The 72,089-nt window shown below is 33.6% G+C and overlaps 3 protein-coding genes and 2 pseudogenes across 13 annotated transcripts; 2 read left to right on the top strand and 3 right to left on the bottom strand.

Annotated features, from left to right (window-relative positions):
• The first annotated feature begins 8,543 nt into the window (after positions 1-8,543).
• Positions 8,544-10,550, top strand: LOC129311860 (cytochrome P450 CYP82D47-like). The gene is made up of 2 exons (XM_054954331.1): positions 8,544-9,580; positions 9,765-10,550. Exons 1-2 carry the CDS (start codon positions 8,630-8,632, stop codon positions 10,374-10,376), a joined length of 1,563 nt encoding a protein of 520 aa, XP_054810306.1. The 5' UTR covers positions 8,544-8,629; the 3' UTR covers positions 10,377-10,550.
• Positions 10,551-10,872: 322 nt separating this feature from the next.
• LOC129311861 (taxoid 14-beta-hydroxylase-like) lies at positions 10,873-11,939 on the bottom strand (annotated as a pseudogene).
• A 452-nt stretch (positions 11,940-12,391) lies between these two features.
• On the bottom strand, positions 12,392-13,861 carry LOC129311465 (protein JINGUBANG-like; annotated as a pseudogene).
• A 19,353-nt stretch (positions 13,862-33,214) lies between these two features.
• On the top strand, positions 33,215-64,296 carry LOC129311789 (uncharacterized). Of its 11 annotated transcripts, XM_054954250.1 has the most exons (36): positions 33,224-33,647; positions 33,782-33,878; positions 34,542-36,745; positions 38,011-38,125; positions 40,723-41,589; positions 42,060-42,327; positions 42,408-42,874; positions 42,983-43,109; positions 43,189-43,313; positions 44,717-45,372; positions 45,490-45,607; positions 45,697-45,813; positions 46,051-46,142; positions 46,901-47,052; positions 47,549-47,604; positions 47,709-47,922; positions 55,744-56,163; positions 56,237-56,514; positions 56,623-56,705; positions 56,806-56,892; positions 57,009-57,270; positions 57,346-57,753; positions 57,844-57,940; positions 58,314-58,630; positions 59,169-59,285; positions 59,431-59,598; positions 59,806-59,928; positions 60,019-60,108; positions 60,214-60,320; positions 60,398-60,546; positions 61,810-61,892; positions 61,990-62,085; positions 62,179-62,301; positions 62,837-62,920; positions 63,150-63,293; positions 63,804-64,296. In XM_054954250.1, exons 1-36 carry the CDS (start codon positions 33,367-33,369, stop codon positions 64,143-64,145), a joined length of 9,534 nt encoding a protein of 3,177 aa, XP_054810225.1. In that variant the 5' UTR covers positions 33,224-33,366; the 3' UTR covers positions 64,146-64,296. The 11 variants fall into 11 exon arrangements, 5 of the variants coding, with proteins under 5 accessions (XP_054810227.1, XP_054810228.1, XP_054810225.1 ...); XM_054954254.1 differs by lacking the exon at positions 34,542-36,745 and having other exon boundaries at positions 33,226-33,647; positions 33,786-33,878; XM_054954255.1 differs by lacking the exon at positions 34,542-36,745 and having other exon boundaries at positions 33,473-33,647.
• A 2,072-nt stretch (positions 64,297-66,368) lies between these two features.
• LOC129311826 (uncharacterized) lies at positions 66,369-68,590 on the bottom strand. The gene is made up of 5 exons (XM_054954298.1): positions 68,432-68,590; positions 68,297-68,349; positions 66,922-67,104; positions 66,756-66,836; positions 66,369-66,662 (listed from the first exon to the last, which is right to left on the bottom strand). Exons 1-5 carry the CDS (start codon positions 68,483-68,485, stop codon positions 66,482-66,484), a joined length of 552 nt encoding a protein of 183 aa, XP_054810273.1. The 5' UTR covers positions 68,486-68,590; the 3' UTR covers positions 66,369-66,481.
• Positions 68,591-72,089: the final 3,499 nt, after the last annotated feature.

Below are 72,089 nucleotides of genomic sequence, written 5' to 3'. Positions count from 1 at the left end.
TCAAAACATTATAATTCTATTAAATTCTTTGTCAATAAATTTTAAGTAAAAAAACCTATTTGCCTTTATTAAAAATTAAAGTCCCAAGGCCCAGAACATATTCGCACGCATCATCATCATCTTTATCCTTCTTCAAGGAGGAGGAGGAGGAGGCTCATGCATGTTTTCTCAACTTCTGAAACTTCGCAAAGGATGGAGATATAAGCTACCATTTAGCTAAAATCTTCCTCTATTAGCTTGCATTGGGGTAATTTTTTTTTTGCTCTTATGTTTATTAAGGTCTTCATTTGTACGTGGGAAAGGAACCTCTGACGTTACCATGTTGATTTTCTCCCATTTGAAAATTTCTTCTTCCATCTGTAAAAGTTGAAGTTGATGTGGGTAACTGTAAAAGTTAAAGCTAAAGTTAATGTGAATATTATAATAATTGAGGTATTCATTTTTACTTTATAGGAGGTATGTCTAAATCGCATGGGTATAGATTGATTCTCATGGATATGGCTGAGTTTGTATAAGTAAATGATAAACGATATCATTTTTAATCGTGTACTAAATACATAAATTAAAAATATGAATAACTAATATAAAGTTATGAATATAAGAGAAATATTATTGTTAGATAAAATATGACATATATGTAATCATGACGTTTAGGAAATAGATATTTTAATAAACAGTAATTTCATTGTTATCGGGTGGTATGAGAAATTGCTTCTTCTTTTGCTTCTACTTTTGAAAAAGAACTATTTTGTTATTTTCACAAAGAGGAACAATTTGTAAAAAATATTGAAGGTAAAAAACAATATGATTGAGGAAGTGTGGGGATAAAAATGATGAGAGAGGGGATGACACTTGAAGAATTGAGAATAATGATATCATCTTAATTTGACATTGACGCTAATTTTAGTGACATGAAATACACTATAAGCTTTGATGAAAGGACCCTTATAAACTTTGTTGATGATGATGAAATTGCTACCCTATTTGAGTATAATGTTGAAAATAGTCATGTGTATATAAGTTTAAAGGAAATGGTAATGAAGAAGCAACAATTGAAAAAGCACAAATGTAAGTTACAATGTTAATTCTTTTAAATAAAGTTGTCATTTGCTACAGGGTAGTTGTTATTTTAGTAATCAAAGTTGTGATTGTCAATGTAAATATAAATAACTAATAAAGTTGGATAGATTGTGAATGCGAGATGCAAACTCTCCTTTTGGCACGCAAGATCATGATTTTGAATATGTAGCTTTTAAAAGCGGTGGAGAATGTCTAACTTAAACTTCTAGGGAACCTCCAACATTATCATGTAGAGTACAAAGTTACATGTATGGATCTATCAAATGTGAGTAGGAACTAAGATATAAGAAGACCTGAAATAAAACTGTATTTGGGTTTGGGTTTATATATATATATATATATAGCTAGTGTCTTCCCTAATTAGGCACTGTGAATACAGATTGATGCCTTTTGCATTGCAGAAAAAATATTTTTGTTGTACTGTGTAGATAAACTTTTAATTAGCAATATCAAATGAGGGGTTACAATTGTTTTAACTCTGGATTTATGGAATAACTAAACTTCAAAGTATATTGTGGACGATCAAGTTTCTTGCTAAGTATAGCATTTACATCAAATCGGTAATTGGGTTCCCTACGCTTGGAATGCACTAAGATGGCCATTCACTTTCACTAAATGGTACTACTAAGTACCAATGATACAGATGAAGATCTAGGTGCGCTGTGCTGTGATTTTGTACAAAGGCCTACACAAATACTTAACAATATGTATGTACTTGTGTGTGTAGACAATCATTATTGATGGCAATTGACGGTATTTTTGGACAGAAACTCTACACCAATTCATAAAATTATAAATAGTACAAGTCATTGATATTTAGATCACTTAGACTTGAATCAAGAAATCATTACATATATTTAAAAATTTTCAATAAGTCGTTACATGTATGGTGAAGTACTATCAACATTTACATTGAGGAATGAACAACCTATATCCTAAAGTCGCTATTCCCATAACTTTTCTTCACCAAGCACTACTAAAAAATAAGTTTTTTACATTGCAAATTAACGTCAATTTTATAAAAAATAATAGTAAAAAAAAGACGGTGGCATAAATATAATTATTTACAAGAGTTTTAATATTGGTTAGATAAAAAATCAATGTAAAATTTTTTTTTCACGTCAGTTTTATAGAAACCAACATGGAAAACTTTCACAAAATAAAAAAAATTTGAACTTTTGTGAAAAAATTTAAAAAAAAATTAAAAATTAAAAATTTTCTAACTTTTTACATCATCTTTTTATATAACCGATATAAAAAGTGTTAAATAATATCAATCATTTTAATAACCAACATTGTTTCTCTTTGATAACTTTTTAACTAATTCAACACCCTATTTTGTGTTTTAGCATCTCTTACTCTTCTCTTTTCTTAGAAAACAGCTCTCTCACACTCATAAACTGTTAAAAAGTTTCAACCTTTCATCGTTGTCACTGTCGACTTATGCCATTCTTTGTCTGTTCGTCGCCATCCACCATTCTCCGTTCACCGATTTTTTTTTGAGTATTTTAGAGGTTAGTGGGTTTCGTTCAAGAGGTCCCTTTTCTCCATTTTCTTTCCTTCCTTCTTCCATTGTTGATGATCTTCTTCAAATATATTTTTCCTATAGGTTCTTCCATCTCCTCCTCCTCCATTGTTTGGTTAGATAACTCTTCAAATATATTTTTCCTCAACTTTTTTAGATCTGTGAGTGAATTCTTTTCTTCTCTCTTCTTTCTTTCTTACTCAAAGCCTCCACCTTTCTTCTCATCTTTTCATTTAAACTTACAGGTGTGGGTGATTCCCATCTTCTTCCATCTTCCTCTTTCATTAGACAATCTTTGCAAGCTTTATAGTAAGTCTTTATTTTTATTTATTTTTGTCAATTTTTATTGAATATTGGTACTATAGATGGTTGATTTAATTGAATATTTGTATAATTAGGTATTTTAATAGATGAATTTATACCTTCAAACCTTCATTTAATTTTCAAATTTATATTTTATGATAGCTGGGTATTTGCATAAATGAACTTGGATATTTAAATTGTTTGAATGTTTAGTTAACATTGCTATTGATGCAGGATTATTTATGTATATTTAGCATTGTCATAACTTGTTATATAGCCATTGCGATTCAACTGGCTAGGTTTTTATAAATGTTGTGAAATCTATACAATTTACAAGTTTTAAATTTTAGATGTATAGAAAAACAAACAATTTTTTTTAAAAATGCACTTTTAACAATGATTATGTAGAAAATTATTGTGAAATTTTTTTTACAACGGTTATCTAGAAATAGCTGTTGTGGAAAGTAACTTTTCATAATGGTCATTTGTAGATAATCGTTGTGAAAAGTTTTTTCACAAGGATTTTCTAAATAATAGATGTGAAAAATCTTTTCCACATCAATTAAATGACTAATACAAAAAGTTCAATGTTAAAAGTCATTCCTACAGTAGTGAAGTAATTTCAAAGCCACATTGGACTTTTTATTTTTTGGATGATTAATTAGCCATCATAATAGCTTAATCATAAAGTTAGTAACTTCTTCCTACACTAAAGACATAGGTACTTGTCATCTTAAGATACAAGTAGAAGGAATAATGTGAAAGAAAATGCAAGTGTATATCAGTGAAGTCTTGTAATACTATGGGATCCCATGTTTTTAACCAAATCATGATAAGAACACCATAATCTTTCTTGCAAACATGGATTATATAAACAATAATGACACGTGGTAGAAGGAAACAATGGTAGGACATAAACGATATAAGCTATAACGATTGGTAGAATACACATAGATTATTTTGTTGGGGTACTATAAGCCAAATAACTTTAGCTATTAGTTTCTTTTTGATCATAAGGTAACTCCATTAAAATGTGAATATCTTCTACTTTAATTTCTTTTAACTTCCCTCTAATGTGAAATTGACAGGTGAGTAAATCATATAAAGATATCAATCAAAAATAGAGGTTTCAAGAGAGTGTTTTTTATTATGTATCAAGCAACATGCCAAATTCTATATTCTCTACCCTTGTCCTAGAGTTTTTATTGACTTTCTCGAACTTTACTAGTTTCATGAATTGCCTAGTAGAGTATTTGATATGAAAATGAACCTCATATTTATTTTTTTTAACATTTATGTTAGCTTTTGATTTCTTAGCCTTCTCGACCTTGACAACTCTTCCCAAGCCTTTAGTTTAAATTTTATTATTTTTCAATCTCATTTTTCCATGTACAAGAAATCTTTTTTGAATAGATTTGATATATTCACCATATTCAGTATCATAAATAATTAAAGCTTCCCATTAATATTTACCAATCTACTTTAGTCATACCAACCAAATTTAAACAAAATTATAGCAAAGTCATTGAACTTGAAACTTGTCACATCATAGACCCTAAACACAGAACGTAAGAGCAAAAATTGGACTAAAAAATCGAAAAATGCCTTGCAAATGGAAGGAGAAATCCCAAGAGCACAAACCCCAAGAGCAAAAATGGGTCTCGAAAATAGGAAAATGCTACACAAATGAGAGAACAAACCACTTACCTCATCAATGACCAAGACTCACGGTGAAATTGTGACGGTGACGGCGATAGGGCGACAACGAAAAGGTGATGGCAAGACGGCAACGGTTAGATGGTTGATGTGAGACGAGGGAGCTTAGATAAGAACAAAAAGAAAATGGATTCTCAGCATGAAGGAAATGGGGGAAATGAAGACCTGATATATTTTTTTAATTTAAAATAATGACAATTTAATCATTTATATAAATTAATTAATAACAGAAATTTTTTTAAAAATTTTAATGAAATTATAATATTTTGAAAGACTATCTTGTCATTTATATAATTTGAGAGAAATTTTATTATTATTTTTTCTAAATTAAAAGCAATGCCAACTTTCTATTTATATTCATATAGGAAGCATATAAAGTATTTCGTCTCAAAATTATGGTCCATCTAAACTCAACAAACAAGTTGTTCATTCTGGGTCTTACTTTAAAGAAGTAGGTTTGGGTTGGAATTTAGGTTCTGGTTGGAGCCTTAGAAGTTGTAACGGGGTCATCTGACTCAGTCCATTCTCTAGAGAACACAACTATGATCAGGGAAAGGAACTTGAATGGCTCGCATATCAACTGCTCAAAGTTGAACCGGGCATTGGCCATAAATTTTAGATGCTGATTTCTATTAAAAAAAAAAAGTATAGTTGTTGATAGCCATAAAAATGAGATAAGTCCCACATATATATTTTGTTATTTTTTAAAGAATAAATATGAAATAATCATACCAAAAAAAAAAAGGCTTTCTAAATGATAGACATAAGAAATTGAGAATCCAGCCCCCTGTGGCACCAAACTGATTTCTGCACATCTGATCAACCTTAATTAATCTGTAATGCAATTCCAAGTGTCGCTGATCAAACTTTATCCCTAACTTATGAAGGGCATAGTGTTTTGGGTATTTATTATTAAATTTTCAACAAAAATATTGTCTGGAAAAAAATCATATAATACTGGACTATGTATAAAAATACTTCGCATAAGATGTGTATGCAAAATATTTTTTAAAAAAAATCTCAGTTTTAATTTACCCTTCTTAATAACCTTTTTGTATAAGTTTCATGAGCTGCAATTAGAGGCCCAACATATCTGCAGAATAATTTTGATTAATAAATTTTGAAAGCATCAACAATAATTAAAAAACAAAAAGACGAGCGTCAAATCCAATCGTTTAAAAAGAATTTAATTTTTAAAATTTTAAAATCCATTATCTCATATGAATTCATTCTTTTACTGCATCTTGTCCCATTGACATTATAATAAAGTATTTTTATATTATGAAGGTATATAAGTATTCCCCTATTGACAATCTCCAACATGTCTTCATCTTGTAAACCCATTTATAAATTGTAGGCGTGCAAAAAGGTGCAATAGAACAAGTAAGGCCGATATAATCTGATGTTTATTATAGAGCATTTTTATTTAAAAAAAATTTAAGTCTTAAAATAAAATACATGGAGAGTTATTTATTTTTATTTTTTAATTTTATCTCTGTTGTAAATTTAGTTTTGGATTTAAATCCTGTAAAGTTAGAATCTGTGAATTCCAATGAAGTTTACTTTAAAAAAAGATGAAAATTTTTTATATTTTATAAAAAATAATAAAAGGATGAAAAATACTAGTAAGAGCAAATTTCACTGAAATACACGAATTGTAACCTCTAGAGAATTTGTCCCAAAAAAAACGTCAAGAGAATTTAAATCCTTTAATTTTATAACTCATTGTATATTGTATATCTCTCTTTCTATTTTTAATAGGGTTTTAAGTTAAAAAATTTCTTCATTCCAAGATATATTCAAGGAGTTAATTATCATTTATCGGTTCTAGTAAAGGGGCTGGAAGAAGTAGGTGTGAAATGTGTCAAGAATGCGAAGTACTCTCTCTGTTTTTTAATATAAAAGAAAACAACTAACTCATACAATTTAAAAAAATTAATCAAGTATAATAATTATATCTAAAAATTTAAAAATTAAATTAAATTATCTCTGTAGTTGACGAAACAAATTTGCTCAGTGAAAATAAACATTAACTTTATAAGGGATAATTTGAAAAAAATATAGTAAATACTTCTTGAAATTTTTAAATTTTTTATAATAAAAAATATGATAGTTTTTTTAAAATATTTAAAAGGGAAATAGTATATGCTGAAAATGGATGCATAGCATCATACCTTGAAATTTGGGTTTTGTTTTATATGTCTTGTAATTTGAACTTTGTCTTATGCGTGTTGTAATTTGAATTTTCATTTTTTGGGTGAGGCTAAATGGTCATGCTACCTCTTGTTTTAAATAAATAAATTCATTGAGATTGATAAATGATGAGGAAATATAAGTAGGGTATGTACACAACGCCCAAGACAATCGTTATGCCACTTTTCCCTTCCACTTTTGCTTCCCATCAAAGTCAACACTTACAAATGACTCGTTCATCGTCCAACGCTCTCATCAACAACTGTAGACATAATCCATGTCATTTTCATGATTACAGATCGTCACATTTACATACTTGTTGTCTCCCAGAAAAAAATATTTGTTATAACATTCTCTCTGCCCTGCTTTTGAGCTATATCTGGTAGTGTGGCTTTGAATCCTAGTGTCAAGAAGAAAACGTACTGATAGATGAATTATAAGTATCTTTATAAGCAATTTTGGAATTTCAAGAGAGAAAAATCGCTCCCCCCTGCTCTAGTTGGAGATGAAGAATCTATCCAAGCGGTTAACTCGGTAGTTTTCATGTGTCACGGGATTAATAGCATGAGTATTGTATCTTCATATTTACAGTTCGAATTGCCTGCACCAAACCCAAAATCTTCACACTTTTCACTAAGTCAAAGTCATGTTGCTGTTATCCCATAATCTTTTAGGATTTGCATTTTGTGTTTATCACTCTCATTGGACCCTTTATTTTAGTCTAAATTGATCTCCTTGTTCATTTAAATTAATTTTTAAATATTTTTAATATTATATTTATTAATATGAAAATAATTTTTTTAAAAATTTTTTAATAAATCTATTCATCACCAATCTGACTAGTGTTTATTTAATCTAGCAGTTCAATTTAATATTAACAATTTTATAATTTTATTTTTTAACTATTCAAGATAAACTTTAGAGAGTTTAGATATAATTTAGATGGCTTATTTTTATATTAAAAAATTTATAAATTGTATGAATTAACTATTTAAATATATTTTAAATAGTCTAAATTTAATATCAATTTTTTTTATATTTTTTATTTTAATAAATATAATATTAAAAATATTTAAATATTAATTTAAAGGGGTGGTGGAAATCATTGTAGGCTGAAACGGACCATGCTCATCGCATAATGTGGACGCTAATTTTTTATTACACGCAACATTATCCAAAGCACTATAAAATCATTTTGTTACTTTCATAGTGAACTGGACTAATGGCAGCCAGACATTGAGATTGCAGAAAAGTCAAGAGCCCGCAGAACAGGAGAGAAAAAGACAACATAATCTTCCAAAACACAAAATTAAAAAAAAAAAAAAATAGAGATGCAGGATGAAGATCTATGTAGCACGGATTTTAAAAAAGTAAACGCAGCCGTATTCGGTATATATTCAATATGATATTTGTAAGATATTTCTATATATGTATCTCATATTCTAACATTTGTAATATGATTTTTTTTTAATAATTTTTTACTATATCACTTAAAAACTTAAAAAAACACTTAATATTTTAATTAATTATAATAAATATCTTTATATTATTTTAGAAATTCTTGTTTAAAAATCAAAATGCCTATCTTATATCATAAAATGTTGAAATATACATTATAAATATCCCCATACCCATATCCTAAAATATAAAAAATTTGCCGTACCCTGTATCATGCTGTATCATATTGAATACTCGTACCTGTATCTATGCAACCTAAATGAGGATCCCCTACATAAATGAAACCCAGAAAGGTATTTTATCCAATGTTCATTGTCCTTCTCTATCTTCAATAATTCAATCCTATCATATGCAATGGAGAATTCCTTCCCATTCTCACCAACCTTGATCATCAGCTTGCTAACCTTCCTGGTCTGCACCTTTATTTACTACTTCAGGAGATGGCTTACAGATGATACTAAGGTCTCTAATGCCCCTCTAGCAGGCTGGTCTTTGCCTATTATTGGCCATCTTTATCTTTTTGGTAGGCATCAACTGTTACATGAAACACTAGCTGCCATGGCTGACAAGTATGGACCGGCTTTTACCATAAAGATGGGTTCATACAAAGCCCTCATATTGAGCAATTGGGAAATGGCCAGAGAGTGCTTCACTGTACATGATAGAGTATTTTCCACCAGACCCATCGTTACTGCTTCAAAGCTACTGGGCTATGATTGTGCAATGTTTGGATTTGCACCTTATGGCCCTTACTGGCGCGAGGTGCGAAAGATTGCAACAATCGAGCTTCTATCAAACCACAGGCTTGACCAATTAAAACACCTGAGGACTACTGAGGTGGAGATCGCAGTAAAAGAGCTGTACAATTTATGGTCAAAGCAAGGATGCCCTGAAAATGGGGTTTTTGTGGATATGAAGCAGTGGTTTGGAAATTTGTGTTTTAATGTTGTTCTAAGAATGGTGGCGGGTAAGAGATACTTTGGAGCAAGCTCTGAGGATGGTGAGGCACAGTATTGTCAGAAAGTGATTAGAGATTTAATACATCTATTTGGGGTTCCTGTGATATCTGATGCAATCCCAGTGCTTAAGTGGTGGGATATGAATGGTGTTAAAAAGCAAATGAAGAAGACCGCTAAGAAATTGGACCAACTCATTGGTGAGTGGTTGGAGGAACACAAAAAGAGGAGACCATTAGGTGAGCAAGCACGGGAAGAACAAGACTTAATGGATGTGATGCTGAGGATCCTCCAGGAAAACCCAATTCCTTTTTTTGACTCTGATACTATTATCAAGGCTACTAGCTTGGTGAGTTTCTTGAGTTGATTTTCCCTTCTTCTTTTTTCCCTTTTTGTGTTTACTCACACATATAAACAGAAAACATGTAGTATTGATTTAATGGCCTGCACAAGGAATCTATGTCCTTGGAATACCCATTATTGGAGAGAATGATAAGATAATCATTTCTCTTCTTCCACGTACTTTGTTGCAGAATATGATAGCAGGAGCTGACTCCATATTGGTCGCAATAACATGGGTTTTATGTCTGATACTTAACAATCCACGGGTGTTGAAGAAGGCTCAAGATGAGCTAGATATTCAAATAGGGAGAGATAGACAAGTCAAAGAATCTGACATCAAGAGTTTACCCTATCTACAAGCCATTGTGAAGGAGTCCTTGCGGCTCTATCCTGCCAGTGGAGTCATAAATTTTCTTGAAGCAATTGAGGATTGCACGCTTTCCACTGGTTATCGCATTCCTGCAGGCACACAGTTGATGGTGAACATATGGAAAATACATCGTGACGAGCATGTGTGGCCAGATCCTCAGAGCTTCCAACCTGAGAGATTCTTATTTAGTCATAAGGATATTGATGTGAGGGGCCAAAACTATGAGCTGCTTCCCTTTGGCTCAGGAAGGAGATCATGTCCTGGTATATCATTAGCACTACAGATGCTGCATCTTACCTTGGCTACATTGTTGCATAGTTTTGAACTTTTTACTCCCTCTAATGAACCGGTGGACATGACTATGGGACCTGGATTGACAAATATAAAGGCAACCCCACTTGAGATCTTTCTTGTTCCTCGCCTTAAATTCTAACTCGATGGATGTATTTCATTGTAGCTTTTTCAAGTGGGTGAGGCCAAGTGAAGCCTAGTTTTTCTTTTGTTAGTGCCCTTTTAGGCATGATTGTTCTTATGGGGTTGACATGTATGCATCAGTATCAAATATCGTTTTTGGATCAAATCAAATAAATAGGTGATCAGTGGCTAAGATGTGTTTGATCTTGTACAATCACTTTTAGACATCAATTGAAGTGAATCATGTGTTAAAGTTTTTCCAACCGATAATGGTGAATAAAATCTTAAAAGAATAACAATTCATGTCTTGATTAGATAATTAATGTTGGATTAAAGGGCAAAATTGCTCTAAAAATTACTCTTATCTTTTTATTAGAGCAATTTCGCTCAAAATTTTCAAAGAGAGAGCAATTTCACTTTGCTACCGGTGAGATCACTTGTTGCCAGTTATTTTAACTTTTTTTTTTAACAGGTGGCATTTAAAAAAAATTTTAAAAAAATCTAGAAAGGCCCTCCGAAGTATCGCACTTGGTTGACATGGAATATCAATCAAATTCCCTCAATTTCAAAAGTAGATACAGCGCATTTTGCCACATCCAAATCCTATAGCAGCACCGGAGCCTGTGAGAGAAACAATAGCATAAACCAGCATCATAAACGGCTTTTGCTTCATGTTCATTTCCTTGTAAGCCATGGCCGGTTCAATCCCTGCGAATAACAGAAGCACCCCAAGAATTCCGATTGGAAATTCACTGAGAATTCTCACTAAAGAGTTCCTAGAACCAAAGCAAGCACGATTTTCGAAACGCCACTGAAGCTCTGCTCCTTCCCCCAAATCGATATTGACCAGCCAACCCGCTGGCGCCATGGCAGCAAGGCATGGCGTCGAATCAATTCTGGCTTCAAGAAAGGCACAATCGCTCCTCTCACTCGCTTATGATCTTCTCCACTCAGCTCCAACAAGTTTCGATCTCCCAGTGTCATCCTTATTGACTACGTCTGTTGGTTCGCCAGTGTGCTTCCGTCATCAGTGAACACGAACTTGTTAGCGGCCTGGCCGTAATGAACACCGTCGGTTTGCAGGACAGGTTCAACTTCGACACCAGCCCATACTTTTTCCCTCTTTGTTGGATCCATTGCTCTACGGTGTTGGCTCGCATGGCTCGAAGAAGACCGAAGCTTTGTCCTATAATGGAGATTCCCTGTGAACCAGGAGGGACTTTTCTTCTGCTTCTTGATGATGATGATGACCGTTTCGTTGATCTTGTGAGGAAGAGGATGATTGGGGTAGTGAGGAAGAGGATGATTGGGTTAATGAGGAAAAGAAGTGTAGTGAGAAGGATGTTCATTGTTAATCTCTCTGGGTTTCTAGTTTGGAACTTTGAGGATGAAGACGAGGAAAGAGAAGAGGAAGGAGAAGACTTACACACGTAAGAGTTATTAGTCAAAAGCAATATTTAACTGTCAACAGTTAATCAGGTTAACAGCGGGTCGAAATCCTCCTTTTTCTAAAATTTTAAAATAAAATTATTTCAACTAAAAAGAAAAAATATTTAGTATTCTTTTCACAAAACTTTTAAAATATTTTATTCTTTAACCCATTAACATTAAATTAGTATTTAATTACTGTTTAAATTTTTTGTTTTTACTATCAAAATTCCAATTCTTTTCACAACTTTTCATGGCTGAGAAGTGTTATTCAACAATAATTTTCTCATCAAGATTGGAATTAGTATTTTTCCTAAAATCTTGAACAAGCTCGGTTTGTGCACCAAAAAATTGAAACAAATATAATCATTTGCCTGCCACTCTCATTTGGAAACAGGACAATTTAGCTTTGACATCAACCTACTCAAATCCACGTCAAACTTCAACCGAAGGCCACACCAGATTTTATCATGAGAATAAATGGATCTTCTTATCAATTAATCGTTCAGCAGAAGATTGCACTAGGCCTCATTGAAGCATAGATGACAGAAATATTCAATTTCCTGTTCTTCCGCCAAAAATAAAATAACACTTGATCCATTAAACTACTTAATAAATAGAATATGGGCAATTAGAGGATCGAAAGATGAGAATAGAACAATGGGCGGGTAGTTACGAGGTTACATCTTAGCAAGGCCCGAACCTGATATCCATTTTTCAGCCTCTTGTTTTGATTACAATACACCTCTTCCTTAATTTTCTTATCTATTTCACACTTGGATGAAGATCTCACCTTTCACTCACAAACAGTGAATGAGATTACAATTGCAAGTAAAAAGAAGCAAATTAAAACCACAAAAATATATACATATCCACTATTCCACATATAGACACAATCCTGCTTTCAATATCTTCTTGATCCATATTTCCTCAGAGATGAAGATCTAGGGTAAACTTCAGCACCATTACGATGCGACTGATGCTGAATAGAGGATTGCTCCGACACTCTTCTCATCTTCACCGACTTGTCCAAGCTCCCATTGTACAGAATACACCTTTGCTCATTGCACATAGCCTCTTGATCTTTCTCCACCGCTAGACACTTCACCGGACCGGTATGGCTATTCAGAATCGATATGCAATGATGCTCTCCGTTCAACGACCTTTTCCATACACATATTGACATATCAGTAGACCCGCTGAACAATAGACTCTGTGCCGTAGCTAAGCACAGAATCGCCAATTTATGGCCCCTCAAAACGCCACCGTGAGATAGACTCCTATCCCACTCCCTATGATTCACCAACCCATCTGACGAACCAAAATACAGAACGGACCCTTGTGGGTTTATTGCCAACGCCGTTATTGCGCTCTCTTGCTTTATCATTACATTTGAAAAGAAAAATGCTCCGTTCCTTTTCCTTGTACTTCCCTCCGCCACACATTTACAGTGCCGTCAGCGGAATCGGTGAACGCCAATCCGTCGAATCCCAGAACCAAAGCGTTAACGGCGTCGTCGTGAGCGGTTACAGATTCTAGGCATTTATAGTTCGCTGCACGCTATACTTTGAGCGTTTCATCCCAAGAAGCTGAGTAAATAAGGGAGCAATCTTCTGTTAGGCCGAGGCACGAGATGGCGTCGTAGTGCTTAATCCAGAGCTTGCTATGGTGTCGTTTGTCTTGACTTTCCATGTAATTGCTGGGTTTCGTTGCACATTTGCTGTAGTTTCTTAGAGTAGGCATGGTGGTCATTCGCTTTTACAGTGTTTCATCCTCACCGGAGACTTTCCAGACCCGGATCTTTCCATCTTGATGACCCGTGAGGATTCTCTCTCCTGCAATCACTATTGCGTTTACCAAATCGCTATTTGATTTGAACCTAAAAAATTCCTTGTGGTTCTTCCACACCCGAATGTTCTTGCTATCGGATCCTGTATACAACAAATCCTTGCATGCCGCGAGCGAGTATATATGGCCCTCTTGGCGGATTAGTGATCCCAATAAAATACTGGACAGATAAAAAATGAAGAGAGATAATATGGTAGAAGAATTATTCTTGTTATTATTATTGATTGTGAATAGGACAAATTATATAGAGCCTGCAGAGCTACAGTCGTGCAAGCGTACAATTATGCTGAAACAATAAAAAGGTACAGTATACGTGTCTGCTATAAAGGATAAGAACAAATAAAATATCTGATCTAATGTCTTCTAGTATCTTCTGAGATAATGGACTTAGGTTTGGATCTACCACGTAGGTTGTAGACAATATTAGGTTTAGAAAGAATATGAGCCTTGTTCTTAACTCCTCCCTTCGAATGAGAGGGTATGTCAATGACACCGAGTTTGCTCCTCAAATAAAGGAGAATGATATAATAGTTTTGTGAACAAGTTAACATTCTGTTCTTTTGATGGAACATAGTTGATATGTAATTTTCTTGCAAGAATTTGATCTCTCACATAATGAACATTTATCTCAATATGCTTTGTTCTAGCATGATAGACTGGGTTTTTTGCCAATGTTGTTGCATTGATGTTGTCACACCATATGACAAGTGTGCGAGTTCTTGGAATCCATAGCTCAAAAAGTAAAGAATTAATCCAAGTAATTTTTGAAGCAGTGTCAGCTAAGGCTCTATATTTTGATTCAATGCTTGATCTAGCTACAACACTTTGCTTTTTAGAGCACCATAACACTAGTGATTTGCCAAGATACACACAGTAACCAGTCACGGACCTCCTATCAGTAGGACATGCTGCCCAATTTGCATTAGAATATGCTGTTATATGTAATTGCGTTGAAGGAGTAATGAAAATACTAGTGCAAGCCATTCCTTTGAGATATCTGAAGATACGTTTGACTCCTTTCCAGTGCTTTGTGGTAGGTTTGTTGAGAAACTAACTTAGGTGATTGACAGCAAAAGAGATGTCTGGCCGTGTGTTGGTGAGGTATTGTAATGCTCCAAGTGCACTTCGATACTTAGTGACATCTTCTATTAGAAAGCCTCAATCATCTCCTATGATTTTTTCACCAACCATAGGAGTATCATAGGGAGCTGCATACATCATTTTATATCTCTTCAGCAAATCTTCAAGGTACTTGCCTTGGTGAATAAAAATTCTAGTATGATCTCGGGCGATTTCAAATCCTAGAAAGTAGTGAAGGGTTCCGAGATCTTTCAAGGCAAACATGTCACCCAACCTTTGAATGATATTCTGGACTTGGGTAACATTACTTCTAGTTATCAATATATCATCTACATATATAAGAATGATAATGATATGACTTGTCATTCTCAAGACAAAAAGGGAATTATCACTCTTAGTATTATAGAAGCCTCAACTTGTGAGAACACCATAAAGCCTTTCAAACCAAGCATGTGGTGCTTGTCCTAAGCCATATAAAGCTTTGCGAAGTTTACAGACATGATGAGGTTGTGTAGAATCTTTAAAGCCAACTGGTTACATCATACATCCTCATGGAGAAAACCATTAAGAAAGGCATTATTGATGTCTAATTGCCTTAATGGCCAATAAAGAGTGACAACAATAGTTAATATGATACTTATTGTTGTAAGTTTACCAATTGGACTGAAGGTGGTGACAAAATTAACACCTGCATCTTGTTGAAAGCCCTTAGCAACTAATCTGGCTTTATACTCATTAACTGATCAATCAGCAAGAAATGTTTTGAATATCCACTTACAATCAATTACCTTCTGATTTATGAAAGGCACTAAATCCCAAGTGTGATTCTTCATCAATGTATCATACTCTTTGGTCATAGCTTCTCACCATTGAGGAATTTGCAAAGCTTCCTTCACAATTATTGGTTCGGTCAGTACACTTGATCTCATAGAAGTCATCCCAATGAAAGGATATTTATGCTTGAAAATGCCACTCTTAGACCTAGTCACCATCTGATATGTATTTGTTGCTGAATTAACTTGATCAGTGCCATTATGTTCATCAATTCCAGTATTGTTGTCCACTGTCATATATTAATTGTCACTCTGAATTTCAACTTGTTCGTGTTGTTGAGTATGTGATTCAGACTCTGCTGGAGGTGTTAGTATATTTTCTTCTCTAGAGGAAGAGCTATCATATTTTTACTGTGCTGTATATTGTTGAGAATTTTGAGCTTGCTGTAAGCATATAGGAATTATGCTTGCTTCTTGACTAATTATAGTAGGAGCTTGACTTTTGTGCAAAAAACTAGAAGAGAAAGGAAAGTCCTCTTCATTAAATACCACATGCCTTGATATGAAGATTTTGCCATTAAAATTAAGACATTTAAATCCTTTGTGCTATCCACTATGGCCAATAAACACACATTTTGTGGAATGAAAGGCAAGTTTGTATTAGTTGTAGGCTTGAAGTGAAGGAGTATTAGCTATAGGCTTGAAGTGAAGGATAGCAAGTATAACCAAAAGCCTTCAAATTTTTATAATCTGGTTGTTTCTTGTATAATACCTTATAAGGACATTCACCTACAAGAACATCAGTAGGAAGAAGGTTAATAATGAATACTGCACTTTGAAAAGCTTCCTACTAATAATATAGTGACATTTTTGCTTGTGCTAGCATGGACAAACCCATTTCAACAATATGACGATGTTTCCTCTCCGCTCTTCCATTCTGTGCAAATGTATAAAGACAAGACATTTTGTAATGAATCCCAGATGAAGTAAAAATATCGTTCAGAGCTCTATACTCTCCTCCTCCATTACATTGAAATTGTTTTATCTTACTATCAAATTGATTTTCAACAAGATTTTTAAACTGAATAAAGGCAGATTTAACTTCAGCTTTGCTTCTCAGTGGGCATCTCCAAGTATATCTACTAAACCATCAATAAAAATGCACATAATACTTGAAACCATTGGTGGAATTCATGGGTGCTAGCCCCCAAACGTTAGAGTGCACAAGTTCTAAAGGAGAGGAAGCTCTTGAAATAGAAATATTGAATGGTAACTTGTGAGATTTTCCATATTGACAAGCTTCACAAAATAGAGGTGTATTATTTCCAATTTTGACATTCATGTAATATTTTAGACAAAACTGCAAATGATGGTTAGCCTAAATGAATGTGCTACTTCATAAGCTCATTACAAGATTGAATATTGTTTCTTAAACCAGCTACATGAACTTTTGCAGTCCAAGCTCCTATGTTAATGTGCATCCTAAAGAGACTTTCATCAATTGTTCCTTATAATAGTACCGTTCCTGTCCTCTCGTCCTTCACATGACAAAGTTTAGAGTCAAAAATCACAATCACATCGTTGTCATCTAACAACTTTGCCACACTGATTAAATTTTTTGTGATTTAAGGAGCATATATAACATCCTTTAGATAGATTATTTTGCCATTCAAACAGGTCATGTTTCTATTGCCAACACTATTAATCGGACAAGGTTGACCATTACCAACATACAAGACAAGTTTACCTGGATAACTCACTGTAGGCTCAACTATATTGGCATTGTTGGTCACATGATGACTTGCTCTACTATCAAGTTACTAAGCTTGATCTGCTATTGTGTTAGGCGTTGTAATAAGAGCATTGCAGTAAGGAGAGTTACTATTATTACCCCTTGATGCTCCAACATCATGGTTAAGTCTAACACCATTTGAAGAAAAATAGTAATACTCAATAGCAGTGTGACTAAAGTGCCTACAAATCTAGCATTCAATGCAGCCATTATTGTTGTTTTTGCCTCCTCTACCTCGGCCTCTAAAAACTCTTACTCCTCAATTATGTCTACCTTTCCAGTTGCCACAAAAATTTCCTTTGCCCTAAGTATAGTGTAGCACTAGGTTCTGAGAGTTGATGGTGATAGAATTCATCTGAGTTATGACAAGATTCAGTTACTCAAGACGGTTTTCAAGGGATAACAATGTAGCTTGTAACTTAACCCATGTTAAGTCTTGCTTGCTAGCAAGATGACATACAATAGGATTATAATATAGTCAAGACCTGCAAGCACTTGAACAATGAGGTTAGAAACAGATATTAGACTTCCAGCTAAGAACATGTTATCAGAGATGCTCTTCATTTTTTCTTAATATTCACTCATTTTGGAGTTTCCTTTATGCATTTGCTGCAACTCAGAATTAAGCAGCAAGATACGAGACCCAAGACTTGTAGCAGCTAGCTCCTTTACAACTTGCCATAGTTCAAATGCATTTTTGCAAGTAGTAAGTTGAGAAGAAATTGCTGGAGTCATTACATTATAAAGCCTTCCTATTAGCATTTGATCACTAGACTGCCATTCCTGAAAGGCTGGGTTGATTTTTAGTTCATCACTCTCAAACATATATTTTAAGGGACATGTCTTTGCCCCTAAAATGTGTCCTTCCAGAGAGTAGCCATGTATAATAGGAAGAATAATGCTTTACCATAGAAGATAATTATCTCGGTCCAACTTAACCGAGAGGGCCTAGGAGCTTGATGACATAATGGAAGGTATTTTGAGGAAGGAAGTGGTGATAGTAACAGCGTTGGTGTTTGTGACAAAGGGATTGTTGGTATTATTGATGGAAGGTGAACCAGAGGTGGTTATGGCTCTGATGCCAAGATAAAAAATGACAAAGAGAGAATATGGTAGAAGAATGATTCCTGTTATCATTATTGATTGTAAATAGGATACATTATATAGAGCCTGTAGAGCTATTGTCGTGCAAGCACACAATTGTGCTGAAATAATAAAAAGGTATAGTATACGCGTCTGCTATAAAGGATAAAAACAAATAAAATATCTGATCTAATGTCTTCTAGTATCTTCTAAGATAATGGACTTAAGTTTGGACCTATCATGTGGATTGTAGATAGCATTGGGCTTGGAAAGAATATGGGCCTTGTTCTTAACTTGGATGAGGTGTTATCTTCAATGGAAGGTGCAGAAGAAGGAGGAGCGTCTACATAAGATGACCATAGAGATTTGGAGAGAGGAGACAAAGCTTGCTTATATAGATTTGCTGCCATTGCATAATATGGACCAAGAAGATCTTTGACTTTGATTTCTCTTGTATAATGATCCAAGTTATAATCATTATACTCATCCTTATTATCTCTTCTTCCTAGGTTATTGAACATTTATTGGCAGCCATAGACATTACTCTCTCCAGAGAATACACGACCTTTTCTTGTTGAGCCTGTCATCATGTCCCTCCTTTGCTCGCATATAAAAAAGCTAGAAAAAATTTGTCATGTAGATTGACTGATTAAACAGAAACAAAACTGATAATGAAGTTAAGGGCAAAGGTAGGGAAAGGCCTTTGTTCATTCAATGAAGAAGAAGATGAATCACTGTTTCAGAGGAAAAGGACGATGTGATCTTAATCTGTTGCAAAAAGCAAAAGTTGTTGGTGTGATATTATATTGGAGGGCATCCATTATTAGCCTATGAATAGTATCGCCACAAGGATTTGTTTGGCATATCAAATAAATAAATATATAGTAAATGAAATGAAAAATATCTTAATCCTTATTTTAATTTCATTAATTTATTAATAATTAATTAGAGGTCTTTGTCCAAATAAATTAACAAATTTGATTTTCTTAAATCAAATTGTTAAAGTATACTTTTAGTCTTTTTAATTTTATATAAGATTTTATTATTTTAATCCCTTAATTTTATAAAATGTATTTTTAATTCTTTAATCCAAACACCATTAATTTTAAATGATTCTTTTTTATGCCGATTATTGTTATTTTAAATTTAATGAGTCAACATTTGAGAATATTTTGTCAATATTTAAAAGTTTAATATATTTTTTTTAGTAATGAAACTAACAGTGTTAGAGTTAAAGGATTAAAAATACACTTTTTAAAATTAAAGGACTAAAATGAAACCATGTATAAAGTTAAAGGATTAAAAATATGATTTAGCCTAAATCAAACCAAACGCACAATTCAACTTAAGTAGAGTAAATGACTTTCTCCGCCTACTCTTTTCAAACAATGATGTTTGACTTGGTCAATTGACTAAAAGGATGTTAGTGCAGGCAATACCAATGTGGTTGATACATCAGGCATTGGGCCTCCATTTTCTATGGCTAATAGTTGTCAGTCTCCTAATTTGGGCAAGGATAATAGTAAGAATGTTAATGCTATGGATGTGGATGCTAAGCAAAAAGAGGAAGGGGTAGTATATGGACGTACCGATGAAAGCTGTAAAAATGATGAACACTGTTCTGGTATCCTACAAATCCTTTCTATTGAGTAAGGAAATGAAAGATACAAAGGTTTCCCTAGAAAGAAGATTTAAAGAATGGCTTGAACAAGAAAGGAAAACAATGCCAATATATATTGTGGAGCAATAAAAGATTATTCATACCTTGTCAAAGGTGGAGATTTCTAATGAAATACAGAAAAGGCTATACTTACCTTGGAAAGATGCTTTAGTCATAATGCTAGTAGGTAAAAGACTGGGAAGGAAGAATATGCAAGAGAACTTGACTTAAATATAGGGTACTTCTGCTTATGAACTAACTAATATGGATAATAATTATTGCTCAGTGCATTTTGATAATTTATTAAATAGCAGGAGCCAGGAGGATACTTTTTGGAGGACCCTGGATGATCCAAGGGCACTATTTGGCCATCCAACATTAGAGCCCAAGCTTTTATCCTAAGGAGCAACACAATACGGAAGCTTGCTATTTGGGTCTAGATTCTAAGCCTCCCCTTGCATTTCTATGAAATTGATTTTCTTACTAAGATTGGAAACTGCATTAGAAATACTTTCAAGGTAGACATGCATATTCTGGTGCATGAGAGTAAGTTATAAGGCAAAGTAGATAGAGGCCGTTATGCAAGAATTAGCATGAAAGTAGATTTATGTAAAAGTCTTAACCTTAGGGTTGTTGTTAAAGATCAAGTATTCATTATGGAGTTTGAAGGTTTAAAAGTTATTTGCTTCAAGTGTGGTAGATATGGTCATAGACAAGAAAAGTGTTTATTTATAAAATAACGGTTCGAGGAAACTAAGCTATAGGGGAACATTTTGGTGTTGGAAAATCAGACGTTGATAGGGATACTATTGGCTAATGCTCAAGGTGTGCACAATATGGCTCTTTCATGCTACCTTAGCGATCCTACTACCTAGGGACTCCTAGGATTAAAAAAGAGAATACTCAAAACCAAAAAGAATAGAAACAGAGTATGAAGGACAAGGTAAAAGCTATAAATATCTCTACATCAAGATATGTTGTTCTTGCTCAGGAAGGGGGTGAGCATGACAAAGATAGGGGTCTTTTCAATGGAGGTAAAAGTCAAACTTTAGCTTGGAAAGTGAAGGAAGATAAGATAATAAGTTACAAAGAAAAAGAACTTGTGGTATTAGTAAAAAATATGAGCAAGGTGGAGAATACCCTTTTATGTTTGGTGTAATAGCCGAGACCAAAGTGATGGAAAAAAGGGAGAGCAGCAAATCTAAAAAGAAAAGAAATGGTGATAAGCAAAGTATAAGGAGTTCAAAAGAGTTCAATGATGGGACCCAAAATGACATAATCATTACTAAGGCCTTTAATTGCATGAATCATTATCTAGCTTAAATGTAGAGAAGAGGAGAGATTTTAGTAATAAAAAGGATAAGCCTAAAGTGGTTAATGGTAAAAGAAGGGTCATCACGAGGCCCAAAATACTTTCCCCACTACAAAAGCATCTTCAAAGTTTGAGAATCCATAATGTTATTCTAGGATCTTCGATAGGAGAAGTCCCATTAGTCATTGGGTTAAAACTAGATAAGGTTAATGAGAAAGAGAAAAACTTTCCTGATATGCCCTTGGATTCAAATGCAATAGAAACTCATCACCTTGAGCAAGGGGATGACGTTCTTCCCCCTATAAGACCACCTGATTGAGTTGATCTAAATACAGATACTTCCAAGGTTCCTATCTAAAGAAATCTTAATATTCAACTACTCGAGGCTTTAGATGAGGTAGTAAGAGAAGCATATATGGACTACGATGAATACGGGGACAAGATTGTTGGGTTGTAACCAGATGCCTCCTTTAATTTCTCTTATGAATTTAATTTCTTGGAATTATAAGGGAGTAGCTAGTAAAATGTTCCCTATTAGATTAAGAGACCTTCTTGCTAAACACCTTGTTAACATTCTGATCCTTATTAAAACTTATACGAAGTAGATCCTTCTAGAATATACTAGGTACATAAGTGGAGTCAGGATTCTTTGGAATGATAAGGAAGTGAATTTTTTCCACATTAAGTCCTCTACTCAATTTTTATGGTGAGTATTTATGCAAAGAAATTCTTTGGCAGGATCTACACCTTTTGAATGTAAATATCTATGAAAAATGGCTTGTGTTGGGGGACTTCAATGCTCATTTAAACTCTACAAATAAAGTTAGTGGTGCCTTTGCTAACTGGAATTCAATGTGTGCTTTTAGAAATTGCGTTGAATTATCCAATCTTATTCAACTAGAATGTGTGGGAGATCATTTTATATAGGAAAAAATCTTCTTAAAAGAAAACATTAACTGGGCATTTACAAACCCCTATTTTAACTCTTCTTTCCTAGAAGCCAAAGTATTTCATCTCTACAAGTTTAGGTCAAATCATAGACCACCTTTTTCCAAATTTCAATCTTTGATGGATTTTAAGAAAAGGAACATAGCTTTCAAATGCCAAGGAACATGAAACCTAAAGCCAAATTTCATTGACATCGTTTGTGAGGCTTAGAATAAAGGTAGTTGGATAAAAAGTGTTAATAAGTTTACAAGTAAGGCAACCAAATGGAATAATGATAGACTGGGTAATTTAGTCTAAAAGAAAAATAAACTTTTCAGAAGGATAGAAGGAGTTAACAAAGCATGTATCACAAGGAATTGTTCCTATCTTCAACAAATTGAGAAGGAGTATTGAAGGGAGTATAACAAAGTATGTACTCAAGGAATTATTGTGGTTTCAAAAGTCAAGATGTAATTAGTTACATTAAGGTGATAAGAATAATAAGTATTTCCACACCCCTACCATTATAAGGAGGAAGGGAAAAAAATTTGATAGTCTCAAGCATAATAATGATTGATGGGTTTTTGATAAGGAAATACTAATAAATATGGCTTAGATTTACTACCAAGACTCTTTTAGAAGGAATTTGATGATGATAGAAGACTCCTAACTAGAAAAGGGTTTCCTAAGCTTAATTACGATGAGTTATTGAAAATTTATAGAGACATTAGTGACATGGAAGTTAAAGAAGCTGTCTTCGGGATGAAAGCTTTCAAGGCGTCATGGCCATATAGATTACAAGCTTTCTTTTTTCAAGATCAATGGGGTGTGATTGGTCCTTCTATTTGTAACCTGGTGAGATCTATTTTAGTAAACCTTGATGGAGTCGTTGAGATCAATAATACCTTAATTGCTTTAATTCCAAAAGTTAAGAATCTTGAAACAATTTAAAAGTTTAAACCAATCTCACTTTCTAATGTCAGTTATAAGATAGTGTCTAAAGTCCTTCTAATAAAGTAAAACCAATTATGGACAAGGTGATTGGACCATATTAGAGTAGTTTCATCCCAAGTCGCCAGAGTAGTGACAATATTATTGTTGCACAGGAGGTTATTCATATAATGAGGAATTTAAAGAGAAAGAAAGGATATATGGTGGTGAAAGTGGATCTAAAGAAGGCCTATGACAGAGTTGATTAGAATTTCATCTCTCATACTCTTACTAATATTGGAATTGAACCCCTAGCAGAGCTCTCTTCGTCCTTTTCATGTCTCTCCCAATTGTTCTTTTCTTTTCTCTATTTTTCGCATCAAATTTGAGACTAAATTCTACAAAAATTATATCATGCACCGTGGTACTTGTCCCCACGCACTGTAACATGTGATATAGAGAAGGCAGTCTCGTGTCTCTAAGCCTTATGCATCGTAGCATGTGGCATGGAGTTTTTTCTGCTTGGTTTTCTCTACTTTTTGACACTTAGGTAACCTAATTTCACTTTATACTCAAATTATACTTAAAGTCCCAACTAAAAACACTCATTAGTCCTCTCTAACTACACACAACATATTAATTACCTTTAATTATGTTTATTATTAGGAGGTAAATTTTCAAGATGTTATATTACACATAGCAACACACCTCCATATGGACCTTTTAAGTGGCAACCATCTAACTAAAAAAAAAAGCCTACAACCTTTCAAAGATGACTAAAGATTAATATAGTGTGTGGTTACAGAGAGCTAATAAATATTTTGGGTTGTGTCTTTAGCCCTAAGATTTAGTCTGGAGTGAGGTTGGGTAACTCGAACATTAAAAAATGAGAAAAATAAAGAAAAATGGCTTTGTGTCACATGCTGTGGCACGTGCACGAATGTCGTGGCACACGAGCCACTAGAAAGAGAGACTCTTTATACCACATTCTGCGGCTCGTGGTATAAGCGCTGTATTGCACGATATGCTTTTGTAAAGTTAAGAGCGTGATAGACTTAAAAAAAGGGGAAAATCATAAGAGTTACAAGGAGAGAAAGGAGAGAGCTTTGTTAGGGCTTCAATCTTGAGGAGCTTAAAGGTGTTTCTAAGCTATCTAACTTTAATAATAAGTCTTTTAACTTATTTTCCTTTCTTCCTAATCCATTTTCTTAAGCTTTGAGAGTTAGGATTTATGATATAAGTGATTTTCGACCTATATAGGTTATGAGTTTGAACCCATTGACTCAAATGGAGTTAATGAAAATTGTTTGAGTATTTAAAACTTAGAAATTAAGGGTTTACACATTTTGGTGATTATAGGTGTATTAATGGCCAAAAATGCCATTTGTTGTTGTTGTTGGATTTGGTGGCCATTAATAATAATGTGAAAGTTTAATGAAACTATGAGAGTTAAAGAGTTAATATATCTAATGGGTAAACCTAAATATGAGAAATAAGAGCATTAGGTATTTTAAAAATGGAAAATGAGAGTTGGAAAATATGTTGTGGCAATATTAATTGAGTTTGGACTTGATTAATTGTAGATTAATTGTTCGAGCATCATATTTGACTGGAAAAGCAAGCTTGGAAGCATATATTGAAAGACAGGGGGACCCTATATTGGATAATTATTTATTAATTAACTTGTAATGTGAAACGAATTTATTTGCACGTGTGATTGAATTTGTGATTGAGAATATGTTATGAATCATATAAGTTTAATCAACTCTAAAATTTTTCAAAATTACAAATTGAATTTTAAGTATTTTTACTTTACTAATTGTATTAAATTGAGGAGTTGCTAAGTTTATATGATGATTTTGACATAGGAAATGTGTAGTAGAAGTGATGTGATGATTTTTATAATGTGAATATGAGGATTGAGTTATGTCGATAATGTTTGTGAAAATGATATTAGTGTTCACTTGGATAACTAATACTGTAAGCCCAACATGTTGATTTTAAATAAATATAATTGTGAAATAATGGAGCATGAAATATTGCATGATTATTTGGCAAGAGTTTGCCTAGGGAGAGGAGTAAAAAATCTATATGGTATTTGTGGTTGCCTTCCAATGCACGAAGGTTAACCTTGTCTTACTGATTGTCAAGGGACTGTCTATAATTTATCAAGGGACTAAAACCTAGCTATCTCTATTTATTTATTGAGGGGATTGGCTTAAGGTATACAATACCTTAGAGATTTAGGCACACAGATAGAGCCCTGATTGATATTATAGTCCATAATTTTAGTCTGAAGATATAAAAAGGGTATAAGGAGAAATTGATCATGCATATGTGTATATCTAACATGTCACATGGTTGTTAAGTTTGTGAGAAGTCATGATAGTGAATATACTATTGTCACATGATTGTCTGTATTATGGTAATATGTGTCGAGTCATTGTCATAGATTTGTGAGTACTGTAACCATCTACCTTGTGATTTGAATTGCAAAATATACAGATAAGATTAATAGTGAAAGTTTAACTTGTGTTATATATAATCACATAATTTTGAGTATTCAACTTCCTGTTGTATGTTTTAATCAATTGATATGCAATTATATAAGGTAGGTGTACCTTGATTACTAAATGGTTATATTCACTCCTTTCTTTCAATGTTTTATACGCTCTAATTTCAGTGGGGAAAGGGAAAAAGTTCCAAAGGCTTAGGAATCTTGGGTTCCTGCAGTAAAGCCTCTTATCTTCCTTTATTTATGTGTGATAGATTAAATATTACCAATTAGGATGGTTTACACTTGTACTACATTATTGTTATGATTTCGAGATGTTTTTTGGGCCTTAAGATGTTGCATGTAAGTTGTTAAAGTGTTAACAAAGTCAAAATATTAGTGCAAGTGTAGGAATATTAATTTAATCACAATTATAAGGATTGATTAAAAAAAAGGCAATGTTAAAACCTCCCTTTTTTGTTTTTGTTATCGAAGGAGTTGAGGAGTGAAAATTTATTATTGTTGAGTATTTGAGCATGTGATGTATTACACTAAGTCTATTGAGTATGTTCCTGGTATTAGGAATTGCTTTTAGTGAATTTGTGGGGTTTTGGACACTTTTGAGTTGTTAAAAATTATGAACATGTGTTTCGGTTTTTATCTTCCTTGAGTGATTTAATTTAAAAGTAAAACTCATGTCATTGGCTAATTTATAAAAAAAGCTTTCTGTAGATATCTAGATCACTTCATATGGGCATTGGACGAAGAAATATGGCTTGTCAAAAGTCACCCCAAATTGCTATCAAATGATAGCAAAATTGTTGTCTGATAAGTGCAACACACTATGGCGTAAATGTGCATGGCACATAAAGGGACAGCTGCGGCGCATGTGCACATGCCATGGCGCATTGTCTTATTTTTTATTCCTTGATGTTTATCAATTGATTTTGAGTTTTTTTCACTCTCATGAGGTATCTCATGCTTCTGACACATTATTATACTCTGATTTAAGGCTTATTAAATAATGTATAAGTAAATTTGATTTATGAAAACTTGGGATCTTATTTTAATAAATTACAAATGTGGAAATCCTTTTTAGAGTTAGACGCTTGATTTTCTTGGATTTGGCATTAATCGGAGAATAGTTAGGGAGACTTTATAAGAGAAGCGTGGATTCTTCAAGGACAACCATGTGAAGGATAATATCCTTACCTAACAAATATCATTAACTCCACAATTAAGGAAATCAGGGGACTAAGCCCATTAGGGATTATCAAATTTTCATAATCCACAATTAATAGAACTAAGTTTCCAAATTTTAAATGGGGAAACACATAAACAATTTAGGAGAAACAAGTTTAAAATCATTTGATAAGAGATCCCAATACTTTTAATAATTAAACTTCTCCCAAACGCTAACCTTATGCTCAAACCATGATTTTGAATTAATGCGGAAGCTTGAAAATCAAGTGGAGCCCAAAACAATTAAGTAAAGGTTCAAAAGTACAAATTGTGTAGAAAACATGACATGTGTCGCGGCTCACTCATCTTTGTGCTATATGCTACAGTGTAAGGTGCTCCATTTGATAGCAAACTGCCGCTATTATTTGACAGTAGTTGAAGCAAACTTTTGACATGTCCTAAATCACCGTTTGATGTCCGATGGAGGCAGTTTTGGTGTCCACATGAAGCTTTCTCCTAGTTCTAGCTAATGACACAAGTTTCATACTTAAATTCATTTTCTACAAAGAGTTAGACATCAAAACCTATTTTATCACTTTTTCACCTAAAACTCATAATGGTGTCCCAACTCAATCACAAGTGCCAAAAGCCTACATCGATCATTCAACCACACTTAATGGACTCTCAAGGGCTTATGCAATACACCACACAAGCAAATACACATATAACATAAAATCATCACTCAACCTCAAATTCATAAAAACATAAAGGGGAGGAAAACTTTGCACAAAACAACCATTTTCATTCCAAATCATTCAAAATACACATGTTCCTACTTGCATAAGTATTTTGACCCTATACAAGGTTTAAAACCAAGACTCATTAACTCAAGGCATAAAATACATAAGTTTGACACAAAATTAATGCAAGTAGTATAAAATAAATGGTGTATGACCTAGTTGGCAATTTAACAACATTTATACACATAAATAATGTAGTGAGGCATAAAAACAAGATTTCCACCACAACCCTACGCCTCAGTACTCTTTCCCTAAATTAGATTCGATGAGCTAAACCTTAAAAATATTGAGAATTGTGGGGTGAGTACAGCTACTTAGTAATCAAGTTTCACCTAATCTATACAGTTGCATATCAATTAAAAACATATGCAAATAGGCAAGCACACATATGACATAAATGATGAATCTAGCCATGTTCGTAATACTAACAATCATATAACTGGGCGAAATGCACATATAACCACATAAATGATAATGCACATTATGGGATCACAATAATACTAACCATGCACCCTTAATACATGCCAAATCACAACAATAATAATAATGTGGTCGGATTCTAAATGTATGATCAAATGCCAATCTTATATCCTCTTGTTACCTTCGACATGAAACCAGTGGCTATTTGGCAGCTACGTCCTTCATAGATTAACCTAACATTCTACTTATGAGGAGCTATTGGGCCAGGGTCAACTCATTCACTTGTGTAATCCAGTTTTCCCTAATATTAACAACCATGGGATGTTGTATCCCTTATCTAGCCTTTTCATAAACCGATGAAGACTAGTTAGGTTTGAGTCCCGAATCAACTATGGGACAAGGGCTACTTCCAATTCCAACGGTCGGTGCTAAGACAAGTTCTCAATTCCAATAGTCATTGCTAATACCCCGTGAGTTTACCAACTACTCATCTCTCTAGACGAACTCCCTCTAATAATTATGCGATGTATGTATACCACATAATCATACAACTCAGTCATCAATTACATAACATGAATTCACATATCCGTAATTACATATTCAACTTACTTCACACACAGCCTCCTGCTATGGCGCGTGGCACAGAGAGGCTCAAATCACGCCTGATTGCCTCTATGCTATGGCAGATTGTCCATATGCTGTGACATGTAGCATAAAGGGTTTTTCTTCCCTTTTTTTTCCTCTCTCTTTCACCATATGGCCCGACTTCACTTTCGATCTGCATCTAGGGCTAAAATCAAGGCCAAAAGCACTAATTAGACCCCTCTAACCACACACCTCCTCAACTTACTAATCACATTGATTAGGCTGACAAATCATGCTTAATTTTTTTGGATGTTCCATGAAGCACAAATAGTAGTCACTCTTGCTTTCTCATTTTTTACTTTGATTATATCAAAATTAGAGTTGGTAATTCGGGCGGGCCAGGCTTATTAGGATTGGGCTCAATTTAGATTAGGCTTATTCGGATCGGGTTTAAAGTATTTTACCTTATTGAACAAGCTCATATAGTAAAGTTCGACCCTAATTTTTTTTAGCAGGGTTCGGGTTGGGCTAAAATTACCTACTCTACATACACATAGAGACAAAAATTTTAGGGATCAGGTTCAATTCAAGTTGAGCTTATTTAAATCGGACTTAAAATATTCTACTCCCTTAAAAAAACCCATATAGCGAAGCCAAGCCTTAACTTTGTTCGGGCAGATTAAGGCTGGCCCGCCAGACTTGGCCTGAATTACTGGCTCTAGTTAATATTCTCTTGAATTACATAATCCTTTAAAACATTCCTAAACTCATTCTTATTAATAAACAACAAATCTCATTTTAGATGCACTTTACCGTTAACATCATACTCAAATCTTTTTCCTAAATAAACAATATCAAGGATTTGAGATTTTTCTGTAAATGCAAAATTTTCAATACCATATATGTCAATTTTAGGATTACAACCTTCATTATCCTCTACATTATTAAAAGTAGAATCATCGACAATCTCTTTACTCTCTTTATTGTCTTCTACTTCACAATTATCATAATCTTGTTTAGTATTCGTAAACAATGTATCAATAGGAGGCTCACTTTTATCTCAATTATTAATATTTTCAGCATTAGTCATATTATGCTACGTTGAATGGAAATTTTTAAATTAAAACAAAAATAAAATAAATTTTAGGTGTGTGTATATGCATATCAGATTTTTAAAAATAAATCATACTACTCCACCATTATCAAAATAAATAGATTGGGCACCAACAATTTCATATTCGGTCAAAAACTTATCTAATTGATTATCATTATCCATTAATTCATTTCATATGAATATTGGCCAATGACTCATTATCGAAAACAAGTGGGGAGTATACAAGATTCCCCCTCCATTCCTTACGAAAACCAAATCAAAATTCGATTGAAATTGAACCGAAAATAGTAAAAAAATTTGCAGTACACGTCAAGCCCACGTCCTGTGACAGTGGAGGCAATATATCTCAGCGCATACCAACTGACAACCTCCTTCCGCCCCTCTCACATACCTCTAAGAAAATAACGCTCATAAACCCAACTCGTTGACTTGAGAGAAAAACAAAAAAGTATGAAAATATTTTCTGGGTACCTTGCCTTGTGTTGTTTCTACAACCTCCATGGATTCTCATGCTCTTCTTCCTCAGTCGCTTTTTTCTTCTTTACTATGAAATTCATGTAACAATCAAAATAATATGATTTAGAGATTTATTAGGGTGAGTGGTAAATTAGTAAATAAAATTTACTTTAATATAACTTTTAATTTAAGAATAAGTTTTTAGAATCTTTTTAAATTATTCCTAACAAAGTTAATGGATTGGACTAAATTATATGTTTTTAAAATAAAAAAGAAGTCTGTGTAATTAAGATAAAATAACAAAGTGACTCGAGTATTTTATTCAATATAATAACATGACTGTAAAAAATCATTTTTAATACATGTAAAAAGTTATTTTTCTACTGGTGTAAATATAATGGCATGGCTGATGTTCGAACCAAATCCCCATTGATTTAGGGTAAGTTTGTTTAATTAAAAGAAAAGGTGATTTTAGTAAAGCTTAAAACTTGATAAATTAATCATGGAGGTTGTGCTAAAAATGTGTATATTTTTAGCTATTTTTGATAAGTCATTTAATAACTTATCAAAAATAAGTTTTTTTTTCCCAACACATTTATTATGTGTTTAGAAGTTAATAGGGAAGTTCTTTTATCTCTCATATTTATATTTATCTTATAATTATATTAAAATACGATGTGTAAGTTATGTTAATAATATTTCAAAGTAAATAATTACAATGAAAGATATTTTAGAAAGGGAAAAATTTATATATTTAACAAGAGTAAGATACTTGTTTTCAATTAAATAAATATTTTTTATTTTTTATAAATTATTTATTTTATAACAAATTCTTATTATTAATATTACTAACACATTAAAATTGCATGTCCTGATTTGATCAAATGAAAGTATATATATATTAAGTACATAAGTTTTGCCTTTTTTGGTGAACCTAAATATTTTTAAATCAATTAGTTATTTCCTATGCTTAGGATCATAATTATATAAGGAAAAAAAGGCATTTATGATAAACACCTTCAAATAAGCAACATCTTTGGCTAGTTCCCCCCCCTCCTAAAGATGCAAGTTAGAAGACATGGAATGGAAAATCCTTGAAATCAAAACAACAAAAATTTAAAAAATAGCAAAAAAAAAAGAGCAAATTATCTCATGAGCTTTAAGTTTAGCAATATTATAGATCTTAAACTCATTTATTGTACAAATTATTTTCTCAACTTTTGAAAACAGTGCAATTTGGTCCTTGTCATTAAGAAAAATTATTCTTGACTGTTAATTGATTAAAAAATAATAGAACAAAATCTCAAAAATTACAAAAGGGACTAAACAAAATTTTTGGGTCCTTTTATGTAATTTTTTTGTTGTTGTTTGTAATTTTTGAGTCTTTTATTATAATTTTTGATGTCTTTTTATGTTATTTTATATTCAACTAACAATTAAAGTTAACTTTTATAAACGGCAAGAGTCATATTGCATAAAATGGCAAGAGTCATATTGCACCTTTTTCAAAAGCTGATGCAACAATTTGAATAATAAATGAATTTAGAGTCTATTGTGCTACTTAGTCTAAAGTTTATGAGGTAATTTACTTATTAAAAAAAACTCAAAATATAAGCAAAATATATTGCATATTTTTAAGGTCTTTTAATATAAAATATATCTTCCATTTGGTTCTAAAGAACAATTCCCCCCCTTTATAATAAATGGCAAAAAAAAGTCATTTATGATAATTTTATTGTATCCTTCTATTAAAAGTAATATTGTTTGAGATATGATCATGCATTAAATGTAAATATATCTCCTAATGAGGTTTTGAATCTCGGTTTACTAGGTTATGAGAGAAGGACTAGCCCTTTCATAAGATCTAATCCTTGTTGGCAAGCCCCTGAGAATTTAAGTATGACCATGAAGGTGAATGTTAATGTCACGTGAAATAATTGAGTCAATATTAGAATCTATATTAACATTTAAATTGATGCTTTGAAGTTTGCAAAAAAAAAAAATTCTTCTATCTTTAATATAAAGCAAATTTTGAATTTTTTTTAGTATAAGGCAAATTTAGAATAATTAATTTGTTCTGCCAATTTTATCTCTTGTTTATTTATTATGGTTTGAATTCCTAAAAAGCAATTTGTTATGATTATCAATATCAATAATTGCAAAGAAGAGCTAATTTTACAATTCATACACGCACTAACAATTTTAATATAACACCATTTCTTAATAAGCATGAAGTTAGTTAAGTTTATCTTATATTAAGGAGTAGTATAATAAAAAATGACACAAATGACTTATAGGTATTGGTTTTAGTAGAAGAGGTTATGACTACTTTATTTTTTAATGGAAACTGAAATATAATACTAAACAAAGGAAACAAAATACATCAAGAAACAAAAAACTAAAAAAGCTTGTCCTTTTTCATCACCTTCCATACCAAAATTAAGACATGAATGATGATCAAAGAGGCAAAAATTAACTTATAAAGTGTGTGATAGTCTAACTAGATAATTAGAGATTATGATTTGACTACTTTAACACAGGTTTTCAGCATAAATGTAGAAAACACTTTAAGATAATTGCACCTAATTGGTTCTAACAATGTTCGAATTTGACCTAATTATATATATATATATATATATATATATTTATATATAAAGAGACGAGTGAAGGGAATATATTTAAACAGCTTAAAAAATTTATTTTTGTAGCATTAAAATTAAAATTTGAACTGTATACAATTATATCACAACAACAATGATATTAAAAATAAAAAATAAAAATTATTTTATTAAAATATAAAAGAATGCACATTAATTACTTATCAAAATAATATAATATACCTCACCGAAGTGGATGTTGTGATTTTTGTGGCTTTCCTTTCTACTCTTTTTCTGTAACAGAATGACAATTTTTATTTTTATTTTTTCCGGGTAAACCTGACAAAATGAGTTCAATCGGATTGTTATATGATTCGTTAAGTTCCCGCCGGTGCACTTATTACAGAAGCGGATGCACATCGATTTCATGCTGAATCAACTTACTTTAGTAACCACTTCCAATTCAGCTTTTCCAGTAGAGCTTGGATAAAAATTCAGTGATATCCTGTCGAAATCCTAATTAATACTATGCCCTTTAAACACATAATCCGGCGGAGGCTACTGTCTCTGCTTCGGCCATGGCTGCTGGAGGAACCTGAGTTCGATCTCAAATTAGGGTTCATTCGGTCTTTTGCGGGTGTGGATCATCTTCGCATTGATGTTTCAGTTCTGAACGAGCTCTTTGACGCGCCTGCTTTGTTGTTTTTCAAGGACATCACAATTGAACATCTGAGCATTGGATTCTCGAACTGGTCTGCACCAGCCTTCTCAATCGAAGTTCATGGAGTCCATGTTGTACTATCATTTGAGTAAGTCCCTGCATATAGGCTTTTGTTTTGTTTTGTGGGTCCTTCTTTGTCTTGTTCCCGCGCCTTTATAGTTTGTACTTTAGTCAGTATCTCCTAAAGCTGGCATTATATATGTGTGTGTGTGTGTGTATAAGGAAGCCAAAGCAGGAGGGATGCTTGGGCCGCTTGCGGAAATCGAAGCATGATGACTATGAAAATGTCAGGAAGAAGCTTTCCGCACTTGATCCAGAGGTAATGCTCTGAAAAATTATATGTGAGTCGCCGTCCAATTTGTTGCAACTACTGGTTTCTTTTCCTATTATATTAATTGCAAACCTGTAGGCGAGATATTTGCTACCCGGGGAAGTTGTCTATCAGGCCGCTTTCAGCCAAAACTGAAGCCTTGTCTGTATTACTATTCTCGTGACAGATTCTCCCAATGTAAAATGCATAACAACAAAGAATTCCTCGCGTAAAAATTGCTTGCTGTTTATTCTGCTTTCCATGTTTGTTGGATTACTATGCTTCAAATAATGTTCATTTCAATCTTTTCTGCTGGAAAAAGGTTATCTGCTATGAACTGGCACTGAACGAGATACATGAAAAACAAATGGAAACACTGGAAGCAGATGGATGGTTCCTTCTTTCACATCTTTTAATTGCTTATAGAGTCATTAAATTGTGGGAATTCAAGTTGAAAATGAAAGTTCATTGGGTGTCCATGTTGTAGATTCCCTAAAAAATGGTAAAAAGGTCAATTGGGATGAACTCTATGCATTGTTATCTGATCTATAGGTCCAAACAGTTAGACATGCTTAGGTTGATAATTTCTTATATCAAGTATCTCTAGGCGGAACAATCTTTATTAAGATAATATCATTACCCCATCTTGGCAACTTTTTGTATGGATTTTAGGGTTGTACTTTGCATCATCTCTTGGAGAGGATCTTGTTTGCTGCACCTTCAAAAAAGGATTTTTCAACATCACTTGTGAACCTGATTCTCAAACACTGTCATCTGGAGGTACATCACATTCGTGTGGAGATTCAATTCCCTATCTTAAACAATGTGTTGATGTGTTTTGGGGAATTAGAGGAGCTTAATGCAAGGTCTAAGTTTCTGGATGTTAGATGTATTACCAGAGGTCTTCTCAGTGCAATTTTTCTCCCAGTGAATGAGAGCTCTTACATATTAAATGGAATTGGTTTGAAGATTGGATTTAATGAGAGAGATTGCGCAGACCATGTTTTACTTTCATCTGATGTGTGTACATATATCAAATTACATGATCTTCAGCTGGCAGATTGCACTATCTATTTTCCAGAACTGACTTTTTCATTCTCTCCGGATGACATTTTTATATATCTAGCCCTTGATAAACTGCTGTCTAATAAGTACAATCATGCTAGAAGTGCAAGAGAATTATGGAGATTAGCTGCCAGCAGAATGGGCTACACTGTAATTCCCAGATTGACATTCCATAGATTAGTTCATGTTGTTAGTCAATGGATACATTATGTCAATGCTTATGAGAATCTCTTGCTGCTCATTGGATACTCTTCTGGCATCTTATTGAATAGATCCTTTTCTAAAATTTCTTGGAACAACCACATTTTGAGTTCTGCTAAACACCACTGGAAGGTAATATCTGACATTGAGGAAAGGCTGCCCATTGAAGGCATAGCATTGGCAAGGCAAGTAGCTCGTCATAGAGCTGCATTGAAAGTTCAATCTGATGGTGAAAAACGTTTGATTACAAGTCCTTTCAATTTCTTTCGCCCTGTTTTGCCCATAATGGCACTTATATGGAAAGTGATCTCAAAAATAATACAATCTTTAGCAAATCTCATATTTTTGAGAAAAGAAATTGTTAAAGATCCTTACACTGATGTAGGTTTGGAAAGTGCTACCAAATCTCCTTGTCAAAAGTGTTGTTTCATTCTGAACATTGGGAAACTGGTTATAATGCTTTCCCAAACCAATAGAATTCAACCATCTGTATATGCTAAGCTACAATCACATACTGGGATTGAATACATGGATTTCCATTCCATAAGTTTTTGTATTGATGCTTTGTTATTTGTGTCTGTTGAAGACATTTTTGAACAGAGAGTTTTTGTATCATGTGGCCTAATGAAGGTTATGCTTGCATCTCTCGAAGCATCATCAAAGTCAAGTAAAATGAATATGCTTAGTGATTCAGAGAAAAAGAATAGGAAGGAAGGAATCAATGATATGGAATCAATTTTATGGGTTGGGCCGGCAAAATTATTCTCTCTTTCAGATATTAATGATGCCCAGGTTGAAGGTTCATGTGATTTTCGTATGGAAAACTTTTTGGGAAAAATTTGTTTGAGCTGGAAAGGAATTTGTGATAGTTTTATTGAAAATGAGATGGAGTATTCTGAAAATCCATCTCTTCTCTGTAAGTTCGAAAGATCATTCACATATCCGGGCCTTGAGAATCCAGGTATTACTGAATGTGGTTTAATTCTAGGAAAGTTAAATTTAGTTCTGACTCATTATTCAGTATCATCAGTGTCTCTACTTCTTAGTCAGATGCAGCATTTTATTTGGCGGGAGGACAAGGGGAAAACATCTATTGTCTCAAATTGTTTGGATAAACAGGAAGGTTGTTGTGTTAACAAATTTGAGTATTATGCCAAAGCCTGGATTATGACCTTGCTTCAAGTGCTTCCTGAGAAAAACATTCAGCTTGGAGTATTTGTTGATGGTCCTTCTGTGAGATTTTTACACAACAAGAAGGCCAATCCAGGTTGTCAAGAGATTAATGACATTGTTAGTCATGATGGTTTTGACTTGATTTTTGATTTCCATGAGATAAAAGTGGCTATTGGTTCACCTTCCTTATGTGGTGTGGCACCATTGTTAGATTTGCCAGGATTTGATGATGCACAAGCAGAGTGTCTCAGGTTGGAACCTAGGGCAATTGAAATCCCTAAACCAAATAGTGATAAATATGCATCATGGGGAAGGATTTCATTTGGTTGTTATCTTCGTCTAAATGGTTTAAATGCTTGTTTGAGGAAACCAGCTGAAGGCCATCAATTTCAACTTTTTGTAATGAAGCCAATCGCATTACAGATATCATCCATTAGGTAGGATGTTGTTTATAGGATGATACTTTGATTTATTATTTGTTTCCCTGATGGTCCTCAATGGGTCTTATATCTTGACATTATTTTTCTTTTGTTTATTGTCTTTCTGTCCAGCATGACATTTTAAATTGTTTTAATCAATGTCTGAAAAGTTGCTGATTTTTTTATGAGCAAATTATATACTCTTGAATTTTTTTTTTCAACTTTTAACTTATGTCCTTTACTGTAAAATCTGCGCTGGGATTTGGTGATTTATGGTCCTTCAATGTGTTTGCCTAAAAAGTAAAGATATACAAACATCCCATGACTTCCTATGGGATTGATCTTATCTCTTTAAGCTGATGTTCTTTTTTCTTTGTTTCTCTTTCCTTGCTGTTTTCTTTCCCCTTTTTTTTTTCAGAGGATTCATGATATTCAAGCGTCATATTTTATGGATAAAAAGTATTATGTAAATGTATGATTGTGCCTGTTAGTGCTGATTTGGGAATGCATTAATATGTTGCTTTTGCTCTGTGTGCCTAGGAATCTCAGTCCCTTCTTTCAGTTTAATGGGGAAAAAAAATATATGAAGCTGCAGCACCCTTTAGATTTGATGTTCACTGTGATGAAATTTCCTTTTTGGTTAGTTTTGAGCAGGCTTATTATGTATTCCTTGTGATTGATATATGTTGGAGATAGAAACGAAGTCATGAAAAAAGTTTAGTTAATTTAATATCTGTGATTGATTCAATGTTCATGATTGAGGAGGAAAAAATAAATTAGAAGTTTGATGCACAAATTTTATTAATTAGAATGCCAATAATGGTAAGAGAAAACTATGTTGTCAAAATTAGATCACAATAAAAGAAACAATTTAAGATTCAAGGCAATTCAAAGAACATTCAAATCATTTTGAATATCAAGTTTGGAATTACCCTTGAATTGGCAAAAAAAATTAAAAACTTTTAAAGACATCTTGGGGACTGAAATTGTTGTACATTTTAACCTCCCCCAGCAAGAACACATAAACTCTTACTGGGCTCTTTAGTCATGATTATATCATTCTGCTTGTTATATTAAGTGTGTTCTCCAGAGATAGAAGTTTCCACAGGTCATATGGCCATCACATCATGTTAAAATTTGATGATAAGTTTGTTTTTTTAGGCCCCTATAATTGTAGTTGTTATAGATATATGATAAGCCCTTTTCCATAATTCAAAAACGTGTTGTGTCATATGCATATTTCTTATTGGGATTGTGATTTGAGTGTTAAATTGATATTTCAGGGAGCACATGTACTCTTTAAGCACAAGAACTGTTGCTTTTTCAGCTGCTTTTGGCATAATGGCTGGAGGATTAACTGTTCTGTCATTTTTGGATGAGTTATATATGATCTATCAGGTAGTTCTTTCCCATCCTGTTTTAAGTCAAATGATAAATTTCATGTTGTATACCTGATTAAATTTATGGTCCCTTAAGTACTAGGTACCTTTATGCATATCAAACCACTTTTTTATTGGCTGAGAGCATGAAAGAAGATCAAATAATGCGGTTCAGATATATTGTAAAATAAACTATATTTAAGGATATTATGTTGAGGTTTTAGGCCCATCTTTTAATGAACCTGTTAGGAACCAGTGAACTACTGGAACTTATAACAATATAAATAATAAATAAATGGGGAACTTGGGTCTTGCTATTCCACTGAGCAAATATTAAACCAAATTATCTTACGAGATTCAACCCAGGATCCCTATTACACCCAAAATACAAGTAAATAGCAACAAAACACAGAATGATGCAAAGTTTAAATACTCCTACAGAACACAATACTAAACCAACATGGAATGTACAGATGAAGTTGAGGGTGCATATATGGATAACAATGCAGAACACTAGCACAGAAAAAGAAGAAAGAGGAACTCCACACACCTTATTACACAGACACCTACTAGAAACACAACTAATTCAAAAAATACCCATTAGGAACATAACTGATACACAGATACCCACAAGAAACACAACTAAGACAACACAAAACCCTTCAAGAATAGAAATAAAGTTGGCAACTTTAAAGAGGTTGGATCTCTCCGTCTAAATTCTGATCCCTAGTTCTTGTCTCCCTTTCTTTCTCAGCTTTTCTTTTTATATACGCCTATGACCCTATCAACTACTCCTTAACTGCTCCCTCTTGCCTCTACCACTGGCTCCTCTGCTTTTTCTGTCTTATTTGTTTCTTTACCTTTATACTTTCTTCTGAACCAGTGGCCCCGTTTTTTCTTCCACTTTTCCACTCTTATTTCTCCTCCAGGATGTTTTGGTGGCAACAGGGGGTTGGGTCCCATCAATACTTCCCCCAGAAGATTCATCTTGTCCTCGAGGTGGAAACTCAGAAATGGCAGCTTAATACTTTTATAAGATTCACTTTGCTTTTTCCTCACTCAACCAAATGACAGTTTTTTTTGGTAAATAATAATAAGAATAAGAATAAGAATAAGAATAAGAATAATAATTACAGTTCTGAATGTTAGGAGGCCAGGGTTGGCATCAAAATTTTATATTCTCTTTAGCCTTGTTATTCTTTCTGAACTCTTAAATCCAGCCAAAAAAAAAAACCAAGTTGAACTTGGAGAAGATCACTTACATTCTATCATCATTGCGCGTTTAGCTGCATTTGTTGGTGTAAAAATTCTATGGTTGTGGCTGCTAAGATATTGAAATTATTACAGCTAAAATGGTAACAGGCCATCACATAGAAAAAGGGTTCCTTCCTTATAGGCCTGGTTGTTAGCTTTTATCTTTTGTCATTGACACCCTGATTTAGCATGCATTCAAGGATATAAAGCTTGTTTTGTTATTGATCAAATATTCAAGTGCTTTCTTTTAAGGAAGTTGCAAACAGACAGGTTGATAAGAGACCAATTCTCACTTAGAGAGAAATATATGCAGGCAAGAAGAAAGGCAGGTGAGAAGCATGGGGATGTGGATTTGGGGAGCTGGGCAGTTGCTGGATATGGGAGAAGTATGTGGAGGTAGTGGGGAAAGGGGTGATCACCATGTCACTTAGAGAGTAGACAATGATGACAGCACTTTAGGGACTCATAATGTGCCACCTTGTGCCACTTTGCATATTTGATTGTCAAGAATTTGACATGTCATCTGTCAAGGAAAAAATGGTTGAAAATCATTTAAAATGATTTGAATATGTGTAAAAAAAAAAAAAAACTGCTACAGACGCTGGTGAGGAGAGTTAAGTAGATGGTCTTTAACCTCATAAAGATGTAAAGAGAGACCTAAAAGGACACTCAAGGAAGATATTGAACAGGATATCTTGGTAAATTGTACTTCTAAAGGGTTAGTTGTTGATAGGACCCAATAATGTCTTGTGATTCATGTAGCTGAGCGCAATTAGTAAGATAAGGCTTTTTGTTGTTATTGTAATTTACTTAACTTTAATTATTCCCAGAATTGTAAATAGCTATGGTAGTTGTAGGTACTTTGTTGGGTTGCTAGAATAATAGATTTGTTACATTTGTTTAGGAGATTTTCCTAAAACTTTTAGAATCTGTAGGTGAGATACTTGCTTATATTTTTCTAATAGAGTATCTAATTAATAAAATTCAGCTTCTATTCCAACATCAATCACATCTTTCAAGTCATCAGGTGGTTACTAGGATACCTAAGTTACTTATAATTACATGAAATATGATTAATTTCATCGTGCTTTTGTTAGATAGAGATCTTTGTGCACATGGCTATTTCCCTAAATGCTTTCTCCATTGGTGGCATGGTTTTATTTCAAATTATACGGACCAATTTAGTGGAGTCAATAATGCCTGTTGCTTGTGGAAAACTAGTTCCAAAGGATTTTAAATTGTAAGGACCTGATTTCAAAGAAAAATCGTAGGGATTGAACTGAGGGTAGAGTGAAATTATAGGGACCAAATATAATAAATTTTTTATTGTTGTGGCTAAAGGATCTCTTCTCTCTTTGACAGGCAGTTGCAAGTTTGTATGCTGTGGTATCTTGTCTTTTTAGTAGTCTTGAAGCTGTTGATACCATACATCCCAAAATCATGAAAGAAGAAGCATTATTTTCACAGCTTAAGAGGGTGGAGGGATCTATTGGAAGAACTCAGTTGACAAATTATGGATGCCTCTTCTTAATTAATGGAAACTGCAGACTCAAGTCGGTGGATGTAATTCTTCATAATTCTAGGACAAAAGATAATGCAGATAGTTGGATGAGAACTTTTAACTTTGTAAGTGGCAACATTTTGGCTGAGAAAAAGTCCCCTGATTATGGAATTTGGGTTTCTCTTCAGCATACAACTCTTGCAATATCTTGTGAAGAAGGAAAAGCAGATATTCTCACTGATTCATCAAGAATTATGCTTCTTGTATTTGAAAACCTGAACTCTGTTGGAAACAATGATAATTATGTTGTCCTTGAAAATTTGGGTTTGCAATCTGATAAGTGCTTACGTGAAATATCTCTTTCTGATTGCAAATTTACTTTATACTTTGGTTCCCCTCAGAAAGCCTCTTCAGATAATGAAAGTGAAAAAATTAGCATTTCTAGTCCTGGTAGTAATATATCTTTGGGACAGGATACTGATCAAGCAACCTGCTCTGAAAGATCCAATAATCAATCTCTCTGCTTTGTTAAGGAAAGGGTGTCTGCTGCAAGAATTCCTATTCCAGCTTCAGGAAGTCACTGGTTACTTATGAGTGTCACAGTAGGTAATGTTTTCATAGGAAGCTGTCAAATGAGGAATGATCTGGTTCAAGCACATCAGTTGAATAAGTTCATGTCTTCGCTTTCTATTGGTGGAGAATTTGAGTTGAAGTTCTTGGAAATTCAGGTAATGTGTGTGCTTTAAAGGGAAGAAATACTCTCACACATATTTCAACTTCATCTTTGCTTGAAGGCCTTTTATTAAAACGACATTTTGAAATTTTCCTGTGTTGTATCTTAGCCTTTACTGTCCTCATTTATGTTTCTTTGATTAGTGTTTTATTTCCTTCTCCTCCCATGTATTTTGCCCAGGATAGAATATTTGGTTCTGTTTTATTGTTAGCTTTTTTTTTTTGGATCTAACTGGCAGGTCTGTTGCCTTCAGTCCCATATATGTATTTGCACTTGCTCCATTTTTAATAAGAAGAATCAGAGAGAATATCATACTCTAATTTTTCCCCCAAATTGAAGTTCATAGGAAAATGATCTTGCTGCTTACTGGTTTATTACTCTTTGAAGCTGTTATCTATAAATGCTGTCATCTGAATTTTTACAATACTTTGTTTTATTTAGCTGAGTTATAAATTTTATCGGCAGGGTGGATTGATTCTTGAAACCACATCTTTGGCAGTGGTCACTGATTGTTATTCTTCATATCTACATTGTATTTTAAGTCTTGCCTCTGCTGCTCGACAACATAGTAGATGCACAGTGGCAGAGCATGGTGAAACAAGCTATAATCTTCCTGCAAAGGATGCTCAAGGGACTCTTTGCGCATCTCATCAAGCTAAAAGTGGATCATCAAATACTTTTGCCTTATCTTTGTCTCACTTTGCTCTTGTTTTCGTGCATGAAAATGAATCTGGTAAATTAACTTCCTTTTTAAGTGTGGTACTGCATTGTAGCGTAGAAAAACTTGGTTAAATGTTTAATCTGTTGATACAGGTGAAATCCGGGAGCTTGTAGTTGAGGTTGACATCCATCTGAAGCTTGAATCAGCAACTACTATGAAGAAATTGACATTTGACCTTTCTCATTTGTCAATACTCTCTCAAGTCCTTCATACAAGTGAGCAGGATGAAACAGTAATCCCTCATTTTTCTTCAGTAACATCAGAAGTATTGTCATCTCACCATGCATCTGGAGTTTCAGGGTCTCAGAATTCAGGTGAACTTAACTCTGTTAGCGATGCAAGTAGCTCAAGAGACTCTGTTCCCTTGAAAAAGTCTTATAACTATAGATCTGCTTCTGGGGTCTTTCATTCTAGTCATCAGAACCCTATTTTAAAAGATTTAAGAGCGTCTGTGTCACTAGAGAGGCCAGAAAATGGTTCTATACATTTGTCTCAGAGTTGGTTTGGCAATTGTTCTCTTCCAGACTTTGATATTACGCTTTCTTTATCTGAAATACAGGTAATAATTTCTTCTGCTCTGCTATTTAAAGTTTGTCAGCAGTTTTCTGAGGTTTTTTCCCCTTTAAAATATATGGCTTTTTGTCTAACTCTGTTTTCATTATTGCAGACAATTTTGTCAATGACATCCTCATTTTATGGTATGTCTAGTCAGAAGACGTCCAGAGAATTGAACAGAAATAATGGCACTGCTAGGCAGGAATTTTATAATAATTTGGAAGCACTGGTTCCTGATGGTACTCAAAATCAAATTTTATAGTTTGGCTTATTATTTATTGGGAAATTACAGTGGTAATTAGTTGTTGACTTTTGTAGGAGCAATAGTTGCAATTCAAGATGTTGCCCAACATATGTATCTTACAGTTAAAGGTGAAGAAAGGAATTTAAGTATTGGTGGTACAATCCATTATTCTCTTGAAGGAGAAAGAGCTCTTTTCAGGGTATGAATTTATGTTGATTTTACATACCTTACGGAACTGGTTTTTGAGCTGTGCACGTTCATATCATTGAAAAATCTTCATTGATTAGTGGTTCTATTTTAGGACTGGTGCAAATTTTCTACTATTTCCCCCTTTGGTAAACGTTTCAATTTTTTTTTTATTATCTATTTTATACATAAAAGGAAGACCTTTGGCTTAGGAACTCTTGGTATTTATATTTCTAGTTTGGGAACAATTAGTTCGACCTGTGGTTAATTAAATCAGCATATGGTTAACTGACGTAACTTGATAATCAGAGTTTATTTCCAGCAAAGATTAGTTACAACTTTCCTCTTTCAGTGAGCAAGTAGACTAAAAGATAAAATCAAACTAGTAATCTGATGTGTAGGGAAAGAAAGAGTAGGAAAGAGAGGAGAGGAATAGGAGAAAGAATAGAGAAATAGAGAGAGAAAGAGAGAGACAAGAGAGAATTCTGGATAGTACTCTGAATTATTCATTAAGCATAGTTTCAGATTACACACCCTTCACATATATATAGAAGCTAGCCTGATATTTTAATCTTCTAACGGTCTTAACTAACTACCAACCAACTACCTATAATAATATTTATTTTACAAATTATAAATCATAATATCTGATGGCTAATATAGTCTTAACAGCAACAAATGGAAAAGAAACAGAAAATGGAAATGGGTCCTCTGACTTTTGAGACGTCAGAGGCTCCCCTTCCAAGAAATCAATCTATCCCTTGCTTTCTCTCCAGCTGCATGCAACCCTGCAAAACAGTCACGGTCCACCTATTGGACCTGTGACCTCATCTTCATTATTCTTCTCAACTTTCTTGGCAAGAGGCAATTTGGCTCTGGACCTTCTATGCACATGCTTAATCAGCCCACTAGGTCCCTCATCAACACATTAACCACTCTATGATTATGTTTCACTACTTGTCTGGTTTCTTGTCCCTAAACCATAAATACATGTGCTCAGAATTCCTGAATTGTAAGGGAGAAAATTTAAGGTAACTTGTGGGTTTTAACATTGCCGGAGTTTACCATTCTGTAGGACTGTTGTTTACATTGTTTTAATTAGCTACATATCAAGGTAATAATTTGGAACCAGGAATCCCAATTCTTCTTGGGCTTGGCTAGAATTTTATGTTTATAAGCAACCAAATTTTCGGGAACCATCTAGTCCAATTGTGAGGATACTGTGCAAACTTCAGTGGCTGGATGCGCAGGTTTTTGCTTGAGGATTACAATGTAATTGTCCTTTGTCTTTCGGAGCTTGGTTTTGGGATAAAGTTTCTCATCACTTCATTTCTTATCTGGCTGCTTATTGCTTGTGCTCTTGGTTGGGATGTCATCATTCTTATGGATCACATGTATTGGCTAAATTTTCTGTAGGTCAAATACTGCATTGAAAGGAGATGGAAGTCAATGGTTTTGTGGTTTTCCTTGATATCATTGTACGCTAAGAATGACATGGGTATGCCATTGAGATTGAATTATAGTCCAGGGTCATGTTTTGTTGACATCTCCTGTACTAATGATGGAGGGTGTGCACTTTGGAGAGCTTATCCTCTTCAGGGTGAAGGTTCTGAAGGAGTTACTGAATGGGAGGGTCATAACCAACTGGTGAATAAAACCTTTTACCTTGTCAACAAAAAAAATGACTCTGGTGTTGCTTTTCTTGACGGTGTTCCGGAGTATGTGCAGAAACCTGGGAGCCCATTCAAGTTCAAAGTTTTTCATGAACTTTCTGTTGCTCTTAATGGCATGGAGGCAGATAACTACCCTAGAATGGCTTCTCTGAGCAGTCTGCATATAAATGAAGAAAGTTTTGCTTGGTTGAATGGAAAGCCTCCACAAATTGATGTTAAAGTAGGGAAAATTTCTGTGAATTTTGTCCATGAACTTCCAGATACAGAAGATCTCTTCCCTCTTATTCGTGCATGCATCAACAATGCACAACTGATCATACAGAGTTTTGCAACAAAATCCCGGATTATAAGCACATCGAGAGCTGTGGTACATTATTTTGACACTCAAAGAAATATATGGTTAGTTAGGTGTCCATTCTAACTGTAAACCTTTCTTTTATGTGCAATATTTTAATTGTAACATTTCCTTGTGTGTGTGTTGTTTTCTTTTTTTTTTCCTTTTTTTTTAAATTCTAGGGGAGAGCTTCTCCGTCCTGTTGAAATATGTCTTTTTTACCGAACAAAATTTCAAAGTCAGCAATCAGAATATGCATCTTATGCAGTTCCTGTTAATTTGTATTGCAGAGCTAAAGAGGTTGTTAGAGCTATCTCTGATTTATTGTTTTTTAACTTTCATTCAGGCATTATTCTACCATCCTCTAAAATTTCTCTTCATATTTACAGCTGAACATATGCCTCTGCGAGATATCATTGGACGTTCTTCTCTTCATGATTGGGAAACTGAATCTGTCCGGTCCTTATTCATTGCGAAGCTCCATGGTTCTGGCTAACTACTGCAAGGTTCTAGATCCAGTGCATCTTTATGATTATTAACAGCATGGAAAAAGGAATGAACTGATTTTTTTCTAAATAATTCCATGTTCCTGCTTAATCTCATAATTTTCATAACTGTGCTTGCCTTCACTTATCTACATTCTTTTCTTTGTCAAAATTTCTTAAGCCCAATCTTCTAATTATTATGCCCTACTTCCCATCAAATTTGGCATTTCAATCAAATAACAATTGCTATAATGTTAGGTGGAGAATCAGTCAGGCTTAAATCTTCTATTTCATTTCAATCAGCAAAGGGTAACTATAGCCAGAAAACAGTCTACTTCCATTCTAGTAAGGTATCTACATGGCAGTCTGCCATTGATGGTTTCCATGTATGACGCAATGATAAATAAGACCATTGATTGTTTTATACTGGATGGTGTAGTTTCCTGATAGAGAATTTCTGCAGTGACATTAATTTGATTGTCATTTTCCTGCACATGTTGCTTCTGATTAATTATTTTTCAGTGGATGTATTTCAGAGTTATTTTGGTTTTGGATCTCGTTATTTGATGATGGCTTCGTATTTTGTTAGATTTGGCTGATTTTGTTTGGGTGGTAGGTCTTGATAAACACTGGGGACATAGGCTTATGGTTGTACAATAATATGCAAGGGTTTTCCAAGGATCATTGCCGCCTTCACTTATTCTCTGTCTCTTGCTTTTGTTTTAATCTGGGCGACTCAGGCCATGCAACTTAATTCTCATTCATTTTTATATTAGTGTTAAAGATTGGTTAGTGACAGTTAAGCTATAAATAGGATTTTCTTTGGTAGCTAGGACGTGTGAGAATTTTTTAGTGTCAGCCGAGTATGTTAGGGAAGGTAGCTAATTCTGTCACCTATTTTGATAAATGTCAGTTATCTCTTATTGCATAAACTAGAGAAAATTGATAGAAAGAAGTTATGAATGTTGAAAGAATAATTGTCTGGTACAGGAGTTATCAGATTCTTTTTTAACCACTTGTATCAATGGGATGCTTTTTAAATTTTAATAATTAGAGTTGGATTCTTATTTGATTAACTGATCGATAGGTTGTGACTTTCATGTGGCAGGAGGCTCTCTGATTTCACAGCTCAAGATTTAGATAATGCAGCTTCTGTTTCAATCCAACTTGCTGATTCTGGATCCTTAGTGACTTCTTCTATTCATCTTTCACTTTCACAATCATCCCTTGCTTGGAGAACACGTATTATGTCGATGGAAGGTCTCTTTCAGCCCCTTTCTTGTACATTTAAATGAAACATCATTATATAGGTCTCTATCAGTTGACCTGTGGAATCGGGATTACCAAACATATATGCTAGTGGTACTGATTAAAGATAGTCCCATGTTATTTTACCCAAAAAGTGGAAAAAAGAAAAAGATATAGTCCTGTTATGAAGGCTTCTTTTCAATTGGATTACTGTAGTGTTTTCTTTTTCCTCCTCCCTGTCTTTTAGATTGTCTAGTATGTGTAAAATATTTATCATGTGCGTCATCTTGGATAAGAGTAAAAAAGGAAAGAAAGAAAGAAAGAAAAACACATCTTATTTTGCGTAATTATGGACATGCAATATAAGCAGAATTGCATGGTCTTAAAGTACCAAAACCACGAAACTTTCAGAGTCTTTCATTTGTATTGATATTTCTAAACTGTTTATAATTTTATGATGTTGTAACTTCTGACAAGGAAAAGCTTATCCTTTTTTGCTATTGAACAGGTTCAAGATCATATCCTGGACCACTTCTTGTGGTTAACATTTCAAGAAAATTAGAGGTATCATGACATGTCCTTTTTCTATTGCACAATTTCATTTCCATCTATTCATGGAGACCATAGTTTATCCGTTCTGCTTAATGATTTTATGCTTACTTTTTAAGGATGGCTTGTCAGTTGTGGTTTCTCCTTTGGTTACAATACGTAATGAAACGGGGCTTTCAATGGAACTACAATTCCAGCGACCCCAGCCAAAGGAAGATGAATTCGCATCTGTGTCATTAAAACCAGGGGATTCTATTGATGATTCCATGGCAATTTTTGATGCAATAAAGTTCTCTGGGGGAGTAAAGAGGGCTTTGATGTCTTTAACTATTGGTAGGCACTGTCAACTTCTTGTTTTTTTAACAACTACAAGTCCTTTCCTCACAGCTTTTATCCTTGCTACTATTTCTCTTATATTCATTTGCGTGACACAAGATGTGCATACACACGCGAGAAATGCTGGTATTACTTCCAAAATATCAATTTTCCAGTACCTTGATACATTGTTTTTCTGCCTGCAATTTGAAGACAAATGATAGGATCCAAGATAAGTAGAGAGAAATAAGGAAGATAAATTTCTATTAACACATGAAATTAGAATCTAACTTTATAACATTAATAAGAAAACATAGAACTGATAGAAGAAAATAGAAGGAATAAATCTATCAAGATGATATAGAACAAGAATTTCATTCTATACTTCTCTCAATGGCCACGTTTAGGAGAATCTCCAAAGGGCCAAGTCTCAAAAGTCTATTTTATTCATGATATGCTTGCTTCTAAGTTGTTAAGCATATTTATAGTGCTAAATACAATTTAAAATAATGAATAAAATCTAGATATTTAGATAATTAAATAGAATTGAATAAAATATCCTAGAATCTATATCTATATAAAATACTACATAAAATTTAAAGAACTAAATATCTGAGTAAAATCTAAATAACTAGACATCTGGATAAATATATAGATATCTAAATAAATATCTATATGAAATTTAGATAACTAAATACCTAAATAAATCTAAACAATATTATTAAATGGAAAATATATAAAATAAATTAAAAATAATTTATTCATAATATCTATCTTTCTAGATCACCCATTATCTCGAAACTCTATTAACAAATGTGAATTCCCTTTGTATACTCCCTTCATTTAAAAATATAAGATATTTTTTAATTTTACCTCATAATAAAGTAATTACTTACTTTCAAACTAACTCTATCTTTTTATATTTATCACTATTAAACACCCTACAATAAATATAAAGTCATTATCAATAGGGGTACTTTTGGAAAAAAGACAACGATTACACCTCAAAAGATTAAAAATGCCTTATATTTTTTAATATCCAACTTCTTCAAAAATGCCTTATATTTTTTAACGGAAGGAGTATTGTTTTACCCCATCAAAGTTTCTAGCCTTTTATCAGAGCTGATTTCAAGAGAATTTGGCAGTGCTATTTTTAGACAAATTGCAATAATTCATGATAAAGTCTAGCATTAACTTCCTTTTTCTAGCCCTTCATTAGAAATGATGTAAAGGGCTGGCTGCATTACGCAAGGAAATATCTGTGATGAAGCGAAGAAGAAAAAGTAAAAGCTAGGTGTAAAGGGTGAGAAAAGAGAAGTTCAGAACAATGGAATCATATCAAGAGCTTCACTAGGGAAAAAAAGATAATGCTCACAAAGAATAAGAAAGATGGAGGAATAGCTAAATATAGTTACATATTTTAACACATGCGCGTGCATGAAAACACACACATAGATTAGAACCCTAAACACCTAGGCAAGGCACAATGACTCCTATGGTCACACAACCGCAATGGAATAACTTAAACAAACAACACTTCCTCTTATGATGTCCTAGGTAGACGAGCAACTCCAATATTGTTGCACCTACTTCCCATGAGTTGCCCTTTCAACACTGCTCTAGTTGCTCTTGACAGGCATGCTCACACAGTTGCCAAAGGTCTTTGACCTACTTTTCCGAAGTGGTATTCTTTAACTTCTCCCAACAATCCTTTGCTGCTTGGCTTGCACACAAGGAAACCAACAAAACAAAATCCTAGTGCATATGCCTTCAAAACAAAATTCTTTAAAGGATGAAGAGGGAAATGTTTTGGTCACAGATAATGATATTAAAGACAGATGGGAGACATACTTTTCTAAGCTTTTTAATGATGATGGGGGGTAGTCAATTAACTTGAAAGATTTAGCAACTTTTAAAAGAGAGAAAAATTTGTCATTTTATCGAAGAATACGAGCTTGGGAAGTGAGAAAGCTCGTAAGAAAATGGCCAATGGTAAAGCCAATGGACCCAATTGTATCCTTAGTGAAATGTAAAAATGTTTGGGTAAAGAAGGAGTCTGGGGTTAACTAAGTTATTTTATAAGATCTTATAATTCAAGAAAATGCTTGACGATTAGAGAAGAAGTATCTTAGTTCATATTTATAAAAACAAAGGAGATATTTAGAATTGTGCTAAATGCAGAGGGATTAAACTTATGATTCATTCTATGAAATTATGGGAAAGAGTGATTGAGTATAGGTTGAAATTGAAAATTGGGATTTCGAAGAATCAGTTTGGCTTCATGCTAGGGAGAGTGACTACGGAAGCGATTTATTTACTAAGGGGATTAATGGAAAAGTATCAATATAAAGGCAAAGATTTACATATGGTTTTCATTAATTGGAAAAAGCTTATGACCGTGTATCGAGAGAAGTATTTTGGAAGGCTTTGGAAAAAAAAGGTGTCTGGATTGCCTATATTCGAGCTATACAAGACATGTATGAGGGGGCAACAACTAGTATAAGAATGCTTGTTGGTGAAATAAAAGATTTTTCTATAAAGATTGGATTGCATCAAGGATCATTTTTGAATCCTTATTTGTTTGATCTAGTCTTAAATGTTTTGATTGAGCATATTCTAGAGGAAATTCTTAAATGCATGCTTTTTGCGGATGATATAATTCTTATAGCAGAGAAAAGAGAAGAGATAAATTGTAAACTTGAATTATGGAGGAAGACATTGGAGTCAAAAGGTCTTGAATCGAAATAAAACAGAATATTTACATTGTAATTTTGATAAGGGGTCAATGAGTAGGAACTTGGAAGTGAAATTGGGTGATCAGATTATACCTCAAGTGGAAAAGTTTAGATATTTGGGAGCGATTATTCAACAAAATGGGGACATTGATAGAGATATTACACATAAGATACAAGTGGGGTGGTTTAATTGGAGAAAAGCTAAAGGAGTTATTTGCGATTGTAAGGTACCTGATAAGCTTAAAGAAAAGTTTTATCAAACTGCTATAATACTAGCAATTTCATATGGTAATGAATGTTTGGCTTTGACGGGACAGCAAAAGCATAAAGTTGGAGTAGCAGAGATGAGAATATTGAGGTGGATGTGTGGATATACATGTAAAGACAATTCAAAATGAGCGAATATGGGAAAAAGTGGATGTGGCGCCTATTGAAGAAAAAATGATAGAAAATCGTTTGAGGTGGTTTGGACATTTATAAAGAAGATCACGAGAGGCACCTGTGAGGATAGTGGAATAGATAACTTTAAGCTTTGTTAAAAAAGGTAGAGAAAGATCGAATAGAATACTTTTGGAGGTTGTTGAGCGAGACATTTTAATTAACAATAGTCCTAAAAACTTAATAAATGATAGAGCATAAAGGCGTCATGTAATTCATGTAGCCAACCCCATCTAGTGGGATAAGGCTTGTTATTGTTGTTGTTATATGCTTTCAATTTACTATTATTCAAAACTGATGTCTCGTTTGCCATCATATTGATTGAGTATTAGAATGGGAATGTCAACAGCATTGCGGATGGAAATGGGAAGTGAACCTTCCGTGTAATCAATTAGTATGTTTGGTATGAATACAGAAGCAGCAGCCATGTGGGACTAGATACATGGATCATGCAATGTCATTGTGCTTTGTCCGAAACCAACTCTTCTGACAAGCCACAAAAGAATAAAAATGTTTGAAGATAAAATACTTTAAAAAAAACTTAATCAAATTACACAAGCACCCATTGCTAAAAAATTGAAAACAAGAAAATGCAAAAAAGGAGCTTTCTGGTTGTGTTGGGCTTCTTCACTTCTTCTTCAGTTGATACTTGATAGCAGTAGGTAGTGACAATTTGAGGGAAGCTTTGCATCCTGGTGGTGATTAGGCCTTGAACCACAACAATGATGGAAGTAGGGATTCCATAGACCTCATGATAGAAGCCCACTTCCATCAACAACAACAACAAGCCTTTATCCCACTAGGTGGGGTCGGCTTTCATGATAGATTCAACAAAGTTTTACATTGGCTGTTGATGGCCTAACACAACCCTCCTCCTTTACCCGGACTTGGGACCGGCTATAAACATAGGCGGAGTTGCTGTATAGTTGCTGCATAGAAGCCCACTTCCATCAAATTATAGAAATAGGGATTCCATAGGAAGCAAGTTGCTGCATACCAAACATAATAATGATAGGAACCTTCCTTCTCCATTTCCAGAGTCTCCTTTCTTGCATATCTAACATGACTTAAGGTTCTAAATCACAATCCAAAGCCTCATAATAACTTGTTCAAAATATTAAACAAATTAAAGTTAAAGTAAAACAATGAAACCACTTAGGATAAATACATTGGGAAAGCTAGGGAAGAATCATATCATAATGGGTGCATGACCTAGGTTAAAAGGATTTTAAGAGGCCAATTCACACTTTTTGGCACACTAGTGTTTTTGCTGGAGGTCCACAAGTTGGCCCTTAGGAAGGCAAGCTGTTATTCCATTAAAGGAAGTATGCTTTTCAAAAGAATACGATTCCAATCAGACCCTATTTTGTCCAAAAGGAATATGCCAAACAATTTTAGTCAATGAAAAATGTTTCCATAACTAGAAGCGGGATCAAATAGGAAATTGAAGCTATATTGGAGGAACAAAAGCCTAATGTTCCCTTAGAAAGTGGTTGCTTGTGCTCTGAAAATGAAGAGCTATTGACACTTTACTTCCCCTCAAACCTAGCTTTGATACCATATTAAAGAGATTAAGAAAGAGAAATATGATTGAGATTTCAATTGATAACTTACTAAGCCAAGCTCTTTGTTAATGGATATAATAATTAAGTAGGTCAAGCACAAGGGCTTTGCAACTAGTATAACCTAGCTCACTAAAAATTCAATGGGGGAAGATGCCCTCACTAAGTTTTAATAGCTTGCTTAGGTATAGATACTAACTTTCTATAATGCCCTTGGTGATTTGTAAAATTTGAACCCACGAGAAAGAGCTAGCTCAAACTAAAACAACAGCAAAAGCATGGAATTTCTAGTTGATCTAGAGGGATGAGAATGATGGATAACAAGGGAAGGAGACAGAGTTGGAGACAAGAGAGTATAGAAAGAATGAAAAAGAATCTATGAGAGAGAAAGGAAGACCCACCAAATTAAGTTATAGAGAAGAGTATAAAAGACCTAGGGTTTTGGCATTTTAGTCAAGTGGTATTTTTAATTATTTAATTAAGCCATTGATATTATATGCAATATGCACTTGCTACAACTTGTATCTTATTTAATTTTGATCCTTCCATTCATCCATTTTTTATTTTAATGAAAGTCATTCATTTACTCAAATAGTTTTAGTAAAATTCTTTAATTTTTTTTTTATGTATTTGTTTAAATCATAGATGAGAGGGCAACAATTAGTATAAGAATGCCTATCGATGAAACAAAGGACTTTCCTATAAGGATTGAACTACATTAAGGATCATTTTTGAGTCCTTATTTGTTTGACCTGTTCCTAGATATTTTGACCGAGTATATTCAAGAAGAAATTCCCAAATGCATGTTTTTTGCCAATGGTATAGCTCTTATTGTGGAGACAAAAAAAAAGAGATTAATTGTAAACTTGAGTTATGGATGAGGACATTGTAGCCAAAAGGTTTTCACTCGAGTAAGAGTAAGACGGAATTTTTGCATTGTAATTTTAATTAGAGTTCAGTTAGTGGTAATTTACAAGTGAAATTGAGAAATTAAAGTATACCTCAAGTGAAAAAGTTTAGATATTTAGAAGTTATTATTCAACGTGATGGGAAACTTGATACGGATATTGCACATAGAATACAAGTTAGGTGGTTTAATTAGATAAAGGCTAAAGAAGCTATTTGTCATCATAAGTATAGGTGAAAAACGGGCAGGCCGAGCCCATAGCTTTTCAAAAAATTTTTGATTTCTAAAGCCTGGCCCTGATTTAAAGGGCTAAAGGCCTAGCCCACAAGCCCTTTATTATTATTATTTTTGAATTTTTTTAAGTTAAAAATTTCAATTATAATATTTCATATATTTTTAAAATACAAATTATAATATTAAAAGGTTAAAAATAAATAATAGAAAATTAAATCTTAAAGTATAAACATATATTTTAAATTTTAAATTCAATTAAAAAAATAAAAATATTTAATTTTTTAGAGTTAAAATGAAAAAAGGAATCCAAGCTTGTTTTTCTAGGGCCTATTAAGGCTAGGCTTCAAAGCCTGATTTCCCTAAAAATGACATTTTTTTAAGCCCGAACCTTTATAAAAATGGGTTTAAATGGGCAGCCTATCAAGCCCAACTCTTATTCCTGACTCTAATAGTAAGGTACCTACTAAACTGAAAGGGAAGTTTTATTGAACTACTATAAAACCAGCTATGTTATATGGTAGTGAATGTTGAATTTTGACGGGATAATAAGAGCATAAAGTTGGAATAGCAAATATGAAAATGTTGAGATGGATGTGTGGACATACATGTAAAGATAATATCCGAAATGAGCATATGCAAGAAAAAGTGGACATAACACCTGTTGAAGGAAAAATCATTGAAAATCGTTTGAGATGGTTTGAACATGTACAAAGAAAACCACGAGAGGCACCAATGAAGAAAGTGGAACAAATAATTGAGCCCTATTAAGAGGGGTAGAAGAATGTTAAAGAGAACACTTTGAAGTTGTTTACCGAGATCTCGTAGTTAACAACATTTCTAAAAACTTGGTAAATGATAGAGCAAAATGACGTCATACAATCCATGTAGCCACAAGCCGATCCCACCTAGTGGGATAAGGCTTGTTGTTGTTGTTTAAATCATGGACATGAATTTATGATATCATTAGCCACATGTAATTATTGATAATTAACTAAACTTTTGTAAGATAATAAGATGTTTGACAAAAATATTAGGATAGTAGGATTATAAATTTTTCAAATTTACAACAGAAAATATATTTTTTTAAAAATAAAAATATGTAATTATAAGGCATCTAATTTATTCAATCACATAAATGCATACGTTCATATAATTATAGTATAATTTTAATATTTATATATTTAGCTTTATATAATGACAGTCATTATTATTTGTTATTTTTAAAATATATATCGCTGGCATGGGGTCCCAGGTCTGCCACTGACTAATAATCGAATACTTGTTTAACCCACCTGCCACACACCCTCACTATTCTATTAGACAACAGGTGAAGAAGAAGCGATGAAGATGAATGTTTAGACTTCCACAAAACCACCTTATATTCTTCTAGTATTTCTTCTTCTTCTTAATATTTTATCCGTGCGAGAATTCACTTGCTTTCCTCTCACCTACATATGAACTAATCACTTTACAATAACGCCCTGATCCTACTAAATGACTTAAGAAAAGTGCCCCTTGATTCATGTTGATTGGTTGTAAATATAAGATTTCAGAATTCATGCAAAAGAGAAGGGAGGCCTGTTGAAATCTTGATTTCCAAATTTAAATTTTTTTTTAAAAAAAAGTTCACTTTTTAAATCAGTAAAACTTGAATAGTATTTAGAGTAGCATGTTTTAATTGAAGCACGGTTAAGGTTAAAATATGGTTAAATGTTTTGTTTTCATGGATATTAACACCCAACAAAGTTAAAGGCGCCCAAATGAAAAAAAAAATCAACAGGGTTGAGTTGATTTGAAAAAAATAAAATAAAAATCTTTTTGTCATTAGTTATTTTTCTTTTCTTGCATATCAATGTTTTGGTCATCATACGTATTCATTATCTTCTTTGCTAAGGCATCCAATTTTATCACGATCTTGTATCTTGATTACTGAGACTGATGTGGCTTAATGATTAAATTTCAGGCAACTTCTTATTTTCATTAAGACCTGAAATGACAGATGACATGACAAATTCAGAAAGTTCTCTTTCTGTGGGATGGTCAGATTGCATTAAAGGTGGAAAAGCAGTCCGTCTCTCTGGCATATTTGATAAGTTAAACTACAAAGTCCGTAAGGCCTTATTTGTAAAATCAGTTAAATGTTCCTTTAGCACAGCTCACTGCGCCCTCAAGTCGGAGGGAGTAGATGTTGGCAATATGCACTTTCTCATTCAGACAATTGCGAGAGATGTCCCTGTTGCGCCACCTGAAAAGTCCTCAGCTGTGTTTAAAAATAAAAACTCACCAGTTTCATTGCAAGAGCAGAAAGAAATATACATTCTTCCCACTATACGGATGACCAATTTATTGCACTCTGAGATAGATGTCCTTTTAAGTGAAACAGGTGAGACAATGATTGTTTTGCAGATTAACTTTCCAGAAGACTTAATGTGTGCATTCTTTTTTCTGTGGTGTAGATCAGCCCAACCTTCATGGAACTGACAATATTGGAAAACAAGCAAAGATATCATGTGGAACCACAGTTGACTTTTATGCCAATCCTGCCGTTATATATTTCACCATTGCTTTAACTGCTACTAATTCGAGTTCCAAGCCAGTGAATAGTGGTGATTGTGTGAAGAGGTTACTGAAGCAAAATGGTGATGCACAATATCTGGATATAATTTTGGATTTTGATGGTGGAAAATTTTTTGCAGCATTGAGATTATATCGTGGAAACAGGGGCATGCTAGAGGTTATTACGCTAGTATTTGTTTATTTCCAGTTTTGGAGATAGCTTATTTTTTATCGCATGATTGAGGACTTGGTTTAATATGCTGTATATTTATTGCATTGGCTGCAGGCTGTTGTTTTTACATCATATGCCATGAAAAATGAGACAGACTTCCCAATCTATGTTTTTCCAACTAAGAAGCATCTGTCCAGGTGAATCCTTTTCTTTCAACGAGTTATTAGTAAAATTAAACTCTTTTTTTCTTTTTCCCTTTTATTATTTTTGATCCATTGGATGGAAACCTGTATGCAGGATTGAATTGGACAATTTAAATTCCAGCAGTCCTTGGGAATTTGGTTTGTTCTTGCCTCCTAAGTCTACCAGATCATGGTTCTTGAAGTAAGATCATTAATCTTCCATCACTCAATGGACTTGATGTGCCTAATTAATGCTTTCCATTAAGATTTCCTAAACTTGCATGAGTTTTTTAGTATTTTATGCAACTCTGCTTTCAGATCCAAAAAAGTGCAACTTAGATTGCTGGAGGACTATAAATCTGAGGCACTATTAGACTTGGATTCTTTATCAGGCCTTGCAGAAATAAGATTTTACAAAGAGGAAGGATCTGAGATCAAATCTATAATAAAGCTTGGTGTGTCTACTGGCCCTTCTTCAGGGGAAATTGTTGTGCCATCACAAACAGTGACTTTGGTGCCACGATATGTCATTTGTAATGAATCAGAAGAATGTATCACTGTCCGTCAATGTTACTTTCAGGTTTGATTTTATAAATAATAATGTGAATGCTTATTTTTCTTTAAAAACATGTAATTGATTTTTCTGATTGTGAAGGATGACTTGGCGGGCATTGCCTCCATTGACAGTAAACAGCAAACAACACTGCAGCTAAAGGAAGGTTTTGGCAGGGACAGAGAGTTCAGTTTATTTGATCATTTTATTAGGAAGCACAGAAGCTCCAGTGACAAGTCCTGGCTGTATGTTCAGATTAAAACAAAAGATCCTGGATTTGGATGGTCGGGGCCTGTTTGCATAGCTTCACTAGGACGTTTTTTCCTGAAATTTAGAAAGATAACTAACAATTTGACAACACCAGACCGTGACATGACACAATTTGCTGCTATTCATGTAGTGGAAGAAGGCTCTACTCTTGTTTTGCATTTCTACAAATCCCCAAATCTGAGTCTACCATATAGGATTGAGAATTGTTTGCACAATTTATCCATAACTTACTATCAGAAGGTTGTCCTGTTTGCATATCTGTTTCACATTTTCTGATAATTTTTTAACTTTGTATTTTTCTTCCCCTTACATCAATTGAGAACTGTCCAGGGTTCCTCAGAGCCTGAGGTTCTTGGATCTGCTACCAGTGCTGATTATGTCTGGGATGATTTAACTCTTCCTCATAGACTAGTTGTCCGCATTAACGGTACCTGTTTGAAACAATTCATCCTTTTCTTTAGTTTATTATCAGATATGCTTGAGTGATATTTATTTTCCCCACATGCTTTGCGTGGTAGAGATGCTACTTAAAGTCAATATCTACTATTTTTTTATTTTACCTGTGCTTTCCTTGTGGTCATGATCCATGTGATTTGGATTACAGACTTGACCCTTGGATACATAACTTAGTCATCATGTATGTACTAAATAGAGAAAGTAAGGAACACTATTTTTGCATTATTTTGATGTTTTTGTTAACCCCTTTCCTTTTATTTTTTTGTGTTGGTGGAACTATTGTGGGTTATTGATCCTAGAATGTTTAGGTTTACATCTAATAACGGTATTGATTTCTCTTACAGATAGCCTACAGTTACGAGAAATCAAGTTGGATAAGGTGCGGTCATGGAAACCATTTTACAAAGCTGGGCAACAAAGAGCGTTGGCTCCACGTTTGCTTCTGGACAAAAAAAGGGATCAGAGTGCAAGTTTTGGTGGGCTTAATGGCATGGAGATGGAAAACATTGGGTATGAAATATATGCAGAGGGACCCACGCGCGTTTTGCGAATTTGTGAGATCTCTGATAGTTTCAAGAGAGATACAGTTCTTGATTTGTGTGCAAAAATGCACTTTAGAATTTCCCAGTTTGCTATCCATTTACTTGAACCTGCAAAACAGGTATTTACATTTTGATTGAGTGCTTGAGTCCATCAATAGTTAATACCTAGTAGTTTTTGTTTAACTTGTCTTTTCTATGATTGTGGTTTAGGCCTCCAAATATGTGCGTGACTTAATTTTACTTAAAATAATTTGATTTGGAACATAAATGTGTATTGCTCCTACTTTTTTGGATATAGTTTGTATTGCTCAGTGTGTACGTCATACTTACGTCTATCTATTCTAAAAATGCAAAATAGAACTTAAGAAGGACATTTTATGTAAATTTGTAATTCAGGGTTTCACATGGGTAACAGCATCAGTGATCAAATTCCAAACGCTGCTGTTATCACAATAAGTAGGTATTTATAGTTATGAAATGCATGTCCCATTAGAAAAGGGCGGAGACTTCCCCTACCCTACTTGATCATGTTAGATTATTCAATACATCTCATTGAAAGCATAGCTGGTATGGTAATGCCGTTTATTGTTTTATCCTTCAATTGTGTGTGTGATGGGGAAACATTTCTAATATTCTTAATGTTACTATTTTGTGAAGGAAGTGGACGAGAATCATCCCACAGATTTTTCACCATTTTTAGTCGCAAAGCTTGGGAATCTGAACTTGAGTACTGTTTCTAATAATCATCAGAAATATAATCAGTTCAGTATACAGGTACCAGAATTAAGTATGCTTAATCCTGTTGCGTATCTGACTTCTACGAGTCATTATTCTTTATGTTTTAGAACAAATCTTCCAGATTCTCAATTAATTTCCCAGTCAAATAATTATTGATTTTCATCCTTTGTTATTGATCCAGTACTTGAATTTGGAACTTAAGTGGAATGAGGCTCCTTTTGCATCAATGCTTCGCAAACATCAATCTGATTACAGTGATTCGAATGATAGTGTACTGAAGGTTGTTTTTGTCCAACTGACCTCCAGTTCAAAGATTAAGCAATTTAGATACTCATCTATTTTTCTTCAGGTAAAGTTGAAAAAGACAGTTTCATTTTATTCTCTTTTGATCTTTTGGATCTTTTTTGTGTTGTTCTTTTGTCTACCTAAACTACTTTTGTTTGTTAAAGTCATCACAATTCAATGATAGGGAATAAACCCTAAACCTGTTTGCTGCTAAAGATTCATATTAAAATTTGCCGTAGTCATATATGATTAAACACCTTGGTTAGTGCAGCCAATTGATTTGAACCTTGATGAGGAGACATTAATGAAACTTGCTTCATTCTGGAGAAGATCTCTCAGCAACTCAGAGAGTCAGCGGTTTTACTTTGATCATTTTGAAATTCATCCAATAAAGGTTTCATTCTTTTCATGTTGTCAATTTTTTCCCTTCACCTTGAATATTTTCTGTAACTGTTGCGTGATGCGTGGACTTTCAACTTTGTAGATCACTGCAAGCTTTATTCCTGGGGATTCACATTCATGCTATAGTTCAGCACAGGAAACTCTGAGGTCTTTTCTTCATAGTGTGATTAAGGTTTGATTGGCATACTTCATCAATTTTTTAAAAGAAATTCTAGGTGACAATGTAATTAGTCGTGTTGTACCTTAATTGCACCTTAATCTCTCTCTCTCTTTCCAGGTTCCTCCCATGAAAGGTATGGTTGTAGAACTGAATGGCGTCCTGATTAGCCATGCTTTGATAACAGTGCGTGAACTAATAATCAAATGTGCACAACATTATTCTTGGTAAAGCCTATGACATACTCCCTTTTGAATTGAGGAATTGCACCTAGTCATGGCTGAAAATTGACAATTTTATTCAGGTATGCTATGAGGGCCATGTATATTGCTAAAGGAAGCCCTTTGCTTCCACCCGATTTTGTTTCTATTTTTGATGATTTGGCTTCATCCTCTCTTGATGTCTTCTTTGATCCATCCCGTGGGTTGATGAATCTTCCAGGATTGACCTTAGGTATATCTCATGCAAAGTCTCTATCCTGCTCCTATTTCTTCTAAAGTCGTCCTACAGGTTTCAAATTCCCCTTTGTGCTTTTTCCGTGATCTCCCTCCTTAAACTCAGGAAATATTGACGCTAAGTGTTGCGAGGATTTATAGCTAAATCTAAAACTGTAATTATCATGATGATCATGAATAGCTCAAGTTTTCATGTCTTTTTGCTGCAATTTTTCTTTTTTCATAGAAGTTAGATTGTCTTAATAAGGGGGATTGAGACTTGAAAACCTCGCAATTACATTTTATTGATTGGTCTCAATTTTATTAAGCTTTAAAGATTTTGCAAATGCTGGGGCACTTTTAGTTTATCTTCTGAAATTGATGATTCATGGTTAACTTGAAGTATCTCGTGAGAGCTTCAAGTTGCTGTATTGTGGTGTAATAATATTTTAGTTGAGAAATCTGAGAGCCAAAGGGGAAATGTCCTTTATCTTAAGGGAATTGATGAGCAGTGGATTTAGACTAAATAGCTGTAACCAGAAGGTTTTTCAAAGCATGCTTGAAATTATTTTCTAATTGGTGATGATTATGCTGAATCATACTATGCTACCTTCTGGCCTTGCCCCTTTTGGAGATTCAATATCCTTTGGAACTGAGAGCTGTTTTCTCTTTCAAAATTATTTCTTTGAACTCACTGCCTATACTGAGATGAAATTTTTGCTAGACAGATGAAAAGGATTGTTGAAAAACCTCGAGTCTTATGGGATGAGCATCACAATTTGAAAGGGAGTGTTAAAGGGAAGAATCTGGGAAAATTATCTCAACACCATTCATCCTAGCTGATACTTATCCTACAACACTTCCATCTGTATTTCGAAACTGCTCTAATACACCTGAACAGTATGTCTCCCATGTATATATTGGAGCTAATAAGGACCCTTTCAAACCACGACAGAATTAGCAAATTTTCTTAAATAAATTATGTATATTTATAAAATGTAAGGATGCTAGTCCTTATTTACATATGGTCGTTTGGCATGCAGAATTGGATGAAAAAAGAAATTTTGTAAAAATGTCTTTTTGGATGAAAAGAAAAATAAAAAGAAATAAATATTGTTGAATAATAATAATAATAATAATAATAATAGGGATATAATAAATATTTCATAACTTGATTGGTATGCACTCTAATGGGATTCCCTTTCCTACTTCGCTATGAACAAGGGCCTTACTTTCTCCTCCAAATTATATATATATATATATATATATATTTGTGGACCAGGTACTTTCAAATTTATCAGTAAATGCATCAAAAATGAAGGCTTTTCAGGGACAAGACGCTACTTTGGTGACCTTGGGAAAACAGTATGTATTAGTTCTTTGTTGTTCGCAAACTTAATTTTCAATTGCAGATGTAATACTCATGTCTTAGCATAACGATCAATTGATGTTGGTCCTGCAGCTGAGATCCGCAGGTTCCAATGTAGTTTTTACAGCTGTAGCTGAAATATCAGACTCTGTTCTTAAAGGAGCAGAGGCAACTGGTTTCAACGGAATGGTACTCAATTGCTTCCTTGTTTTGTTTATTCATAATTTTATTGGAACATGGACCTATTCAGTATAATATGTTTTGACCATTTATATTTTAAAGGTGAGCGGGTTTCATCAAGGAATACTAAAATTGGCTATGGAGCCATCATTTCTGGGAACTGCACTAATGGAAGGCGGTCCAGATAGAAAGATCATACTTGATCAAAGTCCAGGAGTTGACGAGGTATTACATGATTTGTTTTGTTATGCTGTGCCCATGGTATTAGAAGACTTCATATGACTGCTGACGAACTTCTTTGTCATTCCCTTAGGTCGTGAACACTGTATTTAAGTTTCTGTGTATGCATAGATGCATTCCTTTACTTCCATTTAAATGACATATAATAGGGGATGGCTGGATTGACAAACTGTTAAGATTGTAGCGCGCGCAAACAAACAAAAGCTGGAAGCTGGAGAACTATTTCGGGATTTCAAATAATTTCAGAGAGGCATCTGTTAATAGCAAAAATATTGACCTGTTGTATTCACCTTAAGTGGGAAGCATTGGTGATGTCTACAAACATGCGCGCACAAAAAAAATCTTGAGATGGTAGTGTTTAAAATAAAAGAAAAAAGAAGCTGGAAGAACTATTTTAAACTTTCAAATGAATTCAGAGAGGCATATTTTAATAACAAAAATATTGACCTGTTGTATTCACCTTGAGTGAAAAGCATTGGTGATGTTATCGATTACTAATTAGATGTGTGCTCTAATGCAGTTATATATTGAAGGATATATCCAAGCCATGTTGGATACTGTTTATAGACAGGAATACCTGAGAGTCAGAGTTATTGACAACCAGGTAATAGATAAATCTGCAAGTAGTTGGTAAGGACGCATGAAAAATTATCTACCAAGCATGAGTACATTGAATGGAATTTCAACAAGATATCCTTGTTTATAGAATGATCAGATGTGTTGTGCAATATTTTTTTTTTTTTTATTGTGATACCCTGAAGTATACAAATTAGCTGCCATTGATTAGTAGATCCTATACTATCTGGATTTGATGGAATACTTTACGTGTCTAGGTTATCCTTAAAAACCTACCTCCAAATCATTCCCTCATTAATGAGATCATGGATCGTGTAAAGGAGTTCCTTGTTAATAAGGCATTGATCAAAGGAGATCCTTCAACCACTTCCCGCCCTTTGCGTCGTCTTCGTGGAAAAAGTGTAAGTTTTATTTTTGTGAGCATGTTTATGGTAATATTGTCTTTCCTTTCTTTGTTAATTCCAACGGGAGACACCCAAAATTTGTTCTTACCCAAGAACCCTGGGTTGAATTTGTTAATTTGGAGGTGCTTCAAATGTTACATCCATAAAATTCACTGTCGGAGCAATTATTTTTGTCAGCTATGCAGATTAACCCTTAGCTACATTTCAAATGTTACATCCATAAAATTCACTGTCGGAGCACTTATTTTTGTCAGCTATGCAGATTAACCCTTAGCTACATGAATTTATCAATTGGACGTAAAATAATTTCCGGAATGAATGTTGCAAGTGACTGGATTAATTGGCACGCCCAATCTAATGAATCCTTGTTCATTCCTGCGTCACTTGGCTGCGCATGGAATGTATCTAAGAGTGGGAAAACTGTATTTTTCACTTATTTCTGGAACAACTTGCTCAAGTTGCATTCCCAGTTGCAAGCAAACTAATCCGTACAGAGATTTCGTGCAGGAATGGAAAATTGGGCCAACATTGATGACATTGTTTGAACATCTCTTCGTTAGCTTCGCAATTCGCATGCTGAGAGGGCAGGCTAACAAGTTTATTTCCAGCCTAAACCTAAAGTGGGCAAAGAAGTCACAATCTGACAATGAGGCACCCAACTCACCGAGCTTGATTGTAAAGAAGCAGAACATGAGATTCATTCAGAAATGGGGAATTACTAAGTTCGTCTTGTCAGGCATTTTGGCATATATCGATGGACGTCTTTGTCGGTGCATTCCTAATCCGGTAGCCCGCAGAGTAGTTAGCGGCTTCTTACTTAGTTATATTGACCAGAACGACAATAAATAAAATCCTCGTCTGTTTGTATTGACCAGGGGCGCTTGTCCATCTTGCTCGGCCCATAAAATTTGCATTTCCCTTCTTGGGTTTAAATGAATATTTTACCTGAGCATGCTCTCAAGTATGCTGGTCAAAAAAAGAGCATGCTTTATTTTACAAATTCTTGTTTGAAATGAAATTAAAATTAAAATTAAAATACTGGCCTAAAAAATTTTAAATATGTACCTACAACTTAGGTTGACATGAATGCCTGAGATTTTTCTATCAGTATGTTCACTTTCCAATCTTTACGTATGGATCAAACATAGTTAGGATGATGCTTCATGCTTCAAACCTGATTGTTGGTAAAAATACGCGCACGCGCACATAAAAGGAGATTAATCTCTCTTTCTCACAATTGGACTTTCATTTTCTGGCAACGAAGATATTTCTAACCTCAAAAAATAATTTTGTTTAAAGAGTTATAATTAGTATGCACGCAGTGAGTTAAGTGAGACGACTAAAGATCATGTTGTTAAATACTATGCAAAAAGTTTATTAAGAGTACTCCTTCAGTTTTTTTGTAAGTCATTTTTACCAATATCATCAATGTTAATATAAAAAAAATACAAGGAATTAAAGTGTCTAGAATTTCAAATATGTTCTTATATAATAAATTTAAAAAGTAATGTGTTATTTTTTTCTCTCTCATAAAGAATAATTTTAAAAATACTGTTTGAATATTATTTAAAAAGTTATATCATAACTTATAAATAATATCAAATGGATTTTTTAAAATGTGATTTATAAATGAAACCGGAAGAAGTACATGATATGCCATGCCATTAAAGAAAAAAATAAAGTATATATCCCTGTCAAAAAATTAGGGGCACGGAACGCAAAATGTGCCATTAAGACGTTAGGTAGGGGTGTTCACCGAACGGGACAGGACCGGAACACCCCCATCCCGTGTCCCGTCCCGAAAAAAAGATCGAGACTGAATTTTGGTCCCGTGTCCCGTCCCGTCCTGAAGTCATCTCGTCTCTTTAAGAGTCGGGATGGGACCGGGACAAGATCGGAACGTCCCGCAGTCCCGATAAATGAAATAATATCGAAAAAAGATCTGGATAATAATGTTCATTAAAATTTTAAATTATATAATTTATTAAGTTTAAAATCAAAATAATACAAGTACATAAATAACAATAATTTAAAATTAATTATTGAATTATATTAATCACAACTACATATTATAATAAAAAATACAAGTGATCTTTATGCTATAAGATTTGCAAAAACAGGCAAGTCAAACACAACATCAAATAATTGTTCTTCTACTTTAGTGAAGATGTACTAAGCTAATTACTCTTCTAAAAATAAGTAAAAAATATGTTATAAATAAAAGTTATTAAATAGATAGATATAAGAATAAATTATATTAATATAATTAATATATTATAAAAAAGATATCGCCATGTTTAGTCCATACCATTAAAATTATCAATATAAAAACACTTTAGTTTTAAATAAGAATTGTAAGTATTAAAATTATAATTGATATAATTAATATAAGTATAAATTATATTAATATAATTAATATATTTAAAATAAAAAATAATATATTTAATATTCGGGACGGGACGGGACGTCCCGATGGTAATCCCGTGTCTCGTCCCGTCCCGAACCCCTTTCCTGTCCCGTCCCGTAAAGTTCCGTCCCGATTATTTTCGAGTCAGGACAAAACTCATCCCTATATGATCGGAATGATACCGGACTAATCGAGACGGGTTCAGATTGAACACTCCTAACGTTAGGACTCGTCAACCCATTTTCGTCTCCAATTCTTACTTCCTCCAATTGTCATTTTAAACCTTACTAATCAATTGCTCGCCCTGTTTCTGGTTTCGCCGCGGGGTTCCCCTTTTTTACCTGGCCATAAAAAGTAAGACGCTAGGACTTAGGAGCAGCATACCAGGAGTAAAGTACGCGGACGCTTGGATTTAGCTTTTAGAATTTCAACAGTACATTTGAGTATACTTACTTTGGTGAACGTAGTTTGGCTATTAGTAAACAAAAATTTCCAAAAATTGTAAGTCCATTTGAGAAATTCCTAAATTTTTTTCACTCAACAAATCTATATTAGCTTGATTAAGCGTCAGATAGAGTGACATGTTTTATTAGTGCCCAAGAGTCCAGAGGTAGAACCCGCGGTGCATTACCAACAGCGATTGCAATTTGCTAAGAGCTAAAGAATTTCAAGAAAATCTCTTTGCCTCTGTTCCTGTTAACTACAGATAATAGCATTACAAAAGAAACGGGACAGTTGCGTATAAGTATTATGATAGAAAATGGATGATAACAAATCCTCAATTTCGGCCCAGAACACCAGAGCTAGTAAGGAGACGTAATGCTCTGTTGGAATTGTTCAAAACTGAAGATGATCTTGAAACCTCCATTTTCCTTCTCTTCAAGAATTCCAAGGAACTCTGTAAACATGGAGGGGGCCCAATGTCGTCCAAAATGACAGAATCACCATCATAATCCAAACTGCAGATCACAGAAGGTACACAACACAACTTAATATTGAAAAACACTAAGCAGAGAATCAATGAGTCAGGATGGAAATAATGAAAACTTTACCTTGTTTTCTTCGACTTTTTCTTCCTTAAAGTAGGCTCAACTTTAGCTCCGTCATCATTGGAGTCTGATGGGAAAACTTGTCTGCAAATAAATTAGAGCCCTTTCGTGAGAGATTTTATACAAACAACCATACATATTTGGGATAAATGAAAAAACTATGCCATACTTCTCTCCAGCTGCAAGCATCTGGACAATGTCATCCGGAAGAAATCCTGCATCTTCTGTTGATACCTGCTCAGTTTCAGTTTCAGTTTCCGATACATCTTGGGAGTCTTTGCTGGATTTGGATGGTCGAGGTGTTAACCTCTGAGCCAATTTTCTCCTACGCTCTTTTTTTTCACGGATAAGCCTACAAGGCAGCACACTCATATTAAATACCATAGCAAGTATGATTAATGCGTCCACTACTGACTTCAACAGTTGATGAGCATGATATCATATCTTAAACTAGGATTCAGCAAAGAAAAAGGAGCAGTAAGTGGTAACAAAAAAAAAAAAAAAAGATACTGGCAGAAACAGTTCAATAAATGCCTAATTTTGACACAAATCCCTTGAAAGGTTGTGTGTGTCCACCCATGGATTTCCATTACATTATTTTAATTAACAAATCATACTCTCTAGACAAAAATAAAAATCCAATGTTCAAAACAAGAAACATCAACCTCTCATGAGGCTTAAGTTTCCATTGCAAGGCCCTAGTAAATAATGATCCATGGTATCCAATAGCAATCTGTCCAAAATTCCATAAATGGCTGCATTCTTGAGTGAAAATGCATTCTTTAATCAATTCATCAATACTACCTCCGGTCCTAAATTTAAGAGCTAGTTGAGGGGATCTGTTTTGGTCCTAAATTTAAGGCCTCAATCTCCTTTGTCTCCTGTATCTTTTTTTTTTTTTTTAACCCCAAACTACAATAGTTAGATTCTTGTAAAACGTACAAGCTATGTGAATAATAGTCAGTATAAATTATTAGAAGGAGAGGTATTTTAGGAAATCCAACATGCATTTATTACTTGAGAGAGTGTAATATAAAAAGATGTAACTGCTCATGTTGAGCCTGCAAAAATGCATGGAACTCACACTAGTTTCTTAGACTCCAACTGAAAGGCCTTCTAGATACCCTGAGCGAATACCCAAATCAATTCCATCCTAAAGGACACAATATACTAATTCTTCGAGGACATAAAGCAACTCGATGCCAGCTAACGTAATGAATGCATGGTAAAATCAACAGAATATGCTGAATTCACTCTCACTTCGATTTTAACTTCTTTTTTCTATTCAATCTGTTAAAACCTAGTATATTTGGGTCAAGCATGAAATTATCGAGATAACGAGGATTGAAAGTAAGATTTACTGCAGACGAGTTAACTGAAAGCCCTGGACACTACCATTCGCATCATGATTGGAAGTACAATGTGGCTAATGTTTCATGCAAGTTACGTTAATATACTTGATGAGAAACTTTCTGTGTCAAAATTCTACTTTCCCATATCTTCCAATCAAGCAAACATCAAATTCATTATACAAAGGGTACTACCTCACTTTGCTTTCTTTCTGAATTTTCCTTATCTCCTCTTCTTGTTGTACACCCTGCGAAACGCAAAATTATGAAGTCTCCGTTACCCCATACCAATTAGTTGAATCATAGGGATGAAGAAAAAAGCAAAGATACCTGCTCGGCTGTAAACTCTTCGGGTGCGTCATTATCGTCTTCTCTGTCCGACATATCTGATTCCACTTTCGGTTTCCCTATCCTTTAAATCTCCGGGAACCCCGTCTAGGGTTTATGAGGCTCCTCCTTCAAGGTTTTTCATCTGGCCATGCCTTTCTTTAAAAACAATTTAAAAAAAGAAAGGAAAAATGCTTTGCCCATTTTCTTGGGTCAATGTCAACTAATGCGGGATAGATGGGCCGACCCATTGATGTGGTTGAAAGAAGTAAAGCCCACATTGACATAAAGAGAGGATTCTGTAAATAGTGATTTACCAACACTTAATATCTATGATGGAATGATGAAAATTGAAAGTACATTTCGCTTTCTTTTAATTTTACTTTTGATATCTCTTTTTTTTTTTGAAATTACAAACCAAGCTTAGGTTTGAAAAATTTTTAACACTAGAGGAAAAGCAAACAAAATAGATTACACATTTTCTATCCAGATGATAGAAACTAAGACAACTTAACGGAGGTGTATTGAAAAAGACAAGGCAATCAATCACATTATGTGCTTCCTTAGTAAGGTAGTATACCACAAAATTAGTCTTTTTATTAGAGTATTGAACATGTATGTCTTCAGGCAAAAATAGGAGCTATCTGGCTTCATGTTCCTCTTGCTTAAGTAGATGATCCCACATACATTCCTGTTGCAAAAGCTGAATCAAAGTTATGCAATCAACATGACACTAAATATGAGTGAAATTATATATTGTTTACTAATTCTCAATCCTTTCATAAGACCCTGAAGTTCAACAGCCTTCTTTTTTTTTTTATCTCTAAAAAGACATTGGTGCCACAAATTTTGTCTTAGAAAATTGTATTGGTATACCATGAATCAATAGTTTAAAGATATATTGATAAATCTTAACCCTACCTTGCAAATTGAAATAAAATATTAGGTGAGTTTCTCGTATGGTTATTATTATTTATCAAAAATTATTATTTCGAAATTTAAGTTAAAGAAAATGCAAGCATAATTTTTTTTATTTTACTCAATAAATTATCATTTATTCACTCGAAAAAGGTATATATTTGGATGAATTCTTATGCCAAATTCCTAATGTTTGGGATTATAGAAATATAATTTTATTGGATTTAGAGAAGGAGTGAGAGAGAAAGAACATATAGATGAAATGAAAAAATAATTAAATGATGGTGCTGAAATATTTTTAGCACCCATGAAATAATATTTCTTTTTTTTTTTTTTTTTTTGCGCTCTAAGCACCAAAGTCAATATCTATATCCTCTGCTGCACCTTGGGCCAGCCTCGGAAATTTCCACAGTGGGACCCGGGGCAAATAGACTATGATTGTGACTGTTAATCATACAAAGCCACATCCTTCTAACAAGTATCATTGATTCATTGTGCTTTCAACAAATGCTCATCTAGTTGATAAGGTGTAATTCGGACCTTAGAAGATTGCATGTTCAAATCTTATTGTTAATGAAAATTCATATATTAGTAGGTGATTTATAAAAACTTTTAAAGGCACTTTTTAAATTTAAAAATACGTCTTAATTTTAATAAATTTTTAAAATCTAACTCATTTAAGCTTTTTGTAACAAATAATATTCATTGTATTCTTTGCATAGTTTTTGGGAATTGGATCAGTTGAATAACGAATCAGTCACTAGTTCCATATATACATATGGATGAAAAAAATTGTAATTCATATTTCTAAAACATAATCTATGCAAATTTATACCGTTTAATCATTGAGACATGAAAAAATAAACAAATATGCAAGAAATAGGTATGCATTCATATGTATCATTCTAAAAACACATATACACATATTGGATGAAAACTATGGAGTATTGATAAATATTACATTTTTCCTTACTATATATTACATTTCTGTATTTAAATATTTATTTTAATTATTATAAATGGTTATTTTTATTTTAATATTATATTATTTAAAATATATTAATTAACTTATTATTGTTTTAACTATAATTCCACCATTGAATCGTGAACTAGTGTTTCAACCTGAATTAATATAACTGTGTAAGTCACTCCAATGAACTAGTATATTATAGAGGAAAAATTAACCTTTTAGTCCTTCAATTTTTAACTTACTTGTAATTCAGTCTCTCAATTATGACTCGCTGCGACTTAGTTCCTCAATTATAACTCACTGTAACTCAGTTCCTCAACTTTTGATTTACTAATAACTCAGTCTTTATTTTTTATTTTTTATTTTTAAAAATTCTTATCAAATAAGAGGGATAAAAAATGCTCATATATTATTTTAAAATACCCTCCTCTTGTTCATTGATGTGAAATATAAACTAACATAAAAAAAATAACAAAAGTTAAGGGACTAATTTGTAAGTAATTCAAAAGTTGAGGAGCTGAGTTATAGGTAAGTTATAGTTAAAGGACTGAATCACAGTGAGTCATATTGAGGGACTGAGTTACAAGTGACATAAAAGTCAAAGGACTAAAAGATTAATTTTTCCTGTTATATATATATAATTAAAATAAATTGTGATTTATATAGTATTTATTGAGACAATATTATATAAAATACTCCATTTGATCCTATATATAAATCAATTCCAGCATATTTTACTAGAATCAAGAAAAATTTTAAATCTTAATAACTTTATCTTAAAATTTAATTAGTTTTCAAATTTACCCTTTAATAAGGACAAAAAGAATTATTTTTAATTTTTTCTAGAATCTACTAAGGGCAAAAAAATAAAGACGTACCCCTATAATTAGGTTAAATGTTTAAAAGAGAAATCCATAAGGAACATCACATTGATTTCAAATGTAATAATCTACTAGAACTAACACTTTTTTTTTTACCACCCTCGTCAATAATACACAATCATGTGTAAAGATAGAGAGAATAATATATCAAATTAATTAAATTAAAGGATATGCATAACTTTTTCCCTTTTTAGTTAAACATCTTACATTTATTACCTGACGCAAATAAATTATTATCAAATGGGCGGTGTGGGGGCATAGAGTGTTCATTTTGAAGCAGAATCAGCATCAATACCCCACTCCCACTGCTTGAAGTCTAAAGTCTAAAGATTTCAAAGTGGAGCTTGGAAATATCTGTCCCCTGTAAGCTTTTCGAACCCGAAATATCTAGCCTCGTTTACTTTCTCACTGTTCTCACACGAAGAAAGAAGCACAACCAGTAATATAGGATACTGGCAATAATTTCCCAAAGCAGGGGTTATTTAACACGATAGCAGCTTCTAGATCGCAAAAGTTGTTCTACGTCAAAATAAATGCCGATGGCTGAACAAACAAAACATGATGCACATGATATTACAGATCTTACAGTTCAAGTTGCTCCAAACCACTTTATGAGAAACTTCATATCCCTGTCCCTCTCATCAGCCAGACCATCTGGCGGCCAAATCACACGCTATATATAACATGCGGAATCTGGATTGGTCCTATTGGCTTCTTACGTACGTAGGAGGATAGAGAAGTGTGGATTCTTCATACGTGGAATTAACGAAAGGAGAGCTCGAGCTTGAAGAATTAGTCACGGGATGGTAAATATGGAAGACACGTATTTGGGTTACGTCACGTTAATGAAGAAGAAGTGACAAAAGAAGAAGAAAGAGGGGGGAAGAGCCGA

Source organism: Prosopis cineraria, unplaced genomic scaffold, assembly GCF_029017545.1.
Source record: "Prosopis cineraria cultivar Desert tree isolate PC_DT_omini unplaced genomic scaffold, ASM2901754v1 PC5, whole genome shotgun sequence".
NCBI classification, from domain to species: domain Eukaryota; kingdom Viridiplantae; phylum Streptophyta; class Magnoliopsida; order Fabales; family Fabaceae; genus Prosopis; species Prosopis cineraria.
This window is presented reverse-complemented; position numbering and strand designations above follow the sequence as displayed.

What these genes read in the sequence shown, in the direction of transcription:
- LOC129311860 (XM_054954331.1), top strand. Translation starts at nt 8,630, where the DNA reads ATGGAGAATTCCTTCCCATTCTCACCAACCTTGATCATCAGCTTGCTA. An exon ending in TTATCAAGGCTACTAGCTTG is followed by an intron (nt 9,581 to 9,764) that starts GTGAGTTTCTTG and finishes ACTTTGTTGCAG; the next exon opens with AATATGATAGCAGGAGCTGA.
- LOC129311789 (XM_054954250.1), top strand. Translation starts at nt 33,367, where the DNA reads ATGCCCTTTAAACACATAATCCGGCGGAGGCTACTGTCTCTGCTTCGG. An exon ending in GAGAAAGAGCTCTTTTCAGG is followed by an intron (nt 43,314 to 44,716) that starts GTATGAATTTAT and finishes AATTTTCTGTAG; the next exon opens with GTCAAATACTGCATTGAAAG. An exon ending in ACTAGTTGTCCGCATTAACG is followed by an intron (nt 57,941 to 58,313) that starts GTACCTGTTTGA and finishes TTTCTCTTACAG; the next exon opens with ATAGCCTACAGTTACGAGAA.
- LOC129311826 (XM_054954298.1), bottom strand. Translation starts at nt 68,485, where the DNA reads ATGTCGGACAGAGAAGACGATAATGACGCACCCGAAGAGTTTACAGCC. An exon ending in AAGAGTTTACAGCCGAGCAG is followed by an intron (nt 68,350 to 68,431) that starts GTATCTTTGCTT and finishes TGCGTTTCGCAG; the next exon opens with GGTGTACAACAAGAAGAGGA. An exon ending in AAAAAGTCGAAGAAAACAAG is followed by an intron (nt 66,663 to 66,755) that starts GTAAAGTTTTCA and finishes TGTGATCTGCAG; the next exon opens with TTTGGATTATGATGGTGATT.